The sequence below is a fragment of the Silene latifolia genome, chromosome 8 (assembly GCF_048544455.1).
Source record: "Silene latifolia isolate original U9 population chromosome 8, ASM4854445v1, whole genome shotgun sequence".
Taxonomy (NCBI): domain Eukaryota; kingdom Viridiplantae; phylum Streptophyta; class Magnoliopsida; order Caryophyllales; family Caryophyllaceae; genus Silene; species Silene latifolia.
In genome coordinates this window covers 3967855-4028802 of record NC_133533.1, presented here as the reverse complement: position 1 = coordinate 4028802, position 60948 = coordinate 3967855, and the positions used below count along the sequence as shown (strand labels likewise).

At 41.6% G+C, this 60948-nt stretch overlaps 2 protein-coding genes and 1 non-coding gene across 3 annotated transcripts; 1 reads left to right on the top strand and 2 right to left on the bottom strand.

The window, feature by feature from the left end:
- The first annotated feature begins 16377 nt into the window (after window positions 1–16377).
- On the top strand, window positions 16378–17819 carry LOC141596073 (uncharacterized). The gene is made up of 2 exons (XM_074416095.1): window positions 16378–17063; window positions 17314–17819. Exons 1-2 carry the CDS (start codon window positions 16480–16482, stop codon window positions 17720–17722), a joined length of 993 nt encoding a protein of 330 aa, XP_074272196.1. The 5' UTR covers window positions 16378–16479; the 3' UTR covers window positions 17723–17819.
- A 1371-nt stretch (window positions 17820–19190) lies between these two features.
- LOC141596072 (outer envelope protein 80, chloroplastic-like) lies at window positions 19191–25311 on the bottom strand. The gene is made up of 8 exons (XM_074416094.1): window positions 25202–25311; window positions 25010–25077; window positions 24745–24834; window positions 23792–23918; window positions 23277–23423; window positions 23110–23184; window positions 22826–22947; window positions 19191–19650 (listed from the first exon to the last, which is right to left on the bottom strand). Exons 2-7 carry the CDS (start codon window positions 25054–25056, stop codon window positions 22837–22839), a joined length of 597 nt encoding a protein of 198 aa, XP_074272195.1. The 5' UTR covers window positions 25057–25077; window positions 25202–25311; the 3' UTR covers window positions 19191–19650; window positions 22826–22836.
- Window positions 25312–33613: 8302 nt separating this feature from the next.
- LOC141597797 (small nucleolar RNA R71) lies at window positions 33614–33720 on the bottom strand. Its single transcript, XR_012523012.1, has one exon. It is a non-coding gene; the product is annotated as a small nucleolar RNA R71 (small nucleolar RNA).
- Between the last annotated feature and the right edge of the window lie 27228 nt (window positions 33721–60948).

Below are 60948 nucleotides of genomic sequence, written 5' to 3'. Positions count from 1 at the left end.
CCGTTAAATCCCGAGTCAGAATGTTCTGGAATGTTCCGGATATTTCTATTCCATATTTTATAAATATTTCACAATCTTTTATTCTTTGGTAAACAATTTCCCGTAATATTCATACAAAATATTAAGGAAAACCAAATTATCCCGTTATTCCATAACTTAAACACGAAAATCTTTCTTCCGCAGGAGGAAACCACTTGGGAACAGACGCAGCAGGTGCTGCGCCTCTTCCAAGAGACGCAGTGACTGCTGCGCCTCTTCCCAGGTCCTTTTCTGCGTATTTTTCGTATCTTTTTCATATCTTTCCGAGATTCACTTCCAAAGTCTCTCCGAAAACCCTATTCCTTCACGTGATTAGTATAAATAGGAGCCTTCGCTCCTCATATTTCTCACGCGAGTGTCCGCCCTTATCTTCTCCCTTTGCATTCTAAACCTTTGTTCTTACTTTTTGGCGTCTACGTGCTTGAACATTCGACCACGTAAGCTCGGATCCTTCTGAGTACCAGCCTCGTTTGCATGACCGACCAATTTGACCAACTCCACAACTAATCAACTTAATTAATCTAATCGTTTTCCTCTTACGAGGGCACTTTCGTTTACATTCGAGTCGAGCATCACTAATCGATAACTTAGTTCATCTCGTTTCGTCAAACATGTAAGTCTGAGGGAGTAAATCTCTCTCTTTTATTATTGTTATTTACCTTTTTGTATCATTAATGTAAGGTTTATGTCGAAAATACCTCTTAAAACCGATTTATAAAACCTCGTTTAAAACCTCTTTTTACGGATTTCCAGAAGACAAACCGTCGAGAAAGGACGCAGCACCTGCTGCGCCTCTTCGAAGGGACGCAGCACCTGCTGCGCCTCTTCATGAGGCTGCCGCAGTTCCTGCTTCCTTTCTTCTTCCTCCGTCCTCTGTAATTCGTTGTTGTTTATTTGTTTTCGTTCGTTTTCTTTAATTCTTTGATGTAATAGCATAATTTCACATGTATATAATTCATCATCATTAACACGCTTAATTCGTCATTAAAACTCGGCTTAAATCCCAAGTAATTAATATTTGCGGGTTTTTGTCATTAAAATCAATCCGGGTTGTAGAAATTCGATTCGTTCATATCGGGTTTCTGGAATTCGATCTTTGATATATTTTCATCTGTCTTTTGTCATATTCGTCATCAATTTGTCGTTAATTCATCATGTTTAGCCTATTTTGTTCACCCATGTCGTTAATCAATCGTTCGTTCATGTAATTAATTCGTCTAACTCCGTCTCATCCATGTTTTATTGCTTTTATGACTATCAATCCTATGTAAATAACCTGTTAATCACTTCCATCCGAGTAAATATGTTAATCAATTATTAAATTCACCAATTAATATGAACGATTTGCAGTTCTGGCTTCACAGCCATAACTCACCCTTGGAACAGACGCAGCAACTGCTGCGCCTCTTCCAAAGGGCGCAGTCCTGCTGCGCCTGTTCCAGGTTGATTTCTGTCTCTGATAAAGCGGCCAAGTTCCTCGGGTCAGATAAAGCGGCCACGCAAAATTTTAGTAACAATGGAAGACATTTGGGGTGCCGGTATGCCATAAACCAGCATTCGTCGAACCTCGGATAATCGTGAAAAATGTATTAATGCTCGTTAGTTGAGGCTGAATCGAATATGTTAACTCCTGAAATGGACTCGGACGCGTGATTGAAAAACCGGGAGAAATAGAAACTGGGTCCGGTAGGACCTCCTGAATGGCTCAAATTGAAGTGTATAATACACGGTTTTTCGAGATTCCAGGGATCCGGAACAAAATTCTCCGAAAATCACATAGAAAGTCCCTCAAATCAGATAAAGCAGCCACACAAAATTTGAGTAGCAAGGGAAGACATTTGCGGGTGCCGATATGCCATAAACCAGCATTCGTAGAACCTCGGATATCACGAAAAATGGATTAATGCTCGTTATTTGAGGCTGAATCGAATAGGTTAACTCCTGAAATGACCTGGGACGCGTGATTGAAAACCGGGAGAAAAAAAAGCGGGTCGGTATGACCTCCCGAACGGCTCAAATTGAAGTGTATAATACAAGGTTTTTCGGGATTCCAGGGTCCCGGAACAAAATTCTCCGAAAATCACAGATTTCCGGAGAATTTTATTCCGGGACCCCGGAATCCCGAAAAACCGTGTATTATATACACTTCAATTTCAACCGTTCGGAAGGTCGTACCGGAACCTGTTTCTTTTTCTCCCTGTTTTTCAATCACGCACCCGAGCTCATTTCAGGAATCAACCTGTTCAATTTCAGGAATCAACCTGTTCGATTTCAGCCTCAAATAACGAGCTTTAACACATTTTTCACGATAATCTGAGTTTCGGCGAATGCTGGTTTGTGGCACACCGGCACCCCCAAATGTCTTCCGATGATGCTTAAACTTTGCGTGGCCACTTTATCTGACCCGAGGAACTTTATATGTGATTTCCGGAGAATTTTATTCAGGGTCCCCGGAATCCCGAAAAACCGTGGATTTATACACTTCAATTTCAGCCGTTCGGAAGGTCGTACCGGAACCTGTTTCTTTTTCTCCCTGTTTTTCAATCACGCGTCCGAGCTCATTTCAGGAATCAACCTTTTCGATTTCAGGACTCAACCTGTTCGATTTCAGCCTCAAATAACGAGCTTTAACACATTTTTCACGATAATCCGAGTTTCGGCGAATGCTGGTTTGTAGCCCACCGACACCCCCAAATGTCTTCCGTTGGTGCTCAAACTTTGCGTGGCCGCTTTATCTGACCCGAGGGACTTTCTATGCGATTTCCGGAGAATTTAATTACGGGATCCCGGAATCCCGAAAAACCGTGTATTATACACTTCAATTTCAGCCGTTCGGAAGGTCGTACCGGAACCTGTTTCCTTTTCTTCCTGTTTTTCAATCACGCGTCCGAGGTCATTTCAGGAATCAACCTGTTCGATTTCAGCCTCAAATAACGAGCTTTAACACATTTTTCACGATAATCCGAGTTTCGGCGAATGCTGGTTTGTGGCACACCGGCACCCCCAAATGTCTTCCGTTGGCGCTCAAACATTGCGTGGCCGCTTTATCTGACCCGAGGAACTTTCTATGTGATTTCCGGAGAATTTTATTACGGGATCCCGGAATCCCGAAAAACCGTGTATTATACACTTCAATTTCAAAGTTCGGAAGGTAAACGGAACCTGTTTCTTTTTCTCCCTGTTTTTCAATCACACGTCCGAGCTCATTTCATGAATCAACCTGTTCAATTTCAGGAATCAACCTGTTCGATTTCAGCCTCAAATAATGAGCTTTAACACATTTTTCACGATAATTCGAATTTCGGCGAATGCTGGTTTGTGGCACACCGGCACTCCCAAATGTCTTCCGTTGGTTCTCAAACTTTGCATGGCCGCTTTATCTGACCTGAGGAATTTTATATGTGATTTCCAGAGAATTTTATTCCGGGACCCCGGAATCCCGAAAAACCGTATATTATACACTTCAATTTCAGCCGTTCGGAAGGTCGTACCGGAACCTGTTTCTTTTTCTCCCTGTTTTTCAATCACGCGTACGAACTTATTTTAGGAATAAACCTGTTCGATTTCAGGAATCAACCTGTTCGATTTCAGCCTCAAATAACTAGCTTTAACACATTTTTACGATAATCCGAGTTTCGCCGAATGCTGGTTTGTGGCACACCGGCACCCCCAAATATCTTCCGTTGGTGCTCAAACTTTGCGTGACCGCTTTATCTGACCCGAGGTACTTTCTTTGTTATTTCCGGAGAATTTTGTTCCGGGACCCCGGAATTCCGAAATACTGTGTATTATACACTTCAATTTCAGCCGTTCGGAAGGTGGTACCGGATCCTGTTTCATTTTCTCCCTGTTTTTCAATCACGCGTCCGAGCTCATTTCAGAAATCAACCGGTTCGAATTCAGGAATCAACCTGTTCAATTTCAGCCTCAAATAATGAGCTTTAACACATTTTTCACGATAATTCGAGTTTCGGCGAATACTGGTTTGTGGCACATCGGCACCCCCAATTGTCTTCCGTTGGTACTCAAACTTTACGTGGCCGCTTTATCTGACCCGAGGAACTTTCTATGTTATTTCCGGAAAATTTTGTTCCGGGACCCCGGAATCCCGAAATACCGTATATTATACACTTCAATTTCAGCCGTTCGGAAGGTGGTACCGGAACCTGTTTCTTTTTCTCCCTGTTTTTCAATCACGCGTCCGAGCTAATTTCAGGAGTCAACCTGTTCGGTTTTAGGAATCAACCTGTACGATTTCAGCCTCAAATAACAAGCTTTAACACATTTTTCACGATAATCCGAGTTTCGGAGAATGGTGGTTTGTGGCACACCGGCACCCCCAAATGTCTTCCGTTGGTGCTAAAACTTTGCGTGGCCGCTTTATCTGACCCGAGGAATTTTCTATGTGATTTCCGGAGAATTTTATTCCGGGACCCCGGAATCCCGAAAAACCGTGTATTATACACTTCAATTTCAGCCGTTCGGAAGGTCGTACCGGAACCTGTTTTTTTTTCTCCCTGTATTTCAATCACACGTACGAGCTCATTTCAGAAATCAACCTGTTCGATTTCAGCTTCAAATAACGAGCTTTAACACATTTTTCACGATAATCCGAGTATCGGCGAATGCTGGTTTATGGCACCCCCCCCCCAAATGTCTTCCGTTGATGCTAAAACTTTGCGTGGCCGCTTTATCTGACCGAGGAACTTTCTATGTGATTTCCGGAGAATTTTAATCCGGGACCCCGGAATCTCGAAAAACCGTGTATTATATACACTTCAATTTCAACCGTTCGGAAGGTCGTACCGGAACCTGTTTCTTTTTCTCCCTGTTTTTCAATCACGCGTCCGAGCTCATTTCAGGAATCAACCTGTTCAATTTCAGGAATCAACCTGTTCGATTTCAGCCTCAAATAACGAGCTTTAACACATTTTTCACGATAATCCGAGTTTCGGCGAATGCTGGTTTGTGGCACACCGACGCCCCCAAATGTCTTCCGATGATGCTCAAACTTTGCGTGGCCGCTTTATCTGACCCGAGGAACTTTATATGTGATTTCCGGAGAATTTTATTCCGGGACCCCGGAATCCCGAAAAACCGTGTATTATACACTTCAATTTCAGCCGTTCGGAAGGTCGTACCGGAACCTGTTTCTTTTTCTCCCTGTTTTTCAATCACACGTCCGAGCTCATTTCATGAATCAACCTGTTCAATTTCAGAAATCAACCTGTTCGATTTCAGCCTCAAATAACGAGCTTTAACACATTTTTCACGATAATCCGAGTTTCGGCGAATGCTGGTTTGTGGCACACCGGCCCCCCAAATGTTTTCCGTTGGTGCTAAAACTTTGCGTGGCCGCTTTATCTGACTCGAGGACCTTTCTATGTGATTTCTAGAGAATTTTATTCCGGAACCCTGGAATCCCGAAAAACCGTGTATTATACACTTCAATTTCAGCCGTTCGGAAGGTCGAACCGGAACCTGTTCTTTTTCTCCTTGTTTTTCAATTACGCGTCCGATATCATTTCAGGAATCAACCTGTTCAATTTCAGCCTCAAATAACGAGCTTTAACACAATTTTCACGATAATTCGAGATTCGGCGAATGCTGGTTTTTGGCACACCGACAACCCCAAATATCTTCCGTTGGTGCTCAAACTTTGCGTGGCCGCTTTATCTGACCCGAGGAACTTTCTATGTGATTTCCGGATAATTTTATTCCGGGACCCCGGAATCCCGAAAAACCGTGTATTATACACTTCAATTTCAGCCGTTCGGAAGGTCGTAAATCGAAACTCGTTTCTTTTTCTCTCTGTTTTTCAATCACGCGTCCGAGCTCATTTCAGGAATAAACCTGTTCGATTTCAGGAATCAACCTGTTCGATTTCAGCCTCAAATAACGAGCTTTAACACATTTTCACGATAATCCGAGTTTCGGCGAATGCTGTTTTGTGGCACACCGACACCCCGAAATATCTTCCGTTGGTGCTCTAACCTTGCATGGCCGCTTTATCTGACCCGAGGAACTTTCTATGTGATTTCCGGATAATTTTATTCCGAGACCCCGGAATCCCGAAAAACCGTGTATTATACACTTAAATTTCTGCCGTTCGGAAGGTCGTACCGGAACCTGTTTCTTTTTCTCCCAGTTTTTCAATCACGTGTCCGAGGTCATTTCAGGAATCAACCTGTTCGACTTCAGCCTCAAATAACGAGTTTTAACACATTTTTCACGATAATCCGAGTTTCGGTGAATGCTGGTTTGTGGCACATCGGCACCCCAAATGTTTTCCGTTAGTGCTCAAACTTTGTGTGGCCGCTTTATCTCACCCGAGAACTTTCTATGTGATTTCCGGATAATTTTATTCCGGGACCCCGGAATCCCGAAAAATCGTGTATTATACACTTCAATTTCAGCCGTTCGGAAGGTCGTACCGGAACCTTTTTCTTTTTCTCCGTGTTTTTCAATTACGCGCCCGAGCTCATTTTAGGAATCAACTTGTTCGATTTCAGGAATCAACCTGTTCGATTTCAGCCTCACATAACGAGCTTTAACACATTTTCACGATAATCCGAGTTTCGGCGAATGCTGTTTTGTGGCACACCGACACCCCAAAATATCTTCCGTTGGTGCTCAAACTCTGCGTGGCCGCATTATCTGACCCGAGGAACTTTCTATGTGATTTCCGGAGAATTTTATTCCTGTACCCCGGAATCCCGAAAAACCGTGTATTATACACTTCAATTTATTGATTCGGAAGGTAAATAGGAACCTCGTTTATTTTTCTCCTTTTTTTTCAATCACGTGTCCGAGGTCATTTCAGAAATCAACTTGTTCGATTTCAGCCTCAAATAACGAGCTTTAACACATTTTTCACGATAATCCGAGTTTCGGCGAATGCTGGTTAGTGGCACACCGGCACCCCCAAATGTCTTCCGTTGGTGGTCAAACTTTGCGTGGCCGCTTTATCTGACCCGAGGAACTTTCTATGTGATTTCCGGAGAATTTTATTCCTGTACCCCGGAATCCCGAAAAACCGTGTATTATACACTTCAATTTCAGCAGTTCGGAAGGTCGTACCGGAACCTGTTTCTTTTTCTCCTTTTTTTTCAATCACGTGTCCGAGGTCATTTCAGAAATCAACTTGTTCGATTTCAGCCTCAAATAACGAGCTTTAACACATTTTTCACGATAATCCGAGTTTTGCGAATCTTTGGTTAGTGACACACCAAGCACACCCCAAATGTCTTCCGTTGGTGGTCAAACTTTGCGTGGCCGCTTTATCTGACCCGAGGAACTTTCTATGTGATTTCCGGAGAATTTTATTCCGGTACCCCGGAATCCCGAAAAACCGTTTATTATGCACTTCAATATCAGCCGTTCGGAAGGTCGTACCGGAACCTGTTTATTTTTCTCCCTGTTTTTCAATCACGCGTCCGAGGTCATTTAAGGAATCAACCTGTTCGATTTCAGCTTCAAATAACGAGCTTTAACACATTTTTCACGATAATCCGAGTTTCGGCGAATGCTGGTTTGTGGCACACCGGCTCCCCCAAATGTTTTCCGTTGGTGTTCAAACTTTGCGTGGTCGCTTTATCTGACCCGAGAAACTTTCTATGTGATTTCCGGAGAATTTTATTTCGGGACCCTGGAATCTCAAAAAACCATGTATTATACACTTCAATTTCAGCCGTTCGGAAGGTCGTACCGGAACCTGTTTCTTTTTCTCCTTGTTTTTCAATTACGCGTCCGAGATCATTTCAGGAATCAACCTGTTCGATTTCTGCCTCAATTAACGAGCTTTAACGCATTTTTCACGATAATCCGAGTTTCGGCGAATCATGGTTTGTGGCACACCGACACCCCCAAATGTCTTTCGTTGGTGCTCAAACTTTGCGCGGCCGCTTTATCTGACCCGAGGAACTTTCTATGTGATTTCTGAATAATTTTATTCCGGGACCCCGGAATCCCGAAAAACCGTGTATTACACTTCAATTTCGGCCGTTCGGAAGGTCGTGCGGAACTGTTTCTTTTTCTCCTTTTTTTTCAATCACGCGCCCGAGCTCATTTCAGGAATCAACCTGTTCGATTTCAGCCTCAAATAACGAGTTTTAACACATATTTCACGATAATAAGAGTATCGGCGAATGCTGGTTTGTGGCACACTGACACCCCCAAATGTCTTCCGTTGGTGCTCAAACTTTGCGTGACCGCTTTATCTGACCTGAGGAATAATACACTGTTTTTCGGGATTCCAGGGTCCCGGAACAAAATTCTCCGAAAATCACATTGAAAGTTCCTCGGCTCAGATAAAGCGGCCACGCAAAATTTGAGTAGCAACAGAAAATATTTGGGGTGCCGGTATGCCATAAACCAGCATTCGTCGAACATCGGATAATCGTGAAAAATGGATTAATGCTCGTTATTTGAGGCTGAATCGAATTGGTTAACACCTGAAATAACCTCGGACGCGTGATTGAAAAAAACAGGAGAAAAAGAAACAGGGTCCGGTACGACCTCCCGAACGGCTCAAATTGAAGTGTATAATACACGGTCTTTCGGAATTCCAGGGTCCCGTAACAAAATTCTCCGGAAATCACATTGAAAGTTCCTCGGGTCAGATAAAACGGCCACGCAAAATTTGAGTAGCAACGGAAGACATTTGGGGTGCCAGTATGCCATAAACCTGCTTTCGTCGAACCTCGGATAATCGTGAAAAATGTTTTAATGCTCGTTTAATGCTCGTTATTTGAAACTGAATCGAATAGGTTAACTCCTGAACTGACCTCGGACGCGTGATTGAAAAACAGGGAGAAAAAGAAAGAGGGTCCGATACGACCTTCCGACCGGCTCAAATTGAAGTTTATAATGCACAGTTTTTCGGGATTCCAGGTTCCCGGAACAAAATTCTCCGGAAATCACTGATTTTGACCTTGGGAAACTTGACAGGCGATGTCTTGTGACGATGTGAGCTTTGGTTTGTGTGGGACTCGATCTAGCTGAGGCTACTCGATCGAGTAGCTTGGGAGCTCGATCGAGTAGGGGCACTCGATCGAGTAAGTTAGTTACTCGATCGAGTAACGGGGATTTATAAATCGATAATCGTGAAACCCCAAATCATTTCCGCACCTCATTTCCTAAACTTAGATGTCGTCACTCTCTTTCTCCTTCACCATAATCCTTGCCTTGAGGTCCTTGAGGATGCTTACACTATGGGGATGGGTGGCTTGATTCGGGTAGCAATCTTGAAGCCGGATTGCTGTGCGTAGGTATGTTATCGTCATCATCATCGTCATCCTTGTTTTCAGTTAAGGTTGTAGTGATAGTGATATATGGTTTTACTGTTTGTATAGGTGTGTTGCTTGGTTGATTGGTACCATGTGGTCGGACGCGGAATCGTTGCGGTGCGCTAAAGGTAGGTTCGCCTACTCATTATTGTTGGTTGTCTAGAGTGTCTTTTGATGTGGTTTGGTTGATGTAGTGTCGGTATGGTTTATAATTTATGGTGATATGTTTAGATTGTTAGCAAACTTGGATGATAAACGATGGCTTAATGTTAGATGAATGACTACGATAGTACGAGTATAAGTTGTATTATTGGAGTTGCAAATGCATGATTAGAAGTAAAGAAAAGTGTCAAGTGTATGTATGAATAAGTTCATGGTGTAATAAATCGTTTTGCATAGTTTTCGTTATAGAATGAAGTAATATGTATCTGGGTTGGATAAAATCGTTATGTTGCATTTGAGCAGTAATAGTGCGTTAAGAATGAATGTAATAATCTGTGACGATTTCCGAATTTATTTTTGGAATCGACACGCATTGTTGTTTTGCAGGAACCCTTACTCAAACTCATAACTTTTGACCTCGTTCGTATTCTTGCCCGATCGAGTAATTAGAGTATCTACTCTATCGAGTAGACCTCATTCGATCTAGTTAGGAAGCTATAACATCGAAAATGTTAGATCTACCAGCGGAAACTCGACCGAGTAGCTCCCACTCGATCGAGTAGAGGCCACTCGATCGAGTAACCCACTTACTCGATCGAGTAAGTGAACAGTAACCGGGGATTTGTGGGATTCTTATACCCTTTCCCCTATTCTTTTCTCTTATTTCTCCTTTCATCTAAACCCTAACATACTCCATATCTCTCTTGTGCTCCCAACCTTGTGATTTTGGTGCTTGAATCTTGTATTTTCTTCGCTTAATCCGTCCTCCTTACTTGCTAATCAATCAAGGTAATAGTATTCATCTCTTTCTATGTTTTTAATTGATTAGAAGCATGTAGGTTATTGGTATTTGCTAAAAATCCGATTTGTATGTGTAGAATCTTGCTTATAATTGTTGCCACATGATTTGTTTACTTTAGTTTGTTGAGTATTGATGCTAGACATACAAAAATCGAATCAATTTAGGGGAATATGTGCATCGAAATTTCTAGGGTTTGGAACTTTAAGTTGGATTTTGATTGTCTTTGGCATAAAGGGGGGGGAATTGGGTAATATATGTTATGGGCATCATGTTTAGTGTTGATTTTTACTGAAAAGTTTGCCTAAAAACTCCGTCTTAAAAGTGCCCCAAACTGAAATTCGTCCCACATTATTGTGAAATTTGTCTATTTGTGAAGCTATTTTGAAGGTTTAATTTTCAAAATTAGTAGTTGTGTTGTTAATTGATGTCATACTTGCCATAATTTTGACAGCTGTAGAGACCGTCTGATGATAATTTGAGAGTTTATACTTATAAATTTCTGGATTGTTTGGTGAAAGTGTGTACGTAGTAACTCTTTTCCATGATCATACATGAATGTTTATATGTTTTCAAGTAAATGTGGTTTGTGTATCTAAGACATGTGTTGAAAATAGATGCCGAAACCAACTGCCGGAACACGTCAGAGGAAGAGGCGAAGGGCTTCTGAGCCCAAGGTAGGTGAGGGGAGTGGGGGACCTACGGTCCCAGCGGTACCCGAGTACCCTTCTGTTGTTTTTGTGGACTTTACACAGAGAGATGCTTTCGTGGCTTTGCAGGGGCGTCGTACGAGACTCACCCGTTGCATTTATACCACTATCCTGACCGACCTCGGGATTGAGACTGATGTGAGTCACATCTTCGAGACCTTGGGTATGACTAGGTTGGTTTGTGGCACACCGGCACCCCCATATGTCTTCCGTTGGTGCTCAAACTTTGCGTGGTCGCTTTATCTGACCCGAGTAACTTTCTAAGTGATTTCCGAAGAATTTTATTCCGGGACCCCGGAATCTCGAAAAACCGTGTATTATATACACTGCAATTTCAGCCGTTCGGAAGGTCGTACCGGAACCTGTTTCTTTTTCTCCCTGTTTTTTAATCACGGATTCGAGCTCATTTAAGAAATCAACCTGTTCGATTTCAGGAATCAACCTGTTCGATTTCATCCTCAAATAACGAGCTTTAACACATTTTTCACGATAATCCGAGTTTCGGCGAATACTAGTTTGTGGCACACCGGCACCTACAAATGTCTTCCGTTGGTGCTCAAACTTTGCGTGGCCGCTTTATCTGACCCGAGGAACTTTCTATGTTATTTCCGGAGAATTTTGTTCCGGGACCCCGGAATCCCGAAATACCGTGTATTATACACTTCAATTTCAGCCGTTCGGAAGGTGGTACCGGAACCTGTTTCTTTTTCTCCCTGTTTTTCAATCACGCGTCCGAGCTCATTTCAGGAATCAACCTGTTCGATTTCAGGAATCAACCTGTTCGATTTCATCCTCAAATAACGAGCTTTAACACATTTTTCACGATAATCCGAGTTTCGGCGAATGCTGGTTTGTGGCACACCGGCACCCCCAAATGTCTTCCGTTGGTGCTCAAACTTTGCGTGGCCGCTTTATCTGACCCGAGGAACTTTCTATGTGATTTCCGGAAAATTTTGTTACGGGATCCGGAATCCGAAAAACCGTGTATTATACACTTCAATTTGCCCGTTCGGAAGGTAAATAGGAACCTGTTTCTTTTTCTCCCTGTTTTTCAATCACGCGTCCTAGCTCATTTCAGGAATCAACCTGTTCGATTTCAGCCTCAAATACTAAGTTTTAACACATTTTTCACGATAATCCGAGTTTCGCGAATCTTTGGTTTTTGGGCACACCGGCACCCCAAATGTCTTCCGTTGGTGCTCAAACTTTGCGTGGCCGCTTTATCCGACCCGAGGTACTTTCTTTGTTATTTCCGGAGAATTTTGTTCCGGGACCCCCAATCCCGAAATATCGTGTATTATACACTTCAATTTGGTAGTTCGGAAGGTGGTAGGATCTGTTTCTTTTTCTCCCTGTTTTTCAATCACGCGTCCGAGCTCATTTCAGGAATCAACCTGTTCGAATTCAGGAATCAACCTGTTCGATTTCAGCCTCAAATAACGAGCTTTAACACATTTTTCACGATAATTCGAGTTTCGGCGAATGTTGGTTTGTGGCACACCGGCACCCCCAAATGTCTTTCGTTGGTGCTCAAACTTTGCGTGGTCGCTTTATCTGACCCGAGGAACTTTCTAAGTGATTTTCGAAGAATTTTATTCCGGGACCCCGGAATCCCGAAAAACCGTGTATATACACTGCAATTTCAGCCGTTCGGAAGGTTGTACCGGAACCTGTTTCTTTTTCTCCATTTTTTTCAATCACGCATCCAAGCTCATTTAAGGAATCAACCTGTTCGATTTCAGGAATCAACCTGTTCGATTTCATCCTCAAATAACGAGCTTTAACACATTTTTCACGATAATCCGAGTTTCGGCGAATACTGATTTGTGGCACACCGGCACCCCCAAATGTCTTCCGTTGGTGCTCAAACTTTGCGTGGCTGGCTCGAATTAGATGTAACGAATATTTAGGGTAAAAGTGTAATAACTATATTTATTTGTATGTAAAATACAAGTGTAATATTTTGACAAAATGATAATTTTTAAATTTAAATTATGACTTAGAAAAAAATACTTAATTCTCTGAGAACTAAACATAGTTGGCATTTATGAGACAATATATTAGTAGGTGTTGTGTATAAAATATAAATGACAGACGTGAGATAAGTGTTTATGAGAGAAGAGAAAAAAAAATGCTCAAGTAAAACTACCCAAAAAGAATCGAACCCAGGTATTCTGACTTGGACAGTAACACTGCATCCACTTTGCCAGGACAAGTAAGCTGATATTTTCTACAACAAAACTGGCTACATTTCTAAGTTCAGGGGGTTCAGGTGCACCCATGCACTCCCCTAGAATTGCCAATGATACTAAGTATGTGTTTGGCCACATTTTTAAAAGTGTTTTTTCACTACATAAACACAAACTAGGCCAAACACCAATTTTTAGGAAAACTAAAACTACTTTTTTTAAGCCCTAACATCAAATTTGACCCCTAAAAATAGAAGCAGCAAATACCTACTTCTGTTTCTACTTCTACTTATTTCCTTTAACCGTCTGATTGCAAAATCCTAGCAAGCCTCCTCACTAAAATCTGTTTTATGATTTCATACTACAATACAATTTTGAAGTAAGAATTCACTCATTGGGCCATTAGTATATTAAGGTGTTCAGATTACAAGCTACTATTTCTTATACTCCACATTTTTTTATTTCTCCGTCTTAACATTAGAATGGGTCAAGTTCAACTAATACCATTTGAGCATATAAGATAAATCTTTTGCATTTTCCCATACATTTTGTTTTTGTCTTATCCTAGTTACTTGACTCGACTTATGCCTCAGACGGATACACCGGTCTTAAATTAAAATTTGGTAATTATAACGTGTTTTTATAATAATATTGATAATACTATAAAAGACGATACTCTATTTTATACATGTATTAATTTTTACAGTGTTAAAATGACTTTTGTAAACAAGTTAGGCCAAACATTAAAAAGTTATCAAAAGTACTTTTATTATAAGTTTAACCAAACACGCCCCAATTTCTAGAAAAGGAGTTTTTGGAAAATCACTTTTCAAAAACAAAAACTATGTTCTAAAAACTTGGCCAAACATGTTCTAAGAGTTAAAAGGAAATTACAATAAAAAATTAAGCAAGATAGACTAGAGAAATCTTAACATCAGGCATTGCCGCATTGGGGCACGGAGTGTCACTTTGTGGTTTTTTTTTTTTATCTGGGAGAGCATGGCAGTAAATACTGAGGCAGTATAACTTTATGGTTAACTTGTTTTAATAGGAAAGTTGGCATGAATAATATGAAATTATGAACTGTTGACAATCAAAATAGTATAACTCTCGAGTTGTTGGCTCTCTCCAATGTTGACTCTATATGTATTGGTGCATAATAATGTAAACTTCTTTTGCGCGTAATATTCTAACTGTTCTTTGTTCACGAGATAATGGTATTTATACCACTGTTTGGCTGAATGAGCATTCTTGTGCTTATGGTGTTTGAATATGTATTATTCCTCTTTAAGTTGATTCCTATATTACCAATCAGAAAAAAATGAAAGTACCAGGACTAGCTGACATACTTTTAGAGGAAAATGGAATGATTAGTAAATCGTGTTGCAAACTCTTGGTATTACTGTATATTATAGTCAAAGCCAGAATGTTGCGTTATGGTTTGGCTATTGGCATGAAGATTCTGTAATTAATTGTACTCTAAGTTGAAGTGTAATATAGTACTCCGTAATAAACTAACTAAATTATTAGAAACAAGTTCTTTATCTCGTTTGGATTATATCAATGTGGGCAACCAACCAGTGATTAGATTCTGGTGACATGCAGATTGGTTGTGAATTGAGTAAGCTACTTTCATTGACAGATCGAGTCGGCTATTTCTTGTTGTAGCGACAATCCACAATTGAGTAATCTACCATGAGGATAAAGGATGCAGTTCTAGCTGTTGTACGTCACTTTGTTTCCAAAACTGGTTTAATGTTACCGTCTTTTCTAACTTAGCTCTGTTCTTCTAGGTTAAGGGTAAACAAGTAACTCTTGCTCGATATTTCAGCTTCCCTTTTCCCCAAATGCTTATACCAATGCCTTGAAGAAAGCACAACAATTCCTTTGGGCTGGTCCGGAAATGGATCCGGTGAGGTTAATGTTTTCATTTGTTTATGTTATGTTGGCTTCACATCTAGAGGCAAACAAAATTTAGTTGATGAAGGCGGAGTTTTGAGTTCACCGTCAACCTTGTTTGTAATTTGGATGACATATAGGGTAGGGTAGGAGGGAAATAAAAGGGGAGGAAATGCATTGAGAATTGTATCGAATGGCTGTTGCTTTACAATAAGTTGAGCTAGCTTGCCTATTCCTATCAAAGAACAAGTATTATATTTGGGTTCGTTGAAAATGGAAACATGTTTTGTTGCGTCACCTAAATTTACAGTAAAGAATGGCAGTAGCTCTAGTGAGTCACTTACTTGATTCCATCATATTGCAAAGATGAATAATTGTGAGTCGTCGATTACTCTATTGGTAATGGAAAACATCTGTTTTCTGCAACTCTAACAAAGTGAATATTATTGTTTCAATACATGTCTTGTTTAGGTGCGGGATATGGTTAATAATTTAACTCAAGCATAAGGAAGTGTCTTTCAGGGAGGTCAAAGGATGGTTGCAGTGTTATGGAGAAAGTTCACTTTGAACAGATCAACAGTTTGCTAACCCGTGTTCCTTTTCCTTGTAATGAACCAGAACATGTAAAATTGAAGGTTCACTATTTACCCTTCCTGTTTATTGCCGACTCTGTACCTCATACCAGTCCTTGTTTCTTTTCAGGACTATTCTGAAGAAGCACAGTCTTTAATTCAGGAAATTAAATTTTGCGTGGCCGCTTTAGCTGGTGAGGCCGCCGGCGAGAAACGAAGAAAAGATGGCGGTGGTGTTCGGGTTCTCTTTACTCAAATGAGCATCCTCATTGTTGCACCAACCTCCCCATTATTTGGGGCTCCACTGTTTTTAGGGGAGGTCTCCAAAAAAAAGTAAGACAATTCGTGTTACTTTTGGCGAGGTTCCCAAATGTTTGTGGTGAATCCCATTGTTGTATAAATGTAGTTATGAAATGGGGAGGGTAAATGAAAAAGTTAATGAAAAATAAGGTGGACGAATAAGAGAAAGAAATAGATAATATGAGAAGTCTCACCCTTACGGATGTTCTAAAACCCCCCTTATACTTTCACGCAAGAGGCCATTATAGCTATAGACGGATAGTGTCCCTCTCACAACTTAAAAGTGGGTAGTGCAAGTGGGGGTATCTATTTTCCACCCACTTGCACTACCCACTTTAATTTGTGAGCGAGACACTATCCGTCTATAGCTATAGACGGATAGTATCCGTCTATAATAAGAATTTGTGTTCCAAGTTCCACCAGCCTCCTCAACAAAACAAACTCTCCGTCCTCATGTTTCTGATTTTGATTGATGTCAACAAGCCTTTTAAAACCCTGAATTCTTGACTTGATTACACTCTTATGGCTTCCAGTATCCCATCTACCAACCCTCTCAACTTCTCCTTGTTCCACAAAAGAACTCATTTTAACCCTTCTATCACCTCTCTTTCCCTCAAACTACCCTATTCCAACTTAACCTCTAACTCCACCCTCCAAAACCCCATTTCCACTCCTTCACATTTTCACATTTGCCCTCACTTTCACTCCAATCTCCTCCCTCCAAGAGCAACCCAGAAGGGCAATTATTCAGAGATTTTCAACAATGAGTTCAAAGTTGCAATTATTGAAGAGAAACAACACCAAGCAGTGAAAACAGTGTTGTGGGTGTTGTTTTGGGCATCAGTTTCTCTAGCTGTTTATGCTTTTTCTAAAGATCCTAAGGCTTCTGCCATTGCTTCTTCAACTTCAGTTTCCACTGATTCTTCAATTAAAGCATCTAACTCTGGGTTGAAAATTGCTGCTTCTTTGAGGGGGTTAGGTTGGCCTGATGAAGCTGTTGTCCTATCTCTTGCTACTCTCCCTGTAATCGAGCTTCGTGGTGCGATTTCTGTTGGTTATTGGATGCAACTCAACCCTTTCCTTGTCACTCTTTTATCCATTTTCGGGTCAGTATTTATTTTTCTATGTCGGGGCTTATAACATTCCTCACCTTGGAATCAAATGTCTTATCAGGACTCTAGGGTGAGATTGTACGCTTTTGGAGATCAATCTCAAGTTTAGATCTATTATAGGAATGCCGCCTTGTTCATTTTACTGATTGAGTGTTGACACTCAGAATATTTCTAATTGAGTCAAAATAACATAGGGAGTAGTAGTCGGAATTATGACGATCTAGTTTCGTTATTCAATTTGCAGGAACATGATTCCAGTTCCATTCATCATACTCTACTTGAAAAAGTTTGCTACTTTTCTTGCTGGGAAGAGCCACACTCTTTCCAAAGTTTTGGACCTGCTATTTGAGAGGGCGAAGAACAAGGCGGGCCCAATACAAGAGTTCCAATGGCTTGGTCTAATGTTGTTTGTGGCTGTCCCCTTCCCGGGGACAGGAGCGTGGACTGGTGCAATCATTGCTTCGGTGCTAGACATGCCCTTCTGGTCTGCACTGTCAGCAAATTTCTTAGGCGTGGTCCTGGCCGGACTTCTAGTGAATCTTCTGGTAAATCTCGGGCTCAAGTACGCCGTTATAACTGCTGTTATTCTCTTTTTCGTTTCAACGTTTATGTGGAGTATCCTTCGGAGTCTTAGTAGGTCTTCATCGAAATGATCTCTCATTTGTAATCAATTTGCTCTCTTTCATTCTACCTTGTCAATGTGTCTTGAGATTCTAGATGAATAAGAAACAAGTTAACTTATTTTGTGGCCTCTGATTCCAGACCCTCATTCTTGATTTCTTGCTAGCTTGAGACTAGTTTAAGATGTGGATGACCATTATGTTGCGGAAGATGTATGTCGTAGCGTTTGGAAATATCATACTCGCATTGAATTTACATATTTTTTTTTTTTTCGGAAATTGCACGCGGTGCCCTTGGGGTTTGACATTCTACCCGAAATACCCAATTTTTTGATCCTGGAGCTTTAAAATGCCATAACTCGTGTTTACGAGTTTAGAAAGAACGATTTTTTTTTTTTTCAAATTGATCATCTTTCCGAGAACTACGATTTGGAAAAAAAAATTGTCATATTTGGATCCCGTGGCTAGGAGGTTTTGGATGTCAGCGCGCCTAGGCGCAAGGCGAAGTGAGGTGCCAACTCGCATCCGACACTTCGGACGGTCAATTTGAGGAAAAACATCGTCACTTTCCGGCAGCGGGTGCATTTTTTTTTTTTTTTGCTTTCCCAAATTGTTCTATAACATACTTTGATATCCAAAATTTTGGAGAGATAGTCTCTCGCTAATTTATTGAGAGACCGCTTTTGTCGTACCATTTGTTTACTTTTTCGTACCCCTTTTATCACTGATTGTGGTTCAAAATGTTTCCTAAATTTGGTACTCCTTCCATTAAATTTCAAACACACCATTTCTCTTTTACACGTTTGCCAATGCACAAATTAGAACGAAAATATCTTGAATTTTACATTGTAAAAAAATATAAAAGCTTGATATTCTTATTGTACTTATAAAAACGAATCAAACAAGATCCCATATGATTATATTTTTATGTTACTAGTTGTTGTATCGTGCGCGTTGCGCACGACACCCCAAGATATTATGAATCGTTTATTTAGATTAGTATCGATTCATGCCGGAAGTGTAGTTTTCTCGTGGACCATTATAGTTAGTTGATTATTACTCCGTAGTTTTGTTGCTTTGGTTTCCGATGTCAATAGTCATTGCAGCTAGCAATGAAGATAACTATTTTATAGGACATTTTTTGGTGTAATGCAAATTGTACGATTGTTGTATGTCGTGCATAAGTTCGATAATTAGTTTGCTTTCATTTTAGTATGTAATCGGCGTATAGTAATAATAATAGGACATTACTTTCAAGAACGGTCTGCGTGAATTGACACTCTACATTCAAGAATGACACATGGTGGTGAGGATACCTTCCTACCTCTAGCAATTCAAAAATTCAAGATTGAAGTTGAAGGCAATTTTTTAAATAATGTATCTCATCTCACCCCCTCACCATTCTCCTATTTTAAACCTTTAAAAATTATATCAGGCATGATAGCTACACGCCTACACTATCAGCGAGAGAACGGAGGTCCAACAGAGAGTAATAACAATAGAACGACACAAACACAGAAATCATATTTCTCATACACACTTAAACTTACAAGCACATTACATAGAATAGCAACACACGTGCTTTTATGGAGACCCTAAGCTCTGCCTTAGACCAACATTGAAATTATTTTATTTTACTCCTCCATTCTAACACATTAGAGAAGTAAGTACACACAGATACAGGAAGACACTACAAATTGTACATGACACTGGTCATTCGCTTGGCTTCTTAAAGTACATTGGTTTTCTGGTACATTGCTTGGATGGCAGCCATGACATTATAAATGCACTATTAACCTCTGCATTAGTTAGGAACTTGGCATCATGCTTGGATGCATATGGAACCTTGGCGTAGTTTGTTGACCTACAACCCATATTTCCTCATGGCGTGAAACTTGGTGGTGTTGAAACGGTGGCTGTCGAGTAAAGTTTGTATGAAGAACAGTAGTGAAAGTCATTACCTGCACAAAAGTGTAAAACTACCTTAGCCATTGTGAGGGATACTGCCGCATTTTTTTGGAAATTTTGTAGAGTTAACACGCAGTATCGTATACTATTTTTGCAGAATTTAATAAAGGGCAGTTATATAGAGTGCAAACTATCAGGCCAGACATATGCAGCTAATGTAACACAAACTACGTAACTTGAGTTTGCCATTTATTTAGAACACATGCACTTGCAGGGAAGAATATGATCGATCAAAAAGGAAGCAGATATGATAAGAGTAGGGAATTACCATTGCAATTATGGTGTAGAGGGGTTGTTTGCTGGAATTCTAACAAGCATAACGTGTATTTGATGTTACGTGGTCATATCTAGTTAGGCTGGTTTAAGATGTTAGAACATGAGTACTAATATAATACCAGGCTTCAACACCATTTTATTATACCACTCTCTATTTTACCTTCCACTCATTACTCTCCTTGCTACTCCAACTACATTAACCACTACTATCAACCATCCTAAACATCAAGGACATTTAAGAGAAACACTTGGCTACGTAAGCGTTAATGTTCCGCTAAATGGCCCTTTGCCCAAGACTGGAAGAGTCACCTATGTGTGTTCCTATTTTTGGTTCTCCGTCTTCTATAAACAGGCACCATCTATATCAACCACCTCTATCAGCAATCCCAAACATCATGGACATTTAAGAGAAACACTTAGCTACGTAAGCGTTAATGTTCTCCTAAAAAACACTTTGTCCAATACTGGAAGAGTCACCGATGTGTGTTCCTATTTGTGGTTCTCCCTCTCCTATAACCAGACTCCTCTTCCTAGATAAGCCAAGTTTTCCTTTCTAAGACTTACGCCTCCATTTCCTCCTCCTCCTCCTCCTCCTCCTCCTCCTCCTCCTCCTCCCCCTCCTCTCCTTACCCTTCCCTAGTCCTCCTCAAAAAATTAATTTAAATAACAATTGAATTGTGAATAGTAACTCTTTTACGCTAATTGTTCTTTTTTTTTTTTAAATCACAACATTTTTGAAAACTCTTACTCTTAATCATGCAAAAGGTCAACAACGCTCTTATCATTCTCCCTTGTTATGAAGATTTTTACTTTTACGTAGGCAAAAGGTCGACATATTTCTCATAATTTTACCATCCCCCTCCTCCTCCTCCGCGCCCCCTTCATTTTCCAATTTTCTTTCCCTTTACCTCCTCAGCCTCATTTCCTTTCCCTTTCCTCTCCGTCGCCTCCTCTACTCCTTTCTCTTACTCCTTCTCCCTTTCCTTTTTTTCTCTTCCTCCTCTTCCCCCTCACCTCCTCGTCGTTGTCCTCCCCATGACCTCACCTCTTATACTGGACACTCATCCTCATGCCCCAAACCATCTTACATCCACTTTCCCCTCCGCCATTTCTCACCATTCTCCCACGCCCTCCTCATCCCCTTCATTTTCCCTTTCCTTTAACCTTATCCTCATCCCCCGTCTCCTTCCATTTTCCTTTCTCCACCTCCTCCTCATCTTCTTCCCCCCATCTTTTCCTCCCATCTTTTCCTCGTTCTAATTTCATTTCCCCTACTCTCTGGGTGCCTCTTCCATCTCCTCCTTCCATTTTCCCTCCGCCTGATCCCTCCTCTTCTCCTAATTCTCTTACCCATACTCCTCCTCGTTACGTCCTCCTCGTCTTCCCAATGACCCCACTCCTCTTCACCTAATACCTAACACCTATCCTCACAACCCACACCATCTAACATTCAATTCCCCCTCCACTTCTCATCATTCCCATCACCACCCCCTTTTCTTTGACGTTCTACTTTGCTTTCTCCTTCCCCTCTACTACAACCTCCTTCTCCTTTCCTTTCACATATGACTCATTCTCCCCTTTCTCCTTATCCTCCTCCATTTCCCCTTGACCTCCCCGACGTCGTCCTCCCCACGGGCCACGGCTCAACCCCTGACAACCTATAACCCAACACCTATGTTTGTTCGAGATAACCTCGTCTAATTAAATTTGCATACAACTCATTATATCATTACTACAAGTCTCAAGCGTGAAATATAGCCTTATTCAGTTATAGAAATGCAACTCCATATAAGTAAGTTTAACGTCGTCATGAAGCAAGCTACTCCTAGAGACTTGAGAAAAATATATGTTTTAACGAACCGCGGCTGAAGTAACATGGAAGTCGATTATGTTATGAATTGTGAAACTAAATCACATAAAGCATTAACAATAGGCATCATGGGTAAAATAACATGAAGCCAAAGATAAGCTTCCTTCTTTCGGTTATTAGCTCACTACTAAACCAAAATTCCTCTGCAAGGCCATAGTTTTAAAGTCAAACTATCAATAATATCTCAAAGAAGCGTAATTCTCATGAGCTGATCAAGAATACATTCTCGCATAACAATTCACGACCAAAACATTTTTATCTATATAGAGATGCTTGAGCAACTTAGCTAGAAACTTGAGAAAAAGAAAGTGATGACTTGGACCCATTTTCGTGTAATTAGTATGGAAATAGCCCCATCTTCGTACTAAGTTTGGGTTTCAACCACCTTTAAGCAAGAAAAATATAGGAAAAAGGTACTCAAAAACAGAAAGTGGTAATATTATAAAGGCGCTTTTTTTTTTATTAAAATAAATAGATACAGGAAAAAAAGTTAAAGAACGTACAATAATATGAAGTCCTTCTTCATGTAAGGGACAATACAGATAATATCAAATTAAGTATCAATCATGATCTTTTAACAAGACAAGAAAATAAGTAAACTATGATTAGATATGAACATTTGTCGAGGTTCTCATTCACAAGATTCGACATAGAAAGAAAAACACTCCCGCTTCACCAGCCCGACTTTAAAAAATTTAGTTAAAAATGCTAGAAGCTAAACAAGGCTAGGCCTGCAAGAAAAAACTATGCTACGACCTTAGGGGTCTATTATGTGCTTAAAAACCGATATCGCTCAAGTTGATCAATTATGTTCTCAAATCTTGATTTATCAACAAAACTAACTTCCAAATATAAAAGTCTATATTGTGAATTCTCATAACTTATCAGAGCAACCTTATCAAACACCATAATATCAAAGTTATTACTCAGAATCCATTAAGAGCTCAATCTCATTCATAGCACCTAGTTTTTAAATATGTACCATAATATAGTTTATATGATGAGAGGAAGTGCGGAAAAACCTTTGCTATTTTCAATGAGCAGCGGCAATGTGAAACCTCCTAGCTTGTTTATCCTTTGAGGCGTAATGGAGTTGTAGAGGGCCTGCCCGAATCCCAATTTCATACCCGCACCCACCTCCAGGCTTTAATAATCTTGCACCAACATGAACCCATTCACATAATTTGAAGTTTGACTCAAGATTCATCATCGTGAGACGAGTAATAGTGAACCTAAACACCATTTCTCAAGTACGGTATACACAATAAAAAATGAATAAATAATTCAAAGAAACATTCAACCGTACCAGGAACAAATGTGTCAGAACCAAGACCAGTTCAGTTCCATGACCTGCAAATAGAGCCCCATATACCTGGCCAAACTGGACAATAGATATCATCAGAGTTTAGTTTGCAAATGAGATAAAAGATAGTTTCAAAGAGGAATGAAAAATGTGAAGATATAGAACAGTACAAAAGGAAAAGAAATTTCACCACAAACAACCACATATGAGCGGCCAGAACCCATTGCGCCTTTTTCGCATCCTCTCACACTGTTTGTTCCGCCTACTGCAAATACTTCATGATGAGAGAAATTTCCAACTTCCTGGCCCCGGACAAACTGAATAATAAACAAAACATTTAATTGGAGAAAAAATTTCAAGGATTTTCCCATTTACATACCCATCCCTTACCGTCCCATTTATCATGATATTAATAAGTACGAAGTGCTATTTATCATTTAACCTAACCTAGTCTCTTTTTACCAAACCAAATTCCTCTTTTCCCTCCCCCTCTGCTCTCCTAAAATACAAACCGTGGAAAAATAAAAGAAAGATGTGCAATATAAGACCATATTCTTTAAGCTAAACCAACAAATTTCTCACTCACCATCTGTAAAAACCTTACAAAAACACAAAATATTAAGCGTAAAACAAAAAACATAAGGACACAGAATGGAAATAGGTAAAACAAAAGTAAGGAAAAAACCTGGAACATTGAAGGAAAAAACAATGGGAACATGGTGATTCGAGTTACTGGCAGAGTGGCAGCGACAATAACAGCTGGTGTAGCCTCAATAAAGTTCATAGTTCCGTTGTTGCTGTGTGCGTCATTGCTGACCAAAAAAAAAAAAAAAAAAAAGAAATGTTCAAACAACATTGACAATCTTATTTAGGGAACAAAAGATGACACTATATCGCAACATCAGTGTCAATCAACTTGACAAAACAAAACTGAACAAAGTGATCGCTCGCACACCTCCTGTTAAAAATACTTTGTTCCCTGCCGACGAGACGACTTCGGAGCTAAACACAATGGATAAATCCTTAACCAACCAAATAAAAACATCAAGCTCATGAACACGAAAATAAATGAACCATCCTCATAATCCATCTCCAACTAACAACATATATACCTCAAGTATAGTCGGAAGTATTAAGTTCGCATACAAGAACAAAGAGAAATCTGACATTAACATAAACATACAAACCTACTACTACCTCCGTCTCAATCAGTTGTTAAATTGAATAAAAAAAGTAAAGAAATGATTAGGACGGAGGGAGTTTATTCGCTATTTTCTAATCTAAGTTAACATCCAAAGAATGCAGTTAATCCCACAAATTAAAAGCCAGTCAACATTTAAAAAGTTCTAAAACAATCAAATAGGAACACTCAAATAGTCAAATCGAGTGCCGACTCTTAATTACATCTATAACTGTTGGCATAGCCAAGCAAATGAGTAAAGATAAGTCTCTAATCAACAACCTAAGCAAGCACATTGCCGTATGCCATCAATAGTTTGTAAAAAAATCGTTTAGGCTAGCTCTAGTTGATCCGTTAACGGAACCAATAATATAAAACGCTCTAGAATTGCAGTTTAAAGCAATCAAATCAAATAGGGGTATAATAAATGAAATTAAATAAAGCAAATGATAAATTACCTCATCATCTTGTTTGTGTACTCCTCTTTGCATAAATCGTCTTCTTGTTGTTGTTCCATTTCTTCCCAATATTCTAGTCTTAACAGTAACCTAATACGATGACAGCAAACATAAACCCTAATTTAAGAGATCATCATAAAGGAAAAAAAATTAATAAAATTAGGATGTAAACCGGTGAAAGGGAAACCTAATTTGGATTTACAGTAAAATTGAATGGAATCAGAAAATCGAATCGTAAAAAGGTGGAAAAGTAATTCGAACAAACCTGGAGTTAATGATTTGGGGCAAAACTTTGGAGATGATAGCTACCATGACGCAAGGAGAAGATGATAGCTAAGAATGGAGAAAGGAGAGATAAGAATAGAGAAAATGGACCCGAGAATACATAAAATTAACAAATTAAACATGGATGAAAATTCGAAAACCATTTTTGTGGATGTGGATTAGTGGATAGTACCAGTTGAAGGCAGAGCGGTCTGCTAGGTTTATCAATGGCGATTTTGTGGAACGAGGAAGAAGAAGAGAGAAAAGAGAATGAGAGAGATGGAGGATGAAAGTGAGGACTGACTAATTGTTGAGAATTTGACTTGCGCGTAAGATTAGGAATAGAAAGGAAACAAACAAAAGGGTAAATAATCAAAACGACACCAAAGGATGCGTTTGGTACTGTTCATATGAACAGTTCACGCCCTTCGTGACTTTTATGTGAAGGTGTAAAGATACATTGCCTAGAATTTTGAAGATTCTCTCTATTAGTGAATAGTGTCAAAAAATGAAAAAATGTGTTTGGTTTTGAATGGAGGGAGTATATGTTTTCATAATTATTGTGCCTATTTTATTATACTACTTGTTAAATCACGTGCACCAATTTACTCAATCTTGCGCATTTTTCCGCCTTATTCCGACTTTACCCCTCTCGCTTTTCACACACAATTAGAGAGCACAATAATAAAAAGCAAAGAAATCTCAAAAGAAAAAAAGCGCGGATTTGGTCCCACCTTCCCTACCACCCGTCATAAACTGACCGACAACAGGAGGGGGGGGGGGGGGTTGGCTCGTTGGCTGACGGAGGATAACGCACGGTGGTCTGGGATTGTGAGGAGGACATTTTCCAATAATTGAAATGGTGTTCTTATGAATGTTGATTGCTAAAATACAAGTAGTACTTCAATTGGCATTAAAAGTTGTAAGAGCATCTCCAATTGTTCTCTTTAAGGACCTGCTTGCCATTTTTGCAAAATGATAAGCATGTAGCTTACCATTAGAGATGAAAAAAATGAGATGTAGTTTGCAAGCATGGTAGCTCTACCAAACTACATGCTTGCTTTGAAAATAAAATAAAAGGTAAATTCTCATTGGATAAAAGCAAGAATGTAGAACCCATACAAGTTAGAAGATGTTGTAGTTCGTCATTGGAGCAATACGTAGCTGAAAAGCAAGGTAACTTAAAAAATCAACGTGGCAAACCAAGCTACAGTATATTGTTGTTGTCCGATGAAGATGCTCTAAATAGGCTGAAAGTTTATAGTCAATTCAAATATTGTTCTGCATCGAAAAACCCTAATTGTAAAATTCATATTAAAAAAAATATATTCATTTAATCGATTGAAAGACATGAATTGTTGATAAAACGACGAAATTACTTCTGATATATGTGAATCTAGATCCATAATTGCCGAACTATAAAGAATGGTTGAAATGTTAGAGTGTGAGAAGGTGGAGATTTTTTTTTATTTTGTTTTAAAGATAGAGGGTAGGATTGGAATATTAAGGGTAAAGTGCGCGAGATTTAGTAAACTGGTGCGGGGGATTTAGCAAATACGATTATATCTGACCCGAGGAACTTTCTATGTTATTTTCGGAGAATTTTGTTTCGGGACCCCGGAATCCCGAAATACCGTGTATTATACACTTCAATTTCAAACTGTAGTTCGGAAGGTAAATGCGGAACGTGTTTCTTTTTCTCCCTGTTTTTCAATCACGCGTCCGAGCTCATTTCAGGAATCAATCTGTTCGATTTCAGGAATCAACCTGTTCGATTTCAGCCTCAAATAACGAGCTTTAACACATTTTCACGATAATCCGAGTTTCGGAGAATGGTGGTTTGTGGCACACCGGCACCCCCAAATGTCTTCCGTTGGTGCTAAAACTTTGCGTGGCCGCTTTATCTGACCCGAGGAATTTTCTATGTGATTTCCGGAGAATTTTATTCCGGGACCCCGGAATCCCGAAAAACCGTGTATTATACACTTCAATTTCCGTTGTTCGGAAGGTAAATGCGGAACTGTTTCTTTTTTCTCTCGTATTTCAATCACGCGTACGAGCTCATTTCAGGAATCAACCTGTTCGATTTCAGCCTCAAATAACGAGCTTTAACACATTTTTCACGATAATCCGAGTATCGGCGAATGCTGGTTTGTGGCACACCGTCCCCCCCCCCCTCTCCAAATGTCTTCCGTTGGTGCTAAAACTTTGCGTGGACGCTTTATCTGACCCGATGATGATGATGATGATGATGATGATAATGATGATGATGATGATGATGATGATGATGATGATGATGATGATGATGATGATGATGATGATGATAATAATAATAATAATAATAATAATAATAATAATAATAATAATAATAATAATAATAATAATAATAATGATAATAATAATAATGGTAATGATAATGGTAATGATAATGATGATGATAATGATAATGATGATAATAATTATGATGATGATAATAATAATACTAATAATATTGTGAGGAGAGAGAGAGAGGAGAGACGAGCGATCAGGCGACCACGCAATTCTTGTCTGCTGCTGCTGTCGGCGTTCACCCCCACCCTAATCTCCACCACCGTGACTGCCGCCTCACACCGTCCGTCCTGGTCGACGGCCTTGGGGTCATCGGCGGGTACTGTTTTGGGGTTGTGGGTGTTTTCGTTTCAGGGAATTCGGGATTTTGGGCATCGTGTTCTGTTGTCCGGCCGTCGTTTGGCTGCCAACAACCTCACCACGACGACTATTCGACCTCACGTCACTTGTCTGGGGTGGCGATTGTTGGTGTTTTTTCTGGTTGCCGTCGTTGCAAGGGTTTCGTGAGGTAGGGTTTGTCATTGTCGGGGTTTTCTGCCCTATTCTGCGTCGGATTTTCCCTCTGCCACCACCGTCGGGCCGCAAGACCTCGTGTCGCCAGTCTAACGTGGAGGCTTGACGGCTCTGCCCTACTTACCTTTGCCGGCCTACCGCCCCTACGTTCCTTTGCCGGTTCATTTTTGTTTATCCGTGTTTCGCCGCCGCTATTGCCTCCGTAGCCAACTGGTTGTTGGTGCTTTCCTGCTGGCTGATTGTTGCCGGAGGTGCTACAAGGGTTGTGGGCTGCTCATTGGTGTCACCAACTGTTCGGCTTTGGGTTTTGGCAGCGGTTTTTTTTCATGCACGTCGGTCTTTTGCTTTGTTTTTCTTTTTCGTTGTGGCTGCTTTGCTTCCTTTGAGTTATGCCCGACATTGCCCGGTATCATTGCCCCTTCGTGGGTCTTTGTGGCTGCCAAGATGGTAGTGGTAATGGTCTCGTTAAAACCTCCATGATCGCTCATCTTCGGGATCGTCACTGTACTGGGAATGCTCAGGTAATCACGCGTCAGTCACTTTTATCTTTGTCTGTTTTTCTGGAGGCCGAGTCTACCTTTCGGCGTATGGGTATTTGGTTATGTGGGGTTTGATATAAAACTCATACCCATCGCGCTAGATGTCGGCATGATCGGGGGTCTATTGTGGCGGCGCCAGATTGTGGTGATGGCGTTGTTAATTTTATTCTTTATGACTTTCCCCGGCCATCTGCTCCCACTTTTTCTGAGGTTTTGGAAGTCCTTGTTGGTTTAAACGTGGCCTCTATTGATCGTCTGTTAGCTAAGGGGTTGCGTACTGTGAAATCCATCCCTCCCAAGTGCCTGCCGTCTTGGTTTTTCTCGGGTTCTTAAGGGGGCCCTAGACGACGTGGCCACCTCTCCAGGTGATCTCTCCTGCTGGGTTAACTTGCTTGTGTTGCCGCTTTGTATACTTAAGACCTTTTCCCCGAGGAGTAATCTTGAGTGTAGGACTGTTGTGCGGCGTCAGCGTCAGGAGGAGAGTATTTCTAGTGCCATTCGTACTTGGGGCGTGCCTGGTGGCATTTTGCAGCTTCTGTAGGATACCTTAGCTGAGGTTTCTCCTTCTTTTAGTGGGGAGGACGACCTTGACCTGAGTGAGCTCAATATTAGGCAGTGTCGGAGGAAGATTTGTGACGGGCATTACACCGCCGCTGTCCGAGTGCTATCATATTCCGACATTGCTCCTTACACTGCTGGTACTCTCGAGGCCTTGACTGATAAGCACCCCATCGTTCATTCTCCTGTCTTGCCTCCCTTGTCTGCTGGTCCTCTTCTCGTTGCTTCTGCAACTGTTGTTTTGGATATGATTAGGGATTTTCCTCGTGGCACTTCTTGTGGGAGGGACGGTTTTCGTGCCCAGCATCTTTTGAATTGTTTGAGTGGCGTTGTTGTTTCTGATGATTTGATCGCCTCTATCACTCGGGTGGTTAATCTTTTTCTTGAGGGCAGATGTCCACAGGTTCTCAGTGAGTATATTGCTAGTGCCCCGCTCACCTCGGTTGTTAAACCGGGCGGTGGTATTCATCCTATTGCCGTGAGCACGATTTGGAGACGGTTAGTCTCTAAGGTGGGTGCTTGTTTGATTGGCCCGTTGTTGAGTGGGTATTTTGCTGGTCTCCAGTTTGGTGTTGGGGTATCCGGTGGAGGAGAGGCTATTTTACATGCCTTGAACCAGTTTGTTGAGGGTCGCCGGGAGGGGGGGGGGGGGAGTGAGTTGGGCCTTTCCATGCTATTGGTTGACTTTCAGAATGCTTTCAACATGGTCGATCGTGAGATCATGTTGGGGGAGGTTCGTAGTCATTGCCCTGCTCTCTCCCGTTGGGTGGAGTTTTGCTATTCTAGTACTACACGTCTATATTATGATGAGCACAGCTTGTGGTCTTGTCAAGGGGTTCAGCAGGGTGACCCTTTAGGTCCTTTGCTTTTTGCTTTGGTGTTACATCCTTTGGTTTGTAAGATCAAAGACTTTTGACTTGAGTTTGCATGCTTGGTACTTGGATGATGGCACTATTGTTGGGGATACCTTGGTGGTGGGGAAGGTTTTAGAGCTTATTATGGAAGATGGTCCTCGTTCGGGTCTTCATCTTAATGTTGGTAAAACCGAGGTTTTTTTGCCTACGGAAGATCCCAGGAGCAGGCTTCTTGGTATTTTCCCCCCCACTATTGCTAGGCCGTTGCGTGGTGTCAAAGTCTTTGGTGGCCCTGTGAGTGTGTGTCATGATTTCAGCAGCAAGCTTGTGGTGAGGGGAGTAACCAGGACCATCGAGCTTATGGATTCGGTCGCGATGATTGATGATCCGCAGTGCGAGCTGTTGCTGCTTCGTGCTTGTACTGGTATTTCGAAACTTTATTTTGCTTTACGTACTTGCCCACCTGCTGTTTTTGAGTCGGCTAAGCTTTCCTTTGACACGACGCTTCGTTCTCATTTGGAACGTATTGTTACTGCGTCTGGTCCTGGTTTTGGTGACTGGCAATGGCGGCTTGCTACTCTCCCATTTACCTTTTGAGGTCTTGGTGTATATGCTGCTGGAGATGTTTTCATTATACTTTTTTGGCATCTCGTTTGCAGTCTATTGAGTTACAGGCTAAGCTTCTTCAGGCCTGTGATATCATGGCTCCTGGACGTACTTTTGATGCGACTTTGAGTGTGTTTAATGAAGTTACAGGTTCTGACCTTATGCGTAACCCTAGTGAGATCGTTGCCCCCAAACTTATGAAAAAATTGGCAGACATATATTTCGCGAGGGTTGTTGCTACTGCAGAATCAGTTTTCTCTCTAACTCCTCGACAGGTTGTGTTATTGAGGTCCCAGCAAGGTGGGCATGCCTCAAATTGGCTACGTGTGGTCCTTATTTCTGGTTTGGGGCAGACTATGAACGGTAGGTCTTACCGTTGTGTGCTTAGCTATCGGTTGGGTATTCCTTTGTTTTCGGTGCCTGGTCCGTGCTCTGCTTGCTCTCGGGTCTTTGATGGGGATATCTTCGGGGATCATGCTGTGTCGTGTGCTGGTATTGTTGGCATCAAACATCGACATAACCTGGTTCGTGACACCCTTTTCGATATCTGCTTCCGCTCTGGGATCTCTGCTGGTAAGGAGGTCGATATTGGTCTGATTGATGCGCATGACCGGTCCTTGCGTCCCGCAGATTTGTTGCTTTACTCTTGGGACAGGGGCCGGGATGTGTGTGTGGACCTGACCGGGTCTTCCCCTTTGACTTAGTCTGGGATGTCTGATTTCGTGCCCGGACGTGTTGATATATGAATTATTTGCACCTTATTTCCCTCTTTCTTTTACGCATTCCGGCTCATAACGAGTCGGTTTCGTGTGCCTTTCCTTGCATTTGAGCCCGATCCCCGTACTTGTCATTTTGTGTGTCCTTTTGTAGGAACCGAGTCGAGTATGGAGGAATTGGGGCAAGAAAAGGCATTCTAATGCCTTTACATGAAGAAAAGGGAGATGAAGGAATTTGAAGAAGAAATCCTCTGCCGGCAGGCCGGCAGCCGGCCCACCGGCAGAGGATGTGGCTATATGGAGAAAAAGAGGAAACTAGCTGAGAGAGATGTTCTCTGCCGGCAGGCCGGCAGCCGGCCCACCGGCAGGGAACACAATCCCATACTTAGTCAAAATTGTGAAGAAGTTCTTGGCCAAAAATTCAATCAACGCGCTGCGGCAAGCACGGGTATTTTGCAGAATGGCCAACCACAGAGGGTACCGACACTAAGAATTGGAAGAAAATCCCAAGAAGAGGAATTCTCTCGCCGCAGGCCGCAGCCGGCCCAGCCCCACTGCGCAGGGGATTACGCAACCTTCATTTTCTCGATTTTTTTTGAAGCAAGCGCTGCGGCGAGGAGGCGGCTAAGCCGGCCCGCCGCACAGAGACACGCAGCACGAGTTGGGCTTTCTCATTCTTTCTTCCCTTAATCCAATGATAGCCTATAAATACCCCCTCCTTAAACCCTTTTGCACATAACCCTAGATCTGAAAAACATTCCATATTTATTGTAATATCTCCTTAATCAAGTTCTAATCTTTCAATAATTAGTATTAATATTTAGCAAGAATTAGTTAGTTCTAGTAATAGTCAATTGTTTACACTTGTTTGTTGAAGTTTGTATTGGGGATTTTGAAGGGTTTTCCTTCCTATTAATCAATCAAGCTTCCATCTTTTCTTTTGTTGGTATAATTTCTCTCCTTTCTTTTACTTGTTTATCATTTGTTTACATTTTCCTTGTCTTTTGATTTTGTTACAACCTTCATTATGTCTCCTCCTTGTGTTGTTTGCTTTTCCTCTCTATTTAGCATAATTTCCCTTAACATGAGTGAGTAGATCCCTTCTAGGGTTTAGGGTGATTCTTTATGGGATTTATGGGCATGATTCTTTGAATATTTTGGTCTTTGGTGAAATTGTTTAACTTTCCTATTCATTGCACTCAAGGTGTTTGTTGATTTGCTCAAGTGAAAGCTTTTGCCTTTCTTCCATTATTGCTTAATTCTCCTTTGAAATGAAAGTTTTTGGGAGTCTTGATGTATGTTAGGAGAGGAGGGATACTTAATGAAAATTAGTAGCCATCCTTAAGATACCCAAGACATTGGTTCTTCATCTTAGGTTAATCTCTCACCATTGACCCTTTTTGATCTTCATGTTTGCCCCTAGACCATATTGATGACCCCGAAAGCCCTAGCTTTTAATTAACCGTATTCATTATCATCATCTTGTTTGTCTTTTGCTCTAGTGATTATAACCAAAACCTTTTCCTTTAATTTTGATTAAACTTGACTCTTAATCGAACTTTGTAGCAACCCCCGCCGTCCTTGAGTTCGACCCCGACTAAATACTACGCTTTTTCGGGTTTTATAAATTGTTTTGGTATAGGAAGTAGACGACAAATTTCCTACTATCAAATGGCGCCGTTGCCGGGGATGGCGTTAGGTTATGCTTAGTTTATTTAGAGTCTTTGCTTTAATCTTGTCTCAATTGTCATTTTTGTTCTAGTAATTGATTGTTGTTTGTAGAGTGTGTGTGATTTTTGCCTTTCCCTAGTGTGTAAAAACACTAGGAGACTTACAATTTGTCAAGTGTATGCCTAGAAGGAATCACCAAGCTCTCCTATTCAACTCCGACCCCGAAAGGCTTTTTAGAACCTTGAGGACTAGGACTCTTGAAAGAGTGAGGAATAATTCCACCCAAGCAAACATTGATCAACCAAACTCACACATCCCACAAAATTTTGATACAACAACTACGATTCAACCAAATACCACAATTGAGACTTTAGTAGAGAACCCCTTTCATAACTTCCTTAATTACAATAGTCCACCTCAAACACCACCACATCAAGAACCGAACCACCCACCACAAATGGCTCTTAGAGATCACAACCGGCCTAACCATAATGATTCATGCAACCCCATCAACTTTGGCACTTTGGCCCCAAACAATTTTGAAATGCACCCCGCCCAAGTCGGGTTAGTTGAGAAGGACTTGTTTGGAGGTCATCTTGAGGAGGATGCCCATGCTCATCTCCGGAAGTTCAAGAGGAAAGTATCAATGATGAAAAAGAATGGGGTGTCCGAAGACACCTTGAGAATGATGTTATTTCCGTTTTCATTGACGGGCAAAGCGGACCGGTGGTTGAACATTCACCCACCGGATACTTTCACTACTTGGGATGACTTAGCCCAAGCATTTATGGCTAAGTACTACCCTTCCTCAAAGACCGCGATGCTCCGCAACGAGATCCATACGTTTCAACAAGAGGATGGGGAGTCCTTAGGTGAGGCTTGGGACCGTTATCAAGATTTGATAGCAAGTTGCCCCCACCATGGAATACCGGAATGGTACATTACTCAAACATTCTTCCAAACTCTACTACCAAGAACTAAGGAGATGGTAAATGCCTCCGCGGGGGGAGGTTTTGACCACTTGAATGATGAAGAGGGCACGACATTGATCAAAAAAATGGTAGACTCGGAGGCAAACTATGGTTCTAGAGGGAACATGCTACGAAGGAACGGGAAATATCCTAAGGAAAATGCCTCCAACTCCGAAACAAATGCCAAGCTCGACTTGCTCACAAAGCAATTTGAGAAGTTTTCAAAGAATCAAGTGAACCAAGCCGCGACCTCATATGGGCCACCCATGGAAGAAGTTACTCAAGTCGCGAGTTGTGAACTTTGTGGAGGAAGTGGTCATACATATGACTTGTGTGGCAACAATTACAATGGTGCCTATGAAGAGAATACCCAAGAGGTGAACGCTTTTCAAAGTTACAACAACAATCCTAGGCCACCAAGGCCTCCTTACAACAACCCAAACACCTACAATCCAAATACCAATTTCTACCACCCCGGGTTAAGAAACCACCCCAACTTTAGTTACAAAAGCACCAATGTTCAAAACTCCCAACATCTCCAACCACAAACCCAAACCAATCCACCCGGTTTTGCTCAACCAAGGGGAATTCTCCCAAACCCAAGGAATAATTTTGGAAATCAAAACCAATGGTCAAGCAACAATCCACCCCAAAACTATGGCAACCAACAACAAGGGCACCAAGAGTTTGGAGGAAACCAAAGCAACCAAGGGTTTTACCAAGGGAATCAAGTAAATCAATGTAATACTCCGTATTTATATGTCTTGGGGTACTCTATCGAGTAGCCCTTACTCTGTCGAGTAAGGGCAAGTTGCGAAATAAAATAGTTTCTGACCTGTTGGGCACTCGATCGAGTAGCTGGGGCACTCGATCGAGTAGGGGGGTACTCGATCGAGTAACTTGGGTACTCGATCGAGTGTCCGGTTTTACGGGGGAGTTTTCTCGGGTTTTGTTAATTACGCGATTAAGGTATTTAAACCAATTCGTCTTTGTTCTAAATCACTTTTTACAAAACCTAAAACCTGTTTAAGAGAGAAAGCAACTTGTCTTCTTCCTAATCGCGTTCTTGACAATTCCCGGAGTTCAGACGGTCGGTTTGCGTCGTAGTTTGTGTCGTTGGATTCCTTGCGTCGAGGGTAAGCTTTTAATATAATTTATATACCGTTTTGTTAAGATTGATGAAACCCTAATTTGGGATTTGGGGATTGTTATGAGTAGTATTTGAATAGTAGTCTTTATGTGTTATATGTTAGGAGGAGAATTCATAGAAGAGGCGTTTTGAGACATTTTGTAGATACCGTCTGCGTGTTGTGCTTTCCGGTAGGATTTCCTACTCGGTATTAGTCCCATAATGGGATATTGGTGATGTCTTTGTAGTTAGTTGATTGATATGATGATTGTAATTGTAATTGTGATTGTGATTGTGGTTGTGTTTGTGATGGTTCTCGAGATGCGTTCTCGGCTGAGTGGGGTCACTTGCGGGAGTGATCTCACGCCCTAGTTTCGCCCTTCGTGGAACCCGCCACGAAAGGGGATGTGCACATTAATGGACGGGGTTATCGCTCGTACGATGAGCGGGGCTTAGGTGGGAACGGCTGCGGTCCCCATCGGGTGGGTAGTCCAAAGTGGACGATCGTATTGAGATGATGGGAGTTGTGTGTGTGTGTGTGTGTGTGTGTGATTCAAATTGTCTGTGTATCTTGTTATTGTTATCTATATTGATTGTGTGATTAGTACTGACCCCGGTGTTGTTTTGTAAAACCTGCGGTGATCCATTCGGGGATGGTGAGCAGATATTGAGCAGGTATAGAGATGAGTACGGGGATAGCTGGGATGGCCACGACATGACGATAGAGTCTTCCGCTGTAGTTTAGCATTTATTTATATTTCGATTGTTGAGAAAGATAGTTTGGTATAATGTATCGTACCTTCAGCTCGGTTTCAAGGATTGTATTTATTCATTAAAGTATTTATAATAAATGTTGTTTCTGTTTTGTCTATTTGATTATCATGCCTCGGGCGACCGAGATGGTGATGTCTTCATACCTGAGTGGTCCTGGTAAGGCACTCGGAGTATGGGGGTGTTACAAATGGTATCAGAGCGACGATCCTGAAACCTGTAACCAATGAATCCAATGAATATAGGGAGTCAATTAAAATGAATCCGGGGTAAAGGTTGTAGGAGCTAGTGCAAAGGCTTGGGAGACGTCCTAAAGTCGCGGGGGTCGCCCTACAACTTTGAACCGGTCACGGGGGAAAGTGTTTGTCGAGTATATGTGTGCTTGGTTAACTTGTTAACAATGTGATGAAGTGTATGAATTGATGGATGCATGTATGTGGAGGATGGGGGATCTGAATTGAAAGATTGATGAGATATATATAGAATTGTTGTTGGAATAGAAAAGCATGTTGGATGATTACTATGTGGCATTTGATAATATGACGTCACTGTTTCGTTGATTATATGAAAAGCTTGATAAAATTTCATGCTTAGCTATATCACATGTTGCGTTTATAATGTTGCTTAGTATGTTGGGAGATGTGAGATAACATGTGGGTAATATGTGATTGGTAAGTTGAATAATATATGTGCATGATGGATGATGTTGCTTGATTTTTGAAGATGGTAACATGAGATTAGCAATATTGGTTTTATGAGTACTGGGTCGTTTTGTCTACCTTGTTGTTGTTTAAGTCGTTTGGGAAGTAAAAATCAATAGTTGTGTTTTTCGATGATAAAGAGGTTGTCTTTAAACTGCTATAACTTGAGATGCATAAATGATTTTGATGTGATTCCAATTGGAGGTGATAGCTTGTTCTTTTACGATTCTAACGATAGGTCACACACCCAAAATGACCAAGAAATGAGTGAGTTATGACTGTTTTACGAAAACTGGACGGTGCTGAGAATTTGGGTACTCGATCGAGTAACTAGGATACTCGATCGAGTAGGGGGGTACTCGATCGAGTAGCCTTGGGTACTCGATCGAGTAGCCCTGGTAATTTGTTTACGTGCTTCTGATCTTCACCTACTCGACCGAGTAAGTCACTTACTCGATCGAGTGGCTCTGTACTCGATCTAGTGACCCCTGTTTTGGGTCATATGCTTATCTTTTGACTTCGTTGCATATTATGTTTAATTCAATGGCGTCATTTTGCTTCTTTATGCATTGTTTCACATGTATGTTGGTCTTGACGCGTAAGTTACCCAATTTTGTGGTGTAAAGAGTGGCACCTATGATGAGTATGAGTTCGGTGGGGAGGACATGATTTATATGTGTTGGGATTAGTAAGACTTAATTGAGGCATAGAGCATGTTGTGTGAGACGAGATGAGTGATATGATTGTATGTTGAGTAATGAAAATGTAAGTGAATGTGGGCAAGGCATGATGTAAGTTTAAGGAACGTGAGAATGAAAAGAGTGAAAGAAAGGATGTGGATAGTAGCAACCTGAGATGTATAATAAATTATGGAGGGAGATGGTTAGAAATAGTGTTGAGTAAGAACATATGTAATGAAAGGTCGTTTGGAAATAGTGGTATATAGCGAACTTAGTGGAGGCATGTCGCGACGTAGATTTGCAGATAGTGAGTGAGATTGGGAGATTCGGTTCATTAAGCGGTGAAACTTGTGTGACTTCCTTGGGCAATTAACGGTATAAAAAGAGAATTTTGATTTCTAGAGATGTAAAAAGGGAGATGCAATCGTTTAAACAGTGAACGTGGATTTTGTGGATAGATTAGTGGCAAGTGTGAGTGATAGCATAATAAGAGAAGATCCATGGTAAGAAATAGTGAGATGATGTCGGTAGAAAATAATAGAATTTGAGTTTTGGAGCAACGAAGGGGTAACTGGATTTCTAAGAGTTAGCTAAAAGGAATAAGGAGTTGAACTATTAATTGGTATTATTGAGTGTAAAGAGAAAAGAAGGATAAAAGTAAGTTGAGGAAAATATTCACCGGAGTTATATGATATAAAGGTAAGGAATCATTGAAATGTGTGATAGTGTCACGAGGATGTTAGCTAAAGGTTATATAGGAGTTTCAGGACAACATGATTGATAATGAGTTTCGAGGAACTAAGGGAGTAAGAAGTTGGTGGAGTATTGGCACGATACGAGATATTTGGTGGAGAGTTGGATGACAATACAAACAAGATAGTATTGGGAATAATGTTGAGGTAATTTTGTTGATGGGTTTGTTGTTCGTTGTTTGGGATGTTAACCAAAGATAGGAAAGAAATCGTGATGTCTAGAGATGAGTGAAAAGGGTTCGATGTCCGGATAGTGGTAGTTTTATGGTTTTGACTAATGGTTAAGAGTGACGGTATGTTAGAGAGATGGTAATTCTAAAGAGGCTGATTTTGTAGAGACTGAATTGATAAGTATGGTTGTGAGGAAGTATAAGACATAGTCTTGGGAGGCGGTTTCTCATAGTGAGTGTTAGCTATATGGTTATCTATGGCAGAAGGTGTTGGGCATGCGAATGGAAGAATGTGATGAGGGGCATGCGAGTTAAGCTCGGGTGATAGGTAACCTTGGTTGAGTGGTAACTTACGTGATCAGGATTGATTGGTTGGATGTGATTATGGGTCTATGTTATATATATAAATGTTTGTGTGAGGTTCTGACCTCACAAGAAGTGGTATGGTGTGATAATTATAAAGTTGTTATATGATTGTTTTGTAATTTATGTTGGGTACGGTATACTAATTGAATGATATCCAAAAGGGTAATAATTTGATTAATTTAACATGGCTAGTTATAATTTTGTGTGTATTAATAACACGCGTGTATTCCGTGAAATGGTAGAGATGATGTTCATGAGATGCTTATCTGTTTATCCATATCATATGTTGCGTGGTGATTTAATAAGTGGATTTGAGTAAGTTTTTCTTGTCTGAAAAGTTATTCTGAGTCAGTATTTATGGGAATTGTATGCAGTCGTGATGACTATCGATGTGGTTGTGGTGCCTCGGGTGGTGATCCGAGCACGATATTTAGTGTTGTGATGTGGGTATTTTCGCACTGCGGTGTGACTGTTGGTGGCGGTGTTGTGATGCCGTCACCGGTTGTGGTGGAGTAGGCAGGATGATTATGATTCGAGTTTCGAAAGTACATAGCAGTTATACATAGATTGTTGTTTTGTTTGATATTGTTCCCTGCGAGTTTCAGTTTGTGTAGATAGACAGTTGTCTTGTTTATTGATGTTTTCTTTACCTGGTTAAGTTGGGAATGAGGGTAGAGTATGATATACATAGAGTTGTATATGTTTTCGTTGTTGTCATAGACTCATGGTATAGTGATGTTCTATTGATGGGACACGGTTGTGAGAGGTTGTTACAGTAATTTTGATCCTGTTCTAGTTAAGGTTTCAGTAGACATGGTAATGGCAAGTGAGTCGTAGAACATGTGTGGTAATGATCCGAAAGATGCAGGTGGTTCATAATCCTTTATTGAAGACAGTGAGTGCAGGATGTTGGGGAATTAGTGCCATGTTGAGTTATGTATGAGTTTTGCGGTAATGGAAGAAAGAACTTGAGGATCTAGTGTGAGTATACGTAACAAGTGTGGATCGTGAGTTATGCTTTTGGCAATGAGAGTTTTATATAGTTTATATAGAGAGGTAAGTCGTGTTGCGGTAATGTGGAAGAGTTGAAGTTTTGGGTTAAGCTAAAGATTTTGAGGTATAAGTTAGGTGGTTTGATGAGTGAATTAAAGTATGAGAATTGTTTAAATAAGAGAGCCTTAGATATATGCATGGTGAGTGTTTGGTTTATAAACGGTTGTCTTGCACATGTGGTGGTAAAGAGGGTAATGAGATGTATCTAGGATTTAGTATTAGTGAGTTACGAGGACGTAACATTTATCTTAAGAGGAGTGGGATGTGATAAAAGAGATTTTGATGGGTGTGCATATGGTAATATATTTGGAAGTTTGAGTCTTGATGTCGAATAAAAGGTTGATTCGTGTTGTGGTTAATTTTGTTAAAGGTCATGACCGGACATGCTTGTAGTAGTTTGATGTTAGGAATGCGAGAATACTTCGATAGTGTTGACAGTTGGATGATGAGATTATGAGTGTGAGTAAACTTCGAGGACGAAGTTCCTTTTAAGGGTGGTAGAATGTAACATTCCGTTTGATGTCTATGAGTGTCTTGATTTTAGATTTGATAGTTGATGATGTTATGGAGCTAGCAGCATTAGAGGATGGTAATTGATTATGTATGGAGTTGGTGTCGTGAGAAATATATATATGTGGTAGATACGATATAGTGATCATGTTGTGGAAGTAAACATAGTTGGTAGAGTGGGGGTTAAGAGTTCATGTTCTATGTTCGGTCGAGTTCTTGAGTCCTTAGCTAAGTTGTTGTATCTTGGTCGAGTCAGTATGGTTGTTTTTATGTATGGGTTGAACTTCGGGGACGAAGTTCCTTTTAAGGAGGGAAGACTGTAATACTCCGTATTTATATGTCTTGGGGTACTCTATCGAGTAGCCCTTACTCTGTCGAGTAAGGGCAAGTTGCGAAATAAAATAGTTTCTGACCTGTTGGGCACTCGATCGAGTAGCTGGGGCACTCGATCGAGTAGGGGGGTACTCGATCGAGTAACTTGGGTACTCGATCGAGTGTCCGGTTTTACGGGGGAGTTTTCTCGGGTTTTGTTAATTACGCGATTAAGGTATTTAAACCAATTCGTCTTTGTTCTAAATCACTTTTTACAAAACCTAAAACCTGTTTAAGAGAGAAAGCAACTTGTCTTCTTCCTAATCGCGTTCTTGACAATTCCCGGAGTTCAGACGGTCGGTTTGCGTCGTAGTTTGTGTCGTTGGATTCCTTGCGTCGAGGGTAAGCTTTTAATATAATTTATATACCGTTTTGTTAAGATTGATGAAACCCTAATTTGGGATTTGGGGATTGTTATGAGTAGTATTTGAATAGTAGTCTTTATGTGTTATATGTTAGGAGGAGAATTCATAGAAGAGGCGTTTTGAGACAATTTGTAGATACCGTCTGCGTGTTGTGCTTTCGGGTAGGATTTCCTACTCGTATTAGTCCCATAATGGGATATTGGTGATGTGCTGTAGTTAGTTGATTGATATGATGATTGTAATTGTAATTGTGATTGTGATTGTGGTTGTGTTTGTGATGGTTCTCGAGATGCGTTCTCGGCTGAGTGGGGTCACTTGCGGGAGTGATCTCACGCCCTAGTTTCGCCCTTCGTGGAACCCGCCACGAAAGGGGATGTGCACATTAATGGACAGGGTTATCGCTCGTACGATGAGCGGGGCTTAGGTGGGAACGGCTGCGGTCCCCCACTGGCAGGGCTGGTCCAGTGGACAGTCAGTATTGAGATGATGGGAGTTGGTGTGTGTGTGTGTGTGTGTGTGTGACAGTTCAGCTGTCTGTGTATCTTGTTATTGTTATCTATATTGATTGTGTGATTAGTACTGACCCCGGTGTTGTTTTGTAAAACCTGCGGTGATCCATTCGGGGATGGTGAGCAGATATTGAGCAGGTATAGAGATGAGTACGGGGATAGCTGGGATGGCCACGACATGACGATAGAGTCTTCCGCTGTAGTTTAGCATTTATTTATATTTCAGTTGAGAACAGATAGTTTGGTATAATGTATCGTACCTTCAGCTCGGTTTCAAGGATTGTATTTATTCATTAAAGTATTTATAATAAATGTTGTTTCTGTTTTGTCTATTTGATTATCATGCCTCGGGCGACCGAGATGGTGATGTCTTCATACCTGAGTGGTCCTGGTAAGGCACTCGGAGTATGGGGGTGTTACAATCAAGCAAATCAAGGATTTGGGCAAGGGTATGTTCAAGGGTCTCAAGAACAAGGTCAAGGATCGAATTTCAACAACTATGGTCCGAGAGGTAACCTCCAAGTGGGGCAAAACAACAACCAAGGTCCCAATGCTAGATATGACTATGGGTTCCCTTTACCCATAGCCAACCAACCTCATCAAGAACCCCAAGGTGAGCTCTCTCAAGTGGAGCTTTTGAAGATGATTAAGAATATGCAACTTCAACATAGCCAAGAGATAGCTAACTTTGCAAAAGCTACTCAACAAGAACAAGCAAACTTGAGAGCTACATTTCTTAAGGACATGAGGGAAATGGAATCTAGGATGGCTTCTCATGCTATGGCTAACCCTCAAAGGCCACCCGGTGGTTTGTTGGCTCAAGGGCAAAGCTCCAAAGATGCCTCAAATAGCCACCATGCTCATGCGGTAGTGCTAAGGAGTGGTTTAGAGCTTGAGGACCCTTACAAAGACCTTGAGTTGGAAGTTGATGAAGATCCCAAGGGGAATGAGGTAGAAATGGATGATGAAGAAGAAAGCTCACCCATTGAGGCTTCGGGTAAAGCTAATGAAGACACCAAAGGAAAGAAAGCTTGTGAAGATTTGACTAGAAAAGGAATTCAAGTGGACAAGGATGTTGATGGATATGTGGAAGACCTCCCTTATGAGGAGGAAGCTATTGAAGAAATACCTTTGCAACATTCTAAAAAGGTAACAAAAAGTTCGGCTCCTCCAAAGGTATCTTCCAATTCCCAACTTGTTTCTAAAATTCCTTACCCTTCAAGAGCCATAAAGAGTAGGGAAAACCTCAAGTATGCAAAATTTTGTGATATGCTTGAGAAACTTGAGGTTACCCTACCCTTTACGGAGGTGATAATGAACATGCCAACCTACTCAAAATTTTTAAAAGACATTTTGACAAAGAAAAGAGTCTTGGGTGACCGAGAAATAGTGGCTATGGAAGAAGCATGTAGTGCTCATATCCTTAACAAATTGCCCACTAAACTTGGTGACCCGGGAAGCTTCTCCATTCCTTGTGTAGTTGGCGGTGTTCCCATCTCTAGAGCTCTTTGTGACTTGGGAGCAAGTGTTAGTGTTATTCCTTTGAAAGTTGCAAAAAGGATTGGCATTCAAAACTTGGCTCCCACTACCATGACTCTCCAATTGGCGGATAGGTCCGTCAAGCGCCCTATGGGGGTACTTGAGGACGTGCCCGTCAAGGTTGGAAAGTTTTTGATTCCCACCGATTTTGTTGTCCTTGATATTCCGGAGGATAGCCACACTCCCATCATCCTAGGTAGGCCATTTTTGGCTACCGGAGGGGTACTCATTGATGTGAAGAATGGGCGGCTAACCTTCCAAATTGAGGGCAACAAAACCGAATTTAACTTGCCAAATTTGATGAAAGGTCCAAGTATAGGAAGGTTGAGCACAATCGAGGTAATTGATGAAGTAGTGCACGAAGTAGCCCGTGAAGAGGCGGAGATGGAAGAGGTTTTTCAAATCTCTTTGCATGATGAGGCAATGAAGGAGGATCATGAGGTTGATGAAAAGCTATTGAAGAAAGTGGAGGGCTTTCTCCCTCCAAAGGTACAACTCAAACCCTTGCCTCCCTCACTCAAATATGCTTTTCTTGATGAGGGAGAGACCTATCCGGTGATCGTTAATGCTAACCTAAGTGAGTCCCAAGAAAAGAAGCTTTTGGAAATCTTGAAAACTCATAGAGGAGCACTTGGGTATAGCATTGATGACATCAAAGGTTTAAGTCCGAGTTTGTGCATGCATAGAATAGTTTCGGAAGAGGGGAGTCAACCCAAAGTTGATGGTCTTAGGAGGATTAACCCAAAGATGGCCGAGGTGGTGAAAAATGAAGTGTTGAAACTCCTAGAGGCCGGTATCATATACCAAATTACCGATAGCAAATGGTTAGTCCGGTCCACGTGGTACCCAAAAAAGGGGGGATACAAATGGTTGAACAAGAGGATGGCACCACCCTACCCACTAGACCCGTGACCGGGTGGCGTATGTGTATTGACTACCGCAAGCTCAATGCCGCCACCCTCAAAGACCACTTCCCAATTCCCTTCATTGACCAAATGCTAGAGAGACTCGCGGGCCATGCTTACTATTGCTTCTTAGACGGTTATTCCGGGTTTTTCCAAATTCCCATCCACCCGGATGACCAAGAGAAGACGACCTTCACTTGTCCAATAGGAGTTTATGCCTACCGTAGGATGCCATTCGGGCTTTGTAATGCGCCCGGTACCTTTCAAAGGTGCATGATGGCAATCTTTTCGGACTTTCTAGAGAAAAGCATGGAAGTCTTCATGGACGACTTTAGTGTCCATGGAGACTCATTTGATCATGGTCTAGAGAACTTGACTAGTGTGTTGAAGAGATGTGAGGAGCACAACCTCGTCCTCAATTGGGAAAAATGCCATTTTATGGTAGAGGAAGGGGTTGTACTCGGTCACATTGTCTCTAGTAGGGGTATTGAGGTTGATGGTGCCAAAGTTGCGGTCATAGAGAACTTGTCACCCCCTTCCAATGTCAAGGGAGTGAGAAGTTTTCTAGGCCATGCCGGGTTTTATCGGCGTTTTATCAAGGATTTTTCAAAAATAGCAAAGCCCCTAACCTCATTACTCCTCAAGGATTCCCCCTTTGTGTTTGATGATTCTTGTCTTGAAGCTTTCAATAGGTTGAAGAGAGCATTGGTCACGGCACCGATAATCCGGTCTCCGGATTGGAATCTTCCCTTTGAGATAATGTGTGATGCTTCGGACTTCGCGGTTGGTGCGGTACTTGGGCAAGTTGTGGATAAGAAGCATCATGTGATATATTACACAAGCAAGACTCTTGATCAAACTCAATGTGGATATGCTACTACCGAAAAAGAAATGTTGGCAATTGTTCATGCCGTGGAGAAATTTCGGCAATACCTTGTTGGGTCTAAGGTGGTGGTTTACTCCGATCACACCGCCTTGAGACAATTGATGGTGAAGAAAGATGCAAAGCCCCGACTCTTGAGATGGGTCCTTCTTCTTCAAGAATTTGATTTAGAGATCAAGGATAAGGCCGGTTCGGAAAATGTTGTTGCCGACCACTTATCTAGATTGACCGTTGAAGACCATGGGATACAAGACAAGAGTGGACCCATAAATGAGTGGTTGCGGGATGATGGACTCATGGAAGTTACCGCCAAAACTCCTTGGTTTGCGGATCTTGCAAATTACATTGTAAGCGGTTTCTTGCCGGATGAAATGGAGCCAAGAGAAAAGCGGAAGTTGAGAAATGATGCTAGAAGATACTTTTGGAATGACCCACATTTGTTTCGCAAGTGTGGGGATGGTATGTTCCGGAGATGCGTGTCTAGAGAGGAAGGCTTAGAAATTGTTGACCGGGTTCACAATTCCGCCTACGGGGGACACTTGGCCACTTCTAGAACAATTGCCAAGATCCTCCAAGGTGGGTTTTATTGGCCCTCCATGTTCAAAGACATTCACCACTTGGTTAAATCGTGTGATGCTTGCCAAAGAGTCGGGAACATTGGAAAGAGAAGTGAGATGCCCTTGACTAACATATTGGAGATTGAGCTTTTCGATTGTTGGGGCATAGACTTCATGGGACCCTTTCCCAACTCTTGTGGAAATGAATACATCTTGGTTGCGGTGGACTATGTATCCAAATGGATTGAAGCGGTTGCCTCTCCCACCAATGATAGCAAAGTTGTGATGAAACTTTTTAAAGGCACGATTTTCCCAAGATTCGGAACTCCAAGGGTAGTTATAAGTGATGGCGGATCTCATTTCCGCAAAAGTACCTTCAAAGCTCTTCTTGAATCACATGGTGTGCGGCACAAGACCGCACTTGCCTACCACCCTCAAACTAGTGGGCAAGTGGAGGTTTCTAACCGCCAAATCAAAGTCATTTTGGAGAAAGTAGCCAACAAGAGCCGGAAAGATTGGTCTCAAAAGCTCCCGGATGTCTTATGGGCATTGAGAACCGCCTTCAAGACACCACTTGGCACCACCCCGTATAAGCTTGTGTACGGAAAAGCTTGCCATTTGCCCGTGGAGTTGGAGCACAAGGCTTGGTGGGCTCTCAAAGAAATGAATTTTGACTTTGATGCCGCCGGAGAAGTACGCTTTCTCCAAATGAATGAGCTTGAGGAGTTGAGATTGGAGGCTTATGAGAGCTCCAAAATCTACAAAGATCAAACGAAGAAATGGCATGATGCCAAAATCATGAAAAAAGAGGTAAGTGTTGGAGACCTCGTTCTCCTTTTCAATTCCAAGATAAAGGTGTTCCCGGGCAAGCTCAAGTCAAGGTGGTCCGGACCCTTTAAAGTGATGAAAGTGTTTCCTTATGGTGCTTTCGAGCTATGGAGTGAAGAAGGGGGAACTTTTAGGGTCAATGGGCAAAGAATCAAGCGATACTATGATGGAGATAGCAAAGGTCCTATTGAAGTGCTCTATCTCGGGGAACCCCTCCCCGAGGAGAGGGAAAGTTGAAATTCTCAAAAGTGAATTGGTTTGGTGGTGTTCCACAAGAACCACCATTTGTAAATAGCATGCATGTAGGTAGAATTTGAGATAGTTTGGATTGAACATTCTTGACGAAGTTGAATTTGGAGGTAGGACCCCTAGCCTCGCCCAAAATCCCGACACGAGTCGTCGGTTTGAAAGTTGAAAACTCGAAAAAATGGGCAAGATTAGGATTTGAAGGTTTATTTGTGAGCATTGGAGGAAAAGCAAGTTGAAATTGGCGTAGTGTAACTCTCTGCCGGTGGACCGGCAGCCGGTGCCCTCCACCGGTAGCGCGTTGAAATTTCTTGTGAAAATTTTGGAGAAACTAAGTTGAAGATAACTCTCTACCGGCAGGCCGGCAGCCGGCCCACCGGTAGAGAGATCCTTACCTGTTGAAAATTCGAAAAGCTGAAGGAGGAGAGGAATCCTCTACCGGCAGGCCGGCAGCCGGCCCACCGGCAGAGGAATGCTTATTGAGCCAAGATTGAAGGAAGTATGAGGAGAAGGATTCCCTACCGGCAGGCCGGCAGCCGGCCCACCGGTAGAGGATCTCTTTCATTGCGTCATCAAGGGAAATTGAAGAAGAAGGAATCCCCTGCCGGCAGGCCGGCAGCCGGCTCACCGGTAGGGGAATCGCTGAACATCAAAAGAGAGTATTGGGGAATTCTCTGCCGGTGGACCGGCAGCCGGTGCCCTCCACCGGCAGCGCGTTGGTTTTAATTTGAAGCAAATTCGAATCCCCTACCGGCTGACCGGCTGCCGGTAAGCCAACCGGCAGGGGATCTTTATAACCCTCGAGAAGCAGCCCGTGTTACTCCATTATCCCAAATTCCTTTCTCTTTCTTTCCTTCCTCCCTCATCTCCCTAAACCCTTACCACCACATCCTCCATCTCCACCCGCGCCTTGCACCTCCTCCCCACCATCACCAACCCATCACCACCACCATTAAACCTCCTCCTCCCTTCGTCCTCCTACATTCCTTCCCTCCGCCTTCCATTTTTATCCTTCTTTCCTTCTTCAACCATGGCAAACAAGAGAACCCGGTCTGAGATGGCGGAAGCTCAACGGCTTTTGGTTGAGGCGGCGGCGAGCGACACTAACCCGGATCCCGACTTCCCGGATGTTGAGTTCGTCACTCAAGAGCAAAAAGGTAAATTTATCTTGTTCAAAAATCGCCCCTTAACCCCGACAAAATTTATTTGTAGACCGGCTATGAGAAATATGGGACTAGACAACGAAACCTTTGAATTGTTTAAGGGTGTTGGTATGAAAGGCTTGTATGATTTGCATGAGGAAACTTATCCCCGCCTCACATGGGAATTCCTTAGTAGTTTCCGTCTTGACAAGCACCGACAAACCCGTATGGTCGAGCAAATCCACTTCCGGTTGATGAACCGTGATCATTCCTTGTCCCTAGCCCGGCTTTGCCGAATTTTCGGCCTTAACAATCCCCCTAAATTTAAGGCACCCGAGACCGCTCACTTTTCTCGGATGTGGAAAGCCATATCGGGATTTGATGACCAAACCGGCGTGAAAAGGCCGGAAATTGCGTGCCACAATGCCCCCATTCGCATTTGGCATCGATTTGTGGGAGGGTCTATTTTTGCGACCCATGAGCCATGGGTTTTTCGGGTTACCGAATTGGAGATTTTGGGGTCTTACTTGCTCACCTCCCCGGCCTATGAAATCAATGTGGGTCACCATTTGGCCCTCCACTTGCAATCACTTTCTAAATCGCCGGGGCAAAAAGTCCCTCTTCATGTGGGTGGGATAATAACCCGAATTGCCAAATGCCTTGACCGCCCGGTCAACTTGAACAACATGAGGTGGATCCGGGGGGAGACCTACATCACCAAGCAATGGTTAACGAAAAACCTAGAGTGGATCAAGGTCAATCCTTTTGATGGAATCGAGTATTGGCAAGTTCAAAAGAAAAATTCCGTCCCAATTCCCAATGCCTCCAAATTCAAAATCAAGCCCGGTGAAGAGTCCTACCTCCTTGAGATTGAGGAAGAGCCCGATGAGACCCAACCCCCCCCGACCAACCCCATCACCTATGGTCGTGACAACCGGAGGGAAACTCCATCCTCCCTCCACTACTCCATGCCCTCCTTCCGACCACCCTCCACCTTCCAACCTCAACCTTGGGGGGGGCAATTTTGGTGAAGGCTCCTCTAGCAACGTCCCTCCTCCCCCGCCTCCTATGCATGCCGATTTGGTCACCTTCATGAGTGACATGCGGTTGGGTTTGGAAACCGCCGCTAGTGAGAGGCGAGGCATTGAACAAAGGTTGGATCGGATTTACTATGACACCTCCGTGGGTCAATTTCCGATGTATGATGATTATATGAGGAGGAACTACGAGCACCCCTCCCATCTCCACCCCTCCTACTACCTTGAGCCGGATGGTGGTTACCACAAGGATAACCGGTTTGTCTACGCCGACATCAACATTCGGCCGGATTATTTCGCCCCACCCGTTTTTCCCCCTCCCGCTTCTCAAGAGGAGGGGCATGATGCTCAATGGTTCGACGGTACGCCCTCCATTTTCTCCCGCCCCGAGGTTGGGAGTAGCTCCGGGGCGGCATCCGGCGGCTTCCTTTCTTCCGGCGGAAATTTCGGCGAACCCATGAACACCGACGACTTCCTTAGCAAGTCCGCGTTTGGAGCGGTGGACGGAGATGGCAACAATGATGATGATAATGATAACAATGATGATGATGATGACGGGGACTTTGAGTCTTAGGCGGCCTCGACTTTGGCCTATCTTTCCTCCCTTTTCAATCCAAATGTCAAGTATGTACCCAACAATCCAAACTTCTCATTCATATTTAAATTTTGTATGCATTTAGTTAGAAATTCATATAGATGCATTCATATAGAATTGCATTAGATTTCAATTTGTAATATATTGTCACATTTAGTAATTGCATTCACTTAGTATAGATTGCATTGTCATTTAAATTTTGCATATAGCATAGAGCATGCATTGCATTTCCAAAATAAAAACCAACTAAAAAATTCAAAAACGACTAAAACCACCAAAAACATGTTATTTTATTTCACTCAATTGCCCTCCCATGTAACTGAATAAGTGTGGGGAGGGCCCAAAAAAAAACCAAAAACATGCATTTTAATTTCCAAAAATCAAAAATACCAAAAATATGTTATTTTTATTTTCAAAAATTAAAAAAAACCATCAAAAATATGTTGTTCATTTTTCCTATTCTCTCCCTATACTTTGTTCCATTGAGGACAATGTAAATTTCAAGTGTGGGGAGGGAAATATCCACTTTGTGAATATTTGTTTGCACCTTTAAATTTGATAAAAATTCAAAAAAAAAAAATGCCTAAAAATTGAAAATTTTCAAAAATTCAAAAAAAATTGCATTGTATATATATGTGTTTGTCTAACAAGTGGTGCAGGCACATACGGGACATTTGAGGCATTAGGAGACTAGAAGACCGCTCGGTTCAATCTTTCTTATCTCTTTCTCCTTTTCCATTCCTTTTCTTTTACAATTATTGTATGTATGGAGGAGGATGGGCTATGTTGATGAGGATGTTCCATTTTGGAACTTGGTGTGTGTTGCTTACGTGCTGCTAGGTTTAGACAATTGTTGCATGTTTATTTAGGTTGCTAGTACTTAGAAATGCATTTCGTACCTTGTGAATACGTGTTTGTTGCTTTATTTACATTTTGCATCGAGTTTGTACATAAATTTTTGAACAAATTTGGTCTAGGAAGGGAGTATGATACCTCAATGATGATAATGTCTTGACCGTGCCTTCCCCCTCCCCTTGGCTCGCACCCGTGTCACAATGGTTAGCATATGGGAAAAAGGGCATGCCCACCAAGTTTTGGCCGCCTTGTGAGACCGAGAGAACCGTAGGCTAGACCTAGACCTCGACTTAGCTACTCAAATGTGAGGATTAGAGCCTCCTAGGGTCGGTGCATTCATACCCGACCCCCAATTAGGTTTGTGAGTAGGTCTCCTCGCGAGACGTGTTATGTCTAGACGCATAAGTGTGTCATTCCGTCCTTAGGCCATGATTTGCATTTCATTTTTGTGCACAAGTCATGAAATGAAATTTGTTTCCACATGCATATGAACCTCACATAGCCAAATTGCCTTGTTTTGTCCCTTGCATTGTCTCCCTTTTTGTTTCACCCCCTTGAGCCTTAGCCTATTCATTTGGCAAACCCACTTAAAATAGCTACATTCCCATAACCACCCTTCCTTAATCAAGAATTGGTCGGTTTTTGTAGTAGTGTTGTAGGAGGTGATTTGGGTCATAGTGGTGGATAGTATACATATCCACTTGGGTCGGAACTTGGTACGCATTTGGCATTGTATATAATTAAGAGGTTTTGAAAAAAAAAAAAAAAAAAAAAAAAAAAAAAAAAAAAAAAATGATGAAAAACAAAATAGAAAAATGAAAAAGTTGTGAAAAATCCAAAGAAAAGAATTAGTTGTGTTGTATATATACGTCTTAAGAGAAGAAAAAGGCAAGCAACACCCCTCCTCATCATTAAAAGGGGTAGAAAAAGCCGTTGCTAAATAAAGGGGCAAATTGATGTTTTTCCAAAATGAGTCGGGTTTACACAATTTTTGCAAGACTTGAGAAACCGAGTCTTTGTTAGGGTGTAGACGTTACCATTTGTTGAAATAAGAGGAGTACCTTCAAAGTTTTTCCAATTTGAGTTGGGTTTATGCAATTTTTGCATAGTTTTGGTGATCCATGCTATGTTAGGGCATAGACGTGTCTCATGTGTTGCAATAAGGAAATGGATGTGATGTGTCGACAATTCTTGATTTGAACTCCACATGTCTAAACGGTGCTTGCACCAATCCCGTTCCGTCCTACTCCTTAGCCCCATTACAACCCTTATTTCATGGCTTGCGCATTGTTACATTTTGCATCTCATTTGGACATAGGACTGTTTTACACATTAGATTGCGGACACGTTCTCACGAGTCGTAGTAGGAGAGTGTTTGGCTACTTTTTGTACAAAAACACCCGGTCTTTAAATGAGTGACGAGTGAAATCCGTGAGGTTGGCGATGGTCTAAGTCCCCTTAGCCATGGGTCTCTTTTGGTTGAATCTTGCGCGTGTCGTGTCATTCTTGGAGGACTAGCCTTGCTTCCCCTTTTCCCGCCTTAGAATGTGTTTCTTTGGCTTTTGTGAACATATTTGGGTTGCTTGTGCCACGTTTAGGGAGTTGGCACCTCGTTGAGACTATGAGACGGTATCTCCCGATCAAGACCTTTAATCGTTCAAAGTAAAACGGCCGCTTAGATGAGGAAAGCGGTTTGATTTTTGTGATGCATCATATATGTTGACTTGAGCTTAATTAAATGTTTGCATCAAAAATTTTGTAGCAAGACCCAACTTGCCTTGCAATAGGGCACTCTTCCCTCATGAGTGTCAAATTGTGAGTTGAAGGGGCGTTGAGTGCGCTAATACTCGATCGGCTTAAGTAGTAGTTTAGTTGAGTGATGCTTATATTGTGCACTCACTCTCCATGCCTGTTTTAGTAGGGAATTGTGCATTGATTTTGGACTTACTCGAGGACGAGTAAGGTTTAAGTGTGGGGAGGTTGATATATGAATTATTTGCACCTTATTTCCCTCTTTCTTTTACGCATTCCGGCTCATAACGAGTCGGTTTCGTGTGCCTTTCCTTGCATTTGAGCCCGATCCCCGTACTTGTCATTTTGTGTGTCCTTTTGTAGGAACCGAGTCGAGTATGGAGGAATTGGGGCAAGAAAAGGCATTCTAATGCCTTTACATGAAGAAAAGGGAGATGAAGGAATTTGAAGAAGAAATCCTCTGCCGGCAGGCCGGCAGCCGGCCCACCGGCAGAGGATGTGGCTATATGGAGAAAAAGAGGAAACTAGCTGAGAGAGATGTTCTCTGCCGGCAGGCCGGCAGCCGGCCCACCGGCAGCCGGCCCACCGGCAGCCGGCCCACCGGCAGCCGGCCCACCGGCAGGGAACACAATCCCATACTTAGTCAAAATTGTGAAGAAGTTCTTGGCCAAAAATTCAATCAACGCGCTGCCGCACACACAGTGGCCGAATGATCAACCTAGCAGAGGGTACCGACACTAAGAATTGGAAGAAAATCCCAAGAAGAGGAATTCTCTCGCGCAGGCCGGCACCGCCCACCGGCAGGGGATTACACAACCTTCATTTTCTCGAGTTTTTTTTGAAGCAACGCGCTGCCGGCAGAGAGGAGGCCGGCAGCCGGCCCGCCAACACGAGACACGCAAAGACGAGTTGGGCTTTCTCATTCTTTCTTCCCTTAATCCAATGATAGCCTATAAATACCCCCTCCTTAAACCCTTTTGCACATAACCCTAGATCTGAAAAACATTCCATATTTATTGTAATATCTCCTTAATCAAGTTCTAATCTTTCAATAATTAGTATTAATATTTAGCAAGAATTAGTTAGTTCTAGTAATAGTCAATTGTTTACACTTGTTTGTTGAAGTTTGTATTGGGGATTTTGAAGGGTTTTCCTTCCTATTAATCAATCAAGCTTCCATCTTTTCTTTTGTTGGTATAATTTCTCTCCTTTCTTTTACTTGTTTATCATTTGTTTACATTTTCCTTGTCTTTTGATTTTGTTACAACCTTCATTATGTCTCCTCCTTGTGTTGTTTGCTTTTCCTCTCTATTTAGCATAATTTCCCTTAACATGAGTGAGTAGATCCCTTCTAGGGTTTAGGGTGATTCTTTATGGGATTTATGGGCATGATTCTTTGAATATTTTGGTCTTTGGTGAAATTGTTTAACTTTCCTATTCATTGCACTCAAGGTGTTTGTTGATTTGCTCAAGTGAAAACTTTTGCCTTTCTTCCATTATTGCTTAATTCTCCTTTGAAATGAAAGTTTTTGGGAGTCTTGATGTATGTTAGGAGAGGAGGGATACTTAATGAAAATTAGTAGCCATCCTTAAGATACCCAAGACATTGGTTCTTCATCTTAGGTTAATCTCTCACCATTGACCCTTTTTGATCTTCATGTTTGCCCCTAGACCATATTGATGACCCCGAAAGCCCTAGCTTTTAATTAACCGTATTCATTATCATCATCTTGTTTGTCTTTTGCTCTAGTGATTATAACCAAAACCTTTTCCTTTAATTTTGATTAAACTTGACTCTTAATCGAACTTTGTAGCAACCCCCGCCGTCCTTGAGTTCGACCCCGACTAAATACTACGCTTTTTCGGGTTTTATAAATTGTTTTGGTATAGGAAGTAGACGACAAATTTCCTACTATCACGTGTGGTGATTGATGCTGCTCGGCGCAAATGCGCCAAGTACCAGGGCTTATGTTCGGCGATTGGTGATATAGGGCCCTTTTGCACCATTTTCCCCCTCTATTTTCATGCTTTCCGACTCCATTTGAGTCGGTTTTATACGTTCTTGCTTGCAATTCATGTTCCAATCCCCATGCCTATGATATTGTACCTCCCTTGCAGGAATTGAGGCGAGAATGGGAGAATTGAAGCTAGAAGAAGAGCCCAATCAACTAAGCATGGAAGAAGGAGAAAATGAAGCTGAGGAGTATTCCCAGCCGGTAGGCCGGCAGCCGGTCAGCCGGCTGGGAACGCCAAGTGTATACAATCCAAGTCTAAATCAAACAAGGAGTATTCCCAGCCGGTGGCCCGGCAGATGGCCAGCCAGCTGGGAGAACAAATGAGCTGAAATTTTAAGGAAGTTACAGGAACTTCCCAGCCGGTCATAAGACCGGCAGCCGGCCAGCCGGCTGGGAGTTCCCATAGAGCCCATAAGTCAAGTTTGAAGTCAACGTGCCCCCAGCCGGTCTGTGACCGGCAGCCGGTTGCCCGGCCAAGCACACCTGATGATATCAAGAAATTAATTCAACTTCCAGGAACCTCCCAGCCGGTCATAGGCCCGGCAGCCGGTTAACCGGCCGGGAGTGCAAACTCGTGTTTTCAAGCCCATTTACAAATCCTACCCTAATCTTGGCGCAAACTATATATACCCCCTACCTTAACCATTTGTACACACACTCCCACATCTGAATTAATTTCCCTTTCCAAGTTTAAACCTTGTTAGTTAAGTTGTTAATCTTTCCTTAATTAGACAAGTTCTTCAATTATTACATCATATTTAGTAGTAGAAATTGGGTTGTAAGAAGATTGAAGGTTTCTCCTTCCTTATTATTCAATCCAAATTCCTTTGTTGCTTTTGAGTTGGTATTATTTCTCTTCCTAATTTCATTAGTTTACATTTGCTTTTCCATTTAGTTTTGTTTAATTGTTTATGTTAAATTTCCATCCTTGTTGTTTGATTGTTGTTATTTTCACTCTTGTTCATCCTTCTTTTGTTCAACCTTGTTATTTTCACCCAAAGATTGAGTCTTTGATTTCCTTGAGTTAAAGATTGAATCTTTGAGTTGTTTTTGTTAAAGATTGTGTCTTTTAGTTTAATCATCCTCATTATTAGTTTAATTTATCTTTCTTCATAATTATTGTTGGATTGTTGCATGTTTAGAAGTATAATTCATCCTCCCACTATGTTTATGCTTAAAGACTCCATCTTTATTGTTTCCTTTGCTTTTAGAAACATGATTAGTGAGTAGTCCTCCACTAGGACTCGGTTTGACCCAATATGAGTAATTTCACTAATTGAATCTCTTAAAGGCTAATTATTTGGGGAAATTGGTGAGGGTAATTTAGAGGAATGATTTGGTTTATGGATTGGTTTTGGGTAGTGTCGATTTGTAACCCTTATCCACCAACGAGAGTTGGTTAGATTGTGATTTGGATACCCGGAATTCGACCCTATGGCTAACCTAGGTTGAGACCGAAAGGGAGAATCGGGGGAGGGCACCTCTAAATTAGCGTTTGAAATCGATCTCCGAGAGGAGGAGTGGGATGACCCGGATTACGATGAGTACTTAGTGACCTTGACCGATTTCTTGACCTCCTTGGAATAGTGCACATTTTTGGGGTTGTCGAATGATGAGTTAAGGATTCCGACCTTCGAACCCGAGAGGGGGGCTGGTGGGTAGTGCTAGTGTCCTATCTCTAACCCGAGAGGGGGGTTTTAGGCGAATTAGAGCCATCTCCTCCTCACCTAGCTACCCTTGTGATTAGCCTAGAGATTTAATTATGTGAAGTTATGAATTGCTTTGGGAAGAACCGAGTCTTAGGCCTTTAAATTATTTGATTTACAACTTTTCATTTTCTCTTGCTCATTTACCTATTTCTTATTTAGTTTGAACTTCACTTTGTCTTAGGTGGTTCTAGTATAACTAATTCATCCCTTATTGTCGACTTAGCTAAACGATAGGATTAGAACAATTAGTAATTGATAAATAGTATTTTAATCACTTTTTACCACGCATTTATATCTTATTACGACTCGATTTTGCGTGCTTAATTGTCTAAATAGCTCATTTAATTTACTAATTATAATAATTAGTCATCCTAGCTATAATTAATAATTAGTTGGATTCTTGTATAATATTAGTGTTAATATCATTCTATTATAATAATGTGTAGGTGAAACGGGATTACGAGACAGAGTTAAACATAGAAGAAATTGTGATGAATCACGTGTGAAAGTCAAGTTGACTATTGATTTTTGCCAAAACAAAGTCAACTTAATCATCCCCTGCATCTTCATACCTCACCATTTCCATTCATCTTCACCGACACCATCATCAATAATCATCAGCAACAATTCGCTCGACATCAATCACCATCACCCTTCTTTCATCTCCCCTGTACCTGCGACATCAACAACGACAAACGAGCACCAACATCGACATCACCCATGCCATTTTCGAATATCACCATTGTCGCACTCCATTTTCACCAACTTCCCCTGCCTCCATCACCATAACACCTTCATCCACCATTAACAACCCACCATCACCATTAATACACCACCAAATCAACTCACCATCAACAATTCATACCTTCGCCACCATAGCAGCTGCTGCATTTTCGACCTCCCTTCTTCACCAACACCAACTTCATTCAATCACTTCATCATCATCGTTCATCACCATTTTCATCAAACACCATCAGTGGAGACCGCCACAAACACACGCTGCAATCATCGTCATCACCTCCGTTTCCTCTTACCTGCAACTCGGCATCAACACCAACAGTTCGTCCCTCATCTGCTTCATCGTCATCATCCAATCAACAACGGCAACTCCATCATCACCAAAGCACAATCAGATTCGAACTCGGGATCGAAAACTAAGTTTTTATGAAGCTTTGTGCTCCATGCCGGTGCCCCGGCAGTCGACTCCCTCAACCGGCATAACACACCCATTTTTCCTCCTTTTTGTGATGGCCTCGCTACCGGTATAGGGACCGGCAGCCGTCATACCGGCAAAACGCACCAATTCAACTCCCTCGCATCACTTTTGTGCTCCATGCCGGTGCCCCGGCTGCCGACAGGCCGGCATAACGCACACCCATCCTTTTTTCTGCTCTTTCTTCAATGGCCTCGCTGCCGGCATCAAGCCCGGCCGCCGGTGGACCGGCAGAGCACCTTTGCTGCGTTTTTGTCCTTGATCGTGTTTTCCCCTTCCTTTTTTTTCCTTTTCTTTGATTTTCGATTGTTTTTGTTTGGGTAATTTGTGTCGATTAGTTTTGTAGTTAGGATTAGAGTTATTATTATTATTATTAATAGGGTTTTTCTAACCTATGCCCACTAGGCATAGGATAAGAAACCCAAAAAGGAAAGAAATAAATGATATTTGTATGGGAAATTGCAATATCAACTACTTTTACTTTGATTTACAAGAAAATACATTTATTACTTTCTAATTTGGGTTTCTTATCCTATGCCTAGTGGGCATAGGTTAGAAGTAATTATTAGTAGTAGTAATTAGATGAGTAATTACTACTTACTCATTACTTACTCATTACAACCCCTTACATTACTACCTTAGAAATTAGATTAGAAATTGGTCTCTCTTACTCTCTCAATATTTGTAGAACCCTAAATATTTCCCTTTCAATATTTCTTCAATAAAATTGGTAATCATTCCTTAATTAGTTTAATCAATCTCTTGTTTATCCAAGTCATTCCATCAATTCAAGTCCCTATGTTATTGGTATAATTCCTTACTCTTATTTCACTCTTTAATTTCAATTGTTTACATTTGCCTTCTTTTAAGTTTTGTTTAATTGTTAATGTTTGAATACTACTTCTTATTGTTTAATTGAGGTTATTGTGGACAGCGGGCCGCCCACGGGGGCGCTTGGTGAAGGGGCTCGAAAACAAGCGTTTGCATTTTGTATGGAGTCGCCACCAATTTTTATGGGAAATTGGAACCGTTCGAATACCTCGTGTCATGTCAAGACACAAAGTAGTGACATGAACACTAAGCAATCGTTACCCTTAGCATTCTATGTCTAGAATGACTCTCGTGGATGCCAATGAACACGGGTGCTCACGGAGATCTGGAGTAAGGGGTGAGGGTACGTATTAGGAAGCTCTTTTGATCGAACACCTAATCCCGCCCGCCTCGACAGCGGCCTCTACTAATGATTAGGGAAGTTATTCGTACTCGATATATCGCCGGCTATATGCATGCAATGCAACATCCATAGATTAATCCTAACATGTGAGAATTTACTAAGTCGGTGAACAATTAATTAGCATACAATTAATGTCGAAGTTGGATTTTAAGTTAAATTACATGTGAAAACATACAAATGATAAATGGAATAATTGAAAATTACAATAATGAAAATTACAACGATTACATCGGATAGGCGATTTATGTCGAAAATACCTTTAAAACGGATAATTTGAGAAAAAGGAATAAAAGAATTAAAGAAATAAAAGAAATAAATAAATAAATTAACGAACAGAAATCAGGTGATAATACGAATATCAGTTGATTAATTACGTAGACTAATTAAACTAGGTCAAGACAGAAACGGAGTTCAGGGACAGAACTCATCCTGGAACAGGCGCAGCAGAGACTGCGCCCTCTGGAAGAGGCGCAGCAGTTGCTGCGTCTGTTCCAAGGGTGAGTTCTGGCTGTGAAGCCGGAACTGCAAATCGTTAATGTTAATTGTTAATTTTAAGGATTGATTACGACAATTGACTCGGATGAAAGTGATTTAATGTATTATTTACATATGATGGAGGTCATAAAAACAGTAAAACATGGATGAGACGGAAACTAAACGGATTATTTATGTGAAGGGTCGATGTTAATGAATGATTAATTAAACTAACTAACTAAACGAATTATTAACTAAACATGATGAATTGACGACGGATTAATGACTAAACAGGTGAAAATATATCAACAATGAATCCCAGGAACTCAACATGAACGAATTGAATCTCTAAAACTCGAATTGAATTTAATGACGAAAAACCCGCAAATATTGATTATTTGGGATTTGAGTCGGATTTATGACGATTAAAACATGTTAATGATGATGGTTAATATACATGTGAATTATTAAACTATCATGATGAAGAATTAACAGACGAACAAAACAAAAGAAATAAATTTGATACGAATTACAGAGGACGGAGGAAGAAGAAAAGAAGCAGGAACTGCGGCAGCCTCACGAAGAGGCGCAGCAGGCGCTGCGCTCCTTCGAAGAGGCGCAGCAGTTGCTGCGTCTTTTCTCGACTGTCAGTCTTCTGGAAATCCGCAAAAAAGGTTTTAAAGACGGTTTTAGAAATCGGTTTTAATGAGGTACTTTCGACATAAACCTTACAATTGTTATACAATAATAAAATACAATGAATAAAAGAGAGATTAATACACCCTCAGACTTACATGTTAACGGAACGAGAAGAACTAAGAAGATCGATTAGTGATGCTCGACGCGAACGCAAGGAAAGAGTGCCCTCGAAAGAGGAAAACGATTTAACAAGTTGATTAATTAGATTGATTGAGTGTAGTGGTCAAATTGGTCGGTCATGCAACGGAGAGGCTGGTACCCGGAAAGATCCGAGCTTACGTGGTCGAATGTTCAAGCACGTAGGCGCCAATTAGTAAGAACGAAGTCTAGAATGCAAAGGGAGAAGAGAAGGGCGGACACTCGCGTGAGAAATATGAGGAACGAAGGCTCCTATTTATACTAAACACGCGGAGGAATAGGGTTTCGGAGACTCTTTGGAAGTGAATCTCGGAAAGATATAAAAAAGATACGTAAATCATGCAAAGAAGGGCCTGGGAAGAGCGCGCGCAGCCCATCGCGTCTCTTGGAAGAGGCGCAGACTGCTGCGTCTATTCCCGAGGAGGTTTCCTCTGTTTAAGAAAGATTTCCGTGTTTAAGTTATGGTAGGACGGAATTAATTCGATTATCTTTAATATCTTATGTAAATATTACGGGATATTATTTGCCAAAAGATAAAATTTGAGAAATATGGAATAGAAATATCCGGAACATTCCGAACATTCGACTCGGGATTTAACGGCTATCGAGAAAATGGAGACGGTTTTTGACCCGGACTCGAATGTACTCTAATTACGCCAAAACGACCGTATCGGGACGTAGATGACAACTAAGAGGTTGACATTAATATTTGAGCAATCACTTGACGATAATCTTACGAATTGTCACCAATCGTTCCGCGAATCAAACATGCGGCCCAATCATCACCGGGTGGTTTGCGAGGGGTGCGGAAACGAGGTGTCTCTGAGCCCCCACTTTGACCGAGGCTTGGACAAGGCGAAAGTCAAAGTATAGCCATCAGGTCAATCGAAGATTACAACCTGACGACTATGGCGACGCGAGGCGGCTCAAGGGGTCTGAGCCAAGGACCTATCGTCGGGAACATTTTAGAGTCTGTCGACTATCGGGGAGGGTCGTTTAAAGTCCATTAGACTACGTAAGGAGGCTCGCCAGCCATAAGAAGAAACCATACCTGAGATTTAATCGAACTTCGCGGGGAACAAAAGATATTGAAAGCAGCAGGACGTCGGTAGAAACTGCTGGGGATCCGCTTGCGTCGGTCTCAAGCGAACTCTGCAAAATTTAGAGGTTGAATCTGCTTGCGTCGGTCTCAAGCGAAACTCTTGTTGGGGAATATATTGACGACTAGGAACATCTTGATCGTCGGGAGAAGTCTTGCGTGAGCAGTACTGCAAAATACTACTGCACTGGGCAAAACAAACTGAGCAATACTTCAAAATACTGTTGCGCGGGATAAAATGGGTTTGGACAATACTGCAAAATACTGTCGCGCTGGATAAAATGCAGACCGAAACGAAGGAAAATCGTCGAAACGGACCAAAAGGATATAATAGTGTTGAAGAAGAGGCGCACCAAAGATGGGCCCACAAATAACGAACTCATAACGAATTTTTGAAAATTCGTATGGAGGGAACAAAAGGAAGAGGCGCAGCAAGAGCTGCGTCTCTTGGAAGAGGCGCAGCGCCTGCTGCGTCTTTTCCCCAATTTGGCAATTCCTGCGTAAAAACGCGAAATCAGAAGGTTTATGTTCATTATTTCGAAACACAAATTCTTCAATTTCTCTCTCAAATCTTCACCATTTCCGTCGAGGTTGGATTCAAAAGCTTGCTTTAAATATGATTAATCGAGGTATGTGTCTTAATCTTGCATTAATCATCCGTATTTGTCGAATTTTGAGCCGCGAACATTAGGGTTTTCGACCCTTTTAATCGAAAATTTGGGGCTTTTCCCCCAAATGGATTTGTCTTGCCAAATTGATGTTAGGAATGGATAATAGGTAATGTTAGGAACATAACCATGTATTTGCTTTGAATTTTCGTCGAGTTTTGAGCCCTTGAGCGAATTTTGAGACGGTTTCACAGCTAGATCGTAAATTGCTTCGAAAA

What these genes read in the sequence shown, in the direction of transcription:
- LOC141596073 (XM_074416095.1), top strand. Translation starts at nt 16,480, where the DNA reads ATGGCTTCCAGTATCCCATCTACCAACCCTCTCAACTTCTCCTTGTTC. An exon ending in ACTCTTTTATCCATTTTCGG is followed by an intron (nt 17,064 to 17,313) that starts GTCAGTATTTAT and finishes TTCAATTTGCAG; the next exon opens with GAACATGATTCCAGTTCCAT.
- LOC141596072 (XM_074416094.1), bottom strand. Translation starts at nt 25,056, where the DNA reads ATGGTAGCTATCATCTCCAAAGTTTTGCCCCAAATCATTAACTCCAG. An exon ending in CCCCAAATCATTAACTCCAG is followed by an intron (nt 24,835 to 25,009) that starts GTTTGTTCGAAT and finishes TCATCGTATTAG; the next exon opens with GTTACTGTTAAGACTAGAAT. An exon ending in TACACAAACAAGATGATGAG is followed by an intron (nt 23,919 to 24,744) that starts GTAATTTATCAT and finishes TTTTTTGGTCAG; the next exon opens with CAATGACGCACACAGCAACA.